Genomic DNA, 70,178 nt, shown 5'->3' on the forward strand with positions numbered 1-70,178 from the left:
TAGAAAAATCATTCATCCTCCCAAAAGACCTCCAAAACCCCACCTCCCACCCTCTTCTCCGTGGTTTTGAGTGGATGGTTTCAAGGGGTGAGATCTGTTTTCACTCAAGGGAGTGGGGCCATCCTGACGGTGTTGCCGTAGTGGGGCAGAGCCTGGTCCATCCCAGGGGGGTGAGGTGGCTGTAACCCCAACCCAGAGGGCTGGGCTGAGCTGGGCAGAGCTCTCACAGGCATTAATAACCCAGGGGAAGGTTCAAGCTGCTCTGGCCAGAACAGGCCTCGCTGCTCCCCGAGCCTGAGCCAGTGGTAGGGGTCAAGCTAATGCTGACACTGGGGCCTTTGATTGTGTTTGATTCATGTGCCTACACCACTGGTAGGTCAGATGGGCCGTTAATCCCAGAGTCCCTTCCCCCTTCCATGGGTTAAAAAAAAAGAGGAAAATGAGAAATAAGTTTAGTGGGTGACTTCCCAGCTCCCTCAGGGCTTGTGATGCCAGCTGGCTGCAAGGTCTGGGTGCTCACAAATGCATTGCCTCCTCACTTTGGGTTTTTTTTTGGGGGGGTAGCCTGCTGCATTGGGTGCAGAAAAACCCTCAGCTGATGTGTGGAGCAGAGCCAGGGCTGGTGGTGAGGTGGGCATAGTGTGCTCCAAGGAGATCTGGGCTGCCTGGGAATCTGTGGGAGAAAGGGGGTCACCCTGCTTTGCTGTTGGTATTTAATCCCAGGGATTAAATTTCCATCTAATCTCGGCAGCTGGAAGGTTGGAGGAGGCAGGGTTGGTGCAGAAGTGGGATGTCCACCCGTTGTCTGTCCAGAGCTTTTGTCTGGTTGAATGTCCGTTCGTATGCGACGGAGAGTTTTTGTCAGCTGATAAAATGTATCTGGCGTCGATAAAAGACTCAATAAACAGATTCTGGGTGTGCTCAGCCAGCACACGGAGGGTGGTCGGCGGGACTGAGCTGCAGGACGAGCCACCCTCGGCGGGCAATCCCTAGGGAATGATCCCTGCGTGGGAGCCGGGGCTCTACCCTTGTTTGGGATGCAGGGCTTCCCTGGCTTCCTCAGCGTGTGCGGGTGAGTGGGAGTGAGAAAAAGCCATCGCCGCGGATTTGGGAAGAGAAAAGGCCGGGAAGCAGCAGCCGAGGGGGTCCCGGGGGCGCGACACCCCCTTTGGAGGCTGAAAATAGAGTCTGCCGGGCCCTGAGCTGGGGAGGCTGCTGTGGGCAAATGACCAATTAGGGAATCTTTGTCAGATTCGGGAAAGCCGAGATAAGTCTCTTTTATCAGCCTATAAAAATACCACTTTCACTTATCTGGAGCTACCTACGCCGCCCAGCTGCGGGAGCCGGGAGGGGGGAGCGGAGCCGCTCCGCAGACAGAGGAGGAGTCTCGGATGGGCTTGACAGCCGGGGCGGGGGGGGGGGAATTTGGAAAACCATTTTCTGCCTCTCCCCTCTCCTCTCTTCCCCCCAGAGCCCACCAGCTCTCCCGGCCGCAGGGTGGGGAAACCTTCCACCCGCTCCTTCCACAAATCTTCCCTTTTCCTCTTGTTTCCCACCCTTTTTCCCGGCGTGACGCCGCGGGGGGGACTCGGCCAAGCAGCAGAGAAGTTGAAGAGTTATTAGGGCGATGCTGAGTGGGGAAGGGGCACCCACGGACAGGGGTGTACCCACGGATGTGTCAGCATGAAGCTGCAGACGGATGCGAGTGGGTAGAAGTTGGCTCTGTGCCCGCTTGTGCAGGGATCTTCCCGTGTTTTTATGGAAATACTCAGATCCACGCAGCCACCCTCACCCCGAGGCCTCGGGCTGACCCGTCTGTGGGTCTGGGGGTTTCCTGGACACCCAAACTCGCATTCTGCGTCTGTGCATCTGCATCCGAAGGCATCTCTGCCTGAATAGCCACACGCAAACAGAGGATCAAGACGTGGAGAGAGTGCTAACATGAATTCCTACTGTGGGAAAACATGCTGCACTTTGATTATTTTCTCTGTGGTTTCCAGGCTGTTTGGGTTGTAGGAAAACGATCAGATAGAGCGTGGAGGGGGAAAAGAAACCCATCAGGCAACCCAGCTCACAGCACTGCTTTCTAGGTTTTCGAGAGGTTGGTGGGGGAGAGAAAAATGCGGGGGGAAATACGGTTTTCGTTAAAATACACCCCAAGCAAGTTTGCTAGGGTAGGAGGAAACCCCCCTCGGCCCTCGTTGCCCCCAGGTCCAGGCCCACGGGACACCCTCCCGCTATTATTTTTTTAAGTCAGAACAAACAAATCTGTCTGGCAGAGACAAAATTAGAGCCTTGGCCGCCGTGGGTAGTACCAGGGTTGGAGTTGCCTCTCTTGGGGTTTGGGCAGGCAAAACTTCGGGCCGGAGTTTTTCCTCCGGTCGTTTCTACTTTCGAGGAACAAACACGCGGGTGGAGAGGAACAGGACGCTGGCACCGGCGGTGCCCCGGGGCGTGGGGCGGCCCTCGGGGGGGGGCAGAAGGGGCAGCCCCCGGGGCAGCCTCCCCCGGCGGACCGGTACCTTTCGCCCAGTTTTGCTGGAAGGGCTTCCAAATTCTTTTCCAAATATAGCCCCGGGGAGGCCGCCCGCCTCCCACCTTCCCCGGGTGCCCTTCACGCAGCCCGGGGACGGGCGCGACAGCGGGAGCCGGGAGGAAAACCGGGAGCGAGGGACTCCTGGGAAACACGCGTGGAAGGTGCGGGGCCGATCCCCATCGCCCTCCGCTTTCCCCGGGCTTCAAGCAGGCTTATTTTTCAGGGACGAAACGGGTCTTTTGGTCCTTTCTACCCTGCTGTCACCTCCGGTGCCTTCCCCGAGGATGGGACCTTCCCCGCCGCCCTGTCCCGGGGCAGCGATAAGGGCCGAGGATTTCTCCCAAACCTGGGAATTCCCACCCAAAACGCCCTGGCAGAAAGGCGGGTGTGGGGAGAATATTGATGTGTCCAGAAGTGCCCGAAGGAAGCGCTCAGCTCCCGTGGTAGGGGGGGGACACGCAGCTTTCGGGAGAGATAATCCCCCTTTCTCCCCAGCATTCCCATCCTGGAGTGAAACCCGGGCTGGGAGAAGGAGACAGAGGCTGGGGGGCATCTGGGGTGAGGGGACCCCTCCCCAACAGGCCTGGGAGTCTTCAAAGATTATTTGAACAGCGATAAACGTGATTTCCATCCCCCGTTTCCATTATAAAAGGCTCCGCTTGGGATATTTCTCCCCCATCACGTTTTTATAGCGAGATCAAGGACAAACTTGTCGCGGGGCCTTGCGGTTATTTTTTTCTGATGTTTTTCTATATTTAAAAAAAATATTTTGAGTTTTTTTTTTTTTTTTCTTTCAAAATGCTCTTCAGGGCAAAGCTCGGAGAAGTTTGAAGTTCTCCCGCTGCAATTAAGAGGGAGAGGGAGCGAGATCTTGATTGCTTCTGCTCGTTCTGATCGCTTCGGAGGTGGGGAAGGGGAGGGGGAGACGGGACGACGGGCGGGAATTGATTTTAGATTTCTCTTTTATGTCGGGTCTGGTTTCTGGTGATTAAATTTCTCTCTTATGTGGACTGAACCTCGGGATAACTGATTAATAACATGCCACTTGGCGCCAACACGGGGTCTCGAGGCCTTTAATCGGCAAGATGCACAAGAGAACAGAGAAACACAGAGCAGGACAAAACTCCACCGACTATTTCAGCCTGCTGGTCTCTGCCTCGGCGGACTTTTTTTTTTTTTCTTCATCTTTTCAGTATTTCCTGCTAAACTCGTAAACTTTATTTGATTTACAGCTATTTCATGAACCTGCTTAAACTAACATGTGTTCCGTCTTGTCCGACTGAATCATAAAAACAATCTTGGATCCAAACGAGATTTTTTTTTTTTTTTTTTTTTTTTTAGGGAAGAAACGAGTTATTAATGACAGAAAATAGACATTGTCTTGAACGGCGGCTGCTCCGGCCCCCGGAGAGGGGAGGTTGGCGGCTCCTGTGCCCGCAGCCTCGGGGTGGAGAACCGGGCTCGGCTCCGCAGGTACCGCCCGGGGCTCCTCGCTCCGCCGAGGGAGGTTTTTGCGCAGCGATTCGAGAGCTCCTTCCCCCTAAAAAGAATTATTCGTTGGAAAAGAACGATTTCCGAGCTCACAGCACCTAAAAATGCGCTGGCAAAGGCCCCTTTGCCACGCACAGGAGCAGGTAAACACGCCTGTCTGCCCCCCAAAAACCCAGTCAGGCGCGAAATGAGCTTCTAATTTTCTGAAATGGGTGAAAGCAGGATTTTATTTTTTTTTTTTTTTGTGTGCCCAAAACCACTTCCACACCTAGACCAAAACAGACAAACGCGTATCCGGCAGGAACACTTAATATCCGAGGGACAGGTATAAATCCGCAGCGATGTGGAGATGGAGGCGCACGTGGGCTCATAAAAAAAAAAAATCAGGTTCACCACGCCAAGTGCCAACAGCAGCACAGCACCCATCGCACCCAGATATTCAGCCCCCTTCCCCACCTCTGTTTGCGTGGAAAAACATTCCAGGGAAGCTACTTGCTACCCTCAGAATTGGATCCTTCGGAAAGCAGGATAGGGTGATGCCCACATCGCTGGTGTTTCCCCGCACACCCGTGGGGCTCTGACCCTCAAAATCCGATTTATCCTCTGTACCCGGGTAGCTCAGGGCCTTCGAGTTATATTTTGGGGCCTCATCCAGCCCTGGCCCAAGGGGCAGATCCCTACAATAGGGGAAATGCTCTTTTTTTCCCCTTTTCTCTTCCTCCTGTGAACATCTTTTGGCACTTTACGTTTTCTGAACGCATGAAAAAAATGTCTGAGGAGCTGCTCGAGTTTTTCACGTCATCTGTATTTTACCCGAAGCGGTTAAAAGATGGGTTTTAGGTTTTTAGGATGCCCGTGGCACCCGTTCGAACCCGGCTTAACGGGGTTCTCGTGCTGGGGGTCCTCAGTCATCCCTCTGCCTCGCTGGGAGTGTCTCCGGCTCCCAAAACTTGTGGGTTTTTATTAATTCCAAGGATAATATTGGCACAACAGATCGGCCAGGCTGCACTGTCGCTCTGCGTTATTTAGGGAGGGGAAGAAAAGCGAACGGGGGCGAGAGAAGGGGAGAGAAACGGAAAAAAGTGGAAGAAAGAAGGCGAGGTGGATTGGGAAGGAGGAACGAGAGGAAAGAAAAACGAGTCGGAAAGAAAGGGAGGAAGAAAGTTTGCCAGGATGAGGGAACGGCGTGGATGTCCCCCCGCCCAGGGCTCCTGTCCCCCGGAGAGCACGAGTAGGGCTGGAGGGGAAGGAAAGAACATTTACAGGTGTTGCTTGTGCGGCCTTTTATCAGGGCGTGATTCAAAACCTTCGGGTTCGGGCTCCTCTCTCCACCTCCCGCCTCCGCCTCCCCCTTCAAGGTCATGGCAAGATCACTCTCAGGGAGGAAGGCACGGGGGGCTCTGAGGACTTTCCCCCTTCTTGCCCCCATTAGTTTCTTCCCAGGGCGAGAGCGAAGGCCTTATCTGCCTTTATTTTCTCCCTCGATAACGCCCTGATTGACACCCTGTTTGGTAAGAGCAGATTAGCCTGTCCATCCCGGGATGGATAACGCGCCCCTCTCCACCAGGAGCATCGGGCAGCGATCGGGGAGGGGGGATCCCTTGGGCACCCCGGGCCAAAAAATCCCCCGGTGGCAGCGGGGGGAAAGAGAAATGCAACCTAATTCCCTCCTGTGAACAGCACAGGAAAATTTGGGGAGGGGGTCGAGCCCTGTCTCCCCGGGTTGCGGTTAATTCCGGGAGAGACGCCTTTAGGGAGGGAGGGAGGGAAAAGAGAACAGATCCCTTTAGCTCCAGGGATGCTCCAAGCTTAATTTTGGGACTCTCTCGTCCTGCCCGCCGTCTAGGAGAAAAAGGGACCTCCTTCCCACGCGTGGGAGGCGCGGAAGGCCAGCGCAGTGCCCGCGCCACGCCAAGCTCTGCCTCTGCCCGGCTCCTTATTTTTCATTTTCGTCACCATTTTAAAGCCTGGAGTTGGCCTGGGAAATTAATGGGCTGCAGGGAGGGGGGAACGGGTTTTAATTGAAAACCTTTTTTTTTAACTTAAAGTAGCCAGAAGGGCGGGAAAAAAAAAAAAAAAAAAAAAAAAAAAAAAAAAAAAAAAAAGGAGCCGAAACCACAAACTTTAAAAGAAAAACGTTATTCACCTGTAATTAAAAAAAAAAAAAAATCATAAAAAAACTCGACCCAGGTATCTGACCCCGAAGGCTCGTCTAAGTAGGAAATTCTAGAGCACTAAATGCAGGATTTTGTAATGGAAATAATGACACGAGAGAACTGTATTGGCGGTACTTTGAAACAAATATTTTGTTGATAAAGTCTCAGATCAAGGCAGTCAGCCCTTGCCCCCGTAATTCCGAAAAAAAATTAGAGAAAAATTAGGAGAAAAAAACCCTAAAAACACCCCCAACAAGTGAATGGACCAAAATACTTCCAGAGAGGATGATTATTTTAAATACTTGTTTTCTCCCAGGTGAGTATTTCGCCAAAGCGAAACGCGGCCAACAAAGGGGAGTAAGAAATAAAAGAAGAGAGAACTGGTCGGAGAGGGGAAGTAAATTATCTAAAAATGGAAAGGAAAAAAATAATCCCTGCTATGAGGGAGCTCAGTCTCTGTGAAAATGTGGGAGGGAAAAAAAAAAAAAAAAGAGAGAGAGTTGGGAAGCCAAAAGTGCTGATGTCTCTGGATTTCACAAGCCGGGCGGCCGCGCTGCCCCGTCCCTGGGCAGGGTGGCTGCCGAGGAGCCGCGGGAGGAAGGCAAAAACCTCTTCGATTTGGTTAAGCCGACCCAAAAAGTGATTTTTAAAGGGGTGTGCGTGGTGGGGGGAGTGAGCGAGTTCACGCTCGGCACTATTTCTTACTGCTGACACCTCGACCCCACTGCGAGCCAGCACCCCGGCCATCCCCCCTCCCTCCACCCCTCCCGGGCAAAACCCGAAAGGAGAAACCTCCAGGGCGAGGGACACCCTCCAAAGGGAGCGAGAGGGCAGAGGGGCTGTGCAGGGCTCCGGCCATGCGGGCCCCTAAAGCGGGGGCTCCCCGAGGCCCCGGGGCCGGGCGGCGGGGCCGGATCCTGCGCTGAGGAGCTCAACCACCGGCAGCCAGCCTGGGGGGGCCGCACAGGGCTCGGGGGGGCCCAGCCCAGCACCCCACCCGCACATAGGTAAGTGCCCACGGTGGCTGGGGCCGTGGCTGCATACGGGAGAATTGATATTTATATCTCGAATATATAAATATATATATATATATATATATATAGTGGCGGTGTGGCGTGCAGGCGGTGCGTGCACATCTATCCCCTCGCCCGCGTTCTGCGGGGGCGCGGATTTGCTCACACTCCCCCTGAGCTGTGCGGAGGATGGGGCAGATCGGTGCTTGTGCGCCCCCCCAAAAAAACCCCCTGTTTAAACCGCGGGTAAAACGTAAATATCCGTATAAAACCTACAGAGGATGGGGCAGGGGCGGCTTGAGCTGGCAGAAGTACTGCTGTACCTGAAGGTCTCATCACCTGCACGTCCACGCGCTTTTGGGGTGGGCTTGTGTGCCTGGGGATATTTAGTGCACAAACAGACGCGTATATTCACGTGTATCTCTCGGGCTCCGCACTCACGCCCTTATATTGCACGTTTGGCCCAAATATGTAAACGAAATAATTTATAAAATACGCAAGATATAAAATTTACTGAAGGACAGGAGCAAAGAGGCATCGTGTGCGGGGGCGTGTTTGCAAATGGTGTGTCCAGACTCCCCTAGGCACACCTATACTTAAATATGTGTAGATATGTGTATATTTATCTGCGTTCCTACGCGGGCCGGCTTTTTTACCCCTCGTCTTTCAGCGGGGCCGGGTGAAAATAACCCGGGTGGGTTCCCAGCGAAGGGATCCGGGCGGTTCAGGGCTCGGAGGCCGAGCGGTGCCCGGGCGGGCAGGAGAGAACGATCCCAATCCTCCGCCTCGGGGGCTCCGGGGGGACCTCAGGGGACAGCAGGAGGTGGGGTCGGGCTGTCGGCTGCGGGGCAGAGAATTTTATTTCTGCTTTTGGGTAAGGTCTCATCCTGCTCTGGCAGCTCCAGCACCTTTGGGCGGTCGGTGCCAGCTGGAGAATCCCACTCAGTGGGGTTTTTTTCTCCCATCCCGGTTATTTGGGAGGACTCCGAGCTCAGGAGCGCGGCCAGATCCAGCAAATGGGGCGCATCAGGGCAAGGGGGGCTTTTCCACCTCCGACCCTCCTCCTTTTTCTTTTTTTCTCCGCCATCCTCGCTGGTTCTTTTCCTTTAGGCCTGGCTTCCCCGGGCGCCGGCAGAGCTCAGCCTGGGCAAGCCGGGAAGTGCAGGCAGGCTTTTCCCGGGCTGTGGGGAGATGGCTGCCTGCAGACCCTCGGCTGGAGCAGGGCTGGGGTCCCTGCTGGCAACACTCACCTTTGCAACCTCCAGCTCCTCTCACTCTCCCTTAGGTGTTCCTCTTTATTTTCTTTCTCCCTATTTCTCCTCCTCTCTTTTTCTGTTGGAGGAAGAGACCTGTTGGAGGAAGAGACCTTTTAACTTTTTTTTTATTTTTTTTTTTTTGGGGTGTACTTTTTCTTCTCTCTCTCTTTTCTTTTTTTAATTTTTAATTATTATTTTCTTTATTTTTTGGTGAAATCTCCCTGCAGCGGCCGTGAGTGCATCCCAAAATTCCTTTGGTTGAGGGAGAGCTGGGACATGGGGTAGCGCCGGCGGCGCCTCTGCCGCCACTGGCTGCACTTGGAGGGATCTGGAGGGTTTTGATTTTTTTTTTCCCCCTTGTCAATCTCATTTGGCAAATAATCGCCTCGATTTACTAATTTTTTTTTTCCTTTTCTTTTTTCCTCCCTTTTTTTTTTTTAAATCAGAGCAAATAATCGGTTCTCGAAGCACCCTTGAATCCGTACAAATAACCAGGTTATCATTTACTATATATAGCCCAGCGTGCTCGCTTCCAGAGGCGCTTAAGAATTCAACGGGCAAGTTTCCTGCTCGCCCTAATAAGATTATATGTTTAGAAAAATAAATTAGGCTGAATAATGCCAACACCGTTGGATTAATTTGGCTTCTGCTGGTGCAGCGGGAGCTTTGTTACTTGGTTTCCCCATTTTCCGTTCCGGGTAGGAGTGGGTTTTCCCGAAGTTTCCAGCCTGCTTCTGTGGTACACACTCATATATGATATATACCCCGTCCCACCCGCCTATATACGTCTCGGCGTGTGAATATATATATATTTATGTGTATATGTACACAGAGGCACCGCATAGAGATTGCACACGCACAGCCTCGCTGTATTTTGCGTTGCACTGGATGGATTTCTTTGGGGGTGGGGGGTAGGGGGGGAAAACGCCAGGAATCTCACTGATAGAGCTTTAAAAAGAGGAGAATAATACAAATTAACCTTCCATTACTGCTGCAGTCAACCATGACAGAATAGGCCAGTTGCGTGGTTGGTGACGTCTCCGTGTCCTATAGGAGCAAAGCTCGTGAGATAGCAGCTATCGCCTTGAACTCTCTTTATTTTATCGGAGTATGGCTGGTAATAAACAGTAATATTTAATTTGTCTGAGACCACAAATCGGCTTCTAGCTGGAAGGCTCCTTGCCTTGACATTCCAGTCCTGGGGAGCCGGGATTTGCCGTCTTTTTCTTCAGCTGCTTTATTATTTTTTTTTCTTTCCCTCCTTCTCCAAACACCCCCCCCCCCCAACCTGCAGACGGAAATAAATTCGATTTATTTGCATCGTTTTCAACTTGTCTTCAAGGTGTTTGAGAGCTAGTTTGGCACTGGAGAGGTGAGTGCTTTCCCAGGCAGCGGCCGCGCTCGGGTTCGCTCTTCCAAACTTCAGGGATTTTCACTTTTCCCTTTCTTTCCGGCGAGGGGAGGGAAGCTCGTGTTCTCTCTCGCCAGCAGCTGCGAGAAACCTTTCTTCCTCGTTGCTTCGTTCTCTTTCCTGAAGAGAAAAGCCTCTCCTTTTGGGGCGAGCTGGACGCTTTGGGGGGATGCTCCCAGCACACGTGCGGTGCAGGGCCGGCTGCACCCACCGCGTGCTTCCCCGGCATTCCCGCTTTATATTCCCTGCTTTCCATCCTTTCCCCCCCCCCCCCCCCCACACCTTTTCCCCTTTGATTTGCACCTTTCGGAGCAGAGCCCAGGCGAGGGAAAGGGGCCTTTCCCCGCTTTCCCCAGGCCGGGGCTGGGGCCGCTCCCGCCGCCTTCCCCGCGGGGGAACAACCGCCCGGGTTCGCTCCCTGGTTTATTTGTGTTTGGAAGGGCTCCACGGCTCCTTTCCCCTCTAAAAATAATGAAATATGGGACAAGCTTTGCTCTGTTTGTTTAAGTAGCATTCTCTGGCTTATTCTCTGCGGCTACAAGTGCAGTTATTTTATTATTCTTATTTGCAACCGTTTACTGTTGGCTGTTTCTCCTCAAGTAGCTGTTGGAGCTGGCGTGCACATGGAAAGGGTTTGGGAGATGCCAAACTACACCCACATACGCGCCCCCCTCCCCGGTAGCCGCTCGCCCCCGGACTTTTCCCTTCCTCACCTCCAACTTTCAGAGGGCTCCGGTGTTATCGCGCCCCGCGAGCGCTGGGAGCGAGGGTGGATTTGCTGAAAACTTCCTCGAAATGCCCCAAAAAAAAAAAAATTACCGAGAGACAGAAAAGAGTGAAGGATTTTTTTTTTTCCGGATGGGGGGGGACGGACGACGGGACAGAGCGGCGAGAAGAGGGTGGGGGCAGGAGGAGGAGGAGGGTGGGCAGAGCAGATCTAAACCATGCCATTTATTCCGAGTCTTATCAAAAATCCGCCTCACCAATCTGGTTCTCTTCAGCCTGCAGAATGCGACAGGGAGGCTGTTTACCCTGCGCTGACCTATTCAACTTTACCCTCCCAATAATACATTAAAAAAAAAAAAAAAAAAAAAAAAGGGAGCGAAGGAAGATGCAGATAAACCCACATCCCCGCTCCTCGCTGACGGGTTGATTATTTGAGCTCCGGGGGGCTGCGGCCCTCGGCCGTGGCAGAGCGGCGAGGGGTGAGGAAGAGGATGGGAAAGGGCAGGGGAAGGAGCCTGGATGCGACCAGAAGCGGGGACAAGGGCCACAGCCCCACGCACACCCCCCCGGGGCCGCCTTGGCTGGGTTTCGGTCCCGCTCGCCCGCGTTTCATCCCTTTTTTTGGGGGGCTATACCCCTTAGGAGAATATATTTAGGGGGGATCCCCCCTCAGCCCCCCAATAAAAGGCCTCTGTGAGCAAACATAGAGCTGGGCTTAAATCCCCACCTCTGGGCTGCCTTTGAGGGCGGGAGGGGGGAACTGGGGGTGGTGCGAGGTTAGGGGAGCCAGGGATTTATTTTAAGGGGTGTGGGGGGGAGCAGGATATTCCCAGGCGCTGAATTTTCTCTTTGGTTGGGAGAGATGGATGGAGGAGGGAGGGAGGGAGGGAGCGGAGAAGGAGGTAAAGGAGAGGGGGAGGGTTGCTGGGGAGTTTGATGATTGTCTTTGTGCCTTGTTCTTGTTTGCCGGCCAGAAAAATAGGCTGGAAAAGGAGGTTTGGGGGGGGGGGAGGGGGCGGGAGGGAGGGCTGTGTGAGAGGGAGTCTCTCCGGAGCAGGATCCCAGCTGGTTGGGCAGTGGGTCCCGGCACTTGGCGAACGGAGCTGGACGAGCCCACGTCACCTCCGCGCTCCTCTCCTCTCCTCCGCGCCCGGCTCCGCGCAGCCACCGCGGCAGCGCCGCGAACCTGCCCGGAGGAGCCACCCAAAACTTTTTTTTTTCTTGTCTCTTTTCTTTTCCCGAGAGGGTACTGCTTTCTTTTTTCCCCGCTCTTTCGCCCTCTCCCTAATTTTTTTTTCCTTTTTTTTTTTAATTACTATTTTTAATTTTTTTAATTATTTTTAGGTGGGGAGTAGAAAGAGTAGGGCTGGGGAGAACCGTGTCTTCCAGATCAGGCTGAGAAAGGGGTGGGGGTGGGGGTTTTATCTTGGTCTCAGGATCCTTTCTAGTGCGTCTGACAACCTGGAAGTGTTTGGAAAGAGCAGGGGAGAGAGAGAGAGGAGAGAGAGAGAGGACAGAGAGAGAGAAGCAGGCTTGCATTGGATAGATTTTTTTCTTCCAGGCTGGGTTTTCACATGCTGATCCGCAAATAAATAAATAAAAGGAAATATGCACACGAGAAGCCTGATCCCATTGTAATTTCCATTGCAAACGGGGAAAATAGACACACACATTATTTATATGGAGATGCATTGATTGCATGGAATTCAACAAGCAAGGTAACAGCTCTTCCATTGCCATGTATGTCCGTCGGGGTCTGTAATCCGGGTGTGCGGGTGCGTGACCGAGGCAGAGCGAAAGTGGCTCGTTGGGGGCATTGTTGGCCACAAACCGGCTTCGCCGAGGAGCTGCGAGGCCTCGGGAGACTGGGGGGGGGTGCAGGGGAAGGAGGGGGGGCCGCTTTCCCCAGGGCTCCCGCCGCGGTGTGTGGGGCTGGGGGGATGTGTGTGAGATGGGGCAGAGCTGGAACGAAAGCAGAGCGGGTGGTTATTTTATTTTATTTTATTTTTTATTCGCCCCCTTTTATATTTTTTTTTCCTCCCGCGAACCCACTTGGCGTTACTTTAGCAAAGCAAGATGCATTTTTCATCCAGCCAGCGCGGCCTGGTTCTGTCAAGCTCCATTTCTTCTCACGAGCTCTTTTAAGGGGAAAAAAAATTAGAAGCCACGGATCGCCAATTGCTCGTAGTTGTTGGGTTATTTTTTGTCGTCACGCTCGCGTATTTAAAATGATTATTATCTTTATATCTGCTTAATTATGTCTGGGCGCGGAGAGCACCGGGGAGGCTCGCTGGGGCAGGGCTGTGCTGCCATGGCCGGGTCCCTCTTTGTTTTAATAAACATGCTTTATTTTTTTTTTTAGTTGCATTATTTTCCCTCGCCCTCCCCGCTAACTTTGCCAGCTCGGGGGGGAATAATAGCTCCAAGCTGGAGGGAAATCGATTAAAAAAATGGACAACCGGCACTTCCCAAGGAAGCGAAAAAAAAACCAACAAAAAAAAAAAACAACAAAAACAAACAACACACCACAACAGTCCAGGGGAAAAAAAAAAAAAAAAAAGAGGAGGAGGGGAAGAGAAAAGCCTTAAATGGTCCCTGGAGCTGCGGCTCTGCCGCCGCGGGCTGGGCCCGGGCCCGGGGCAGCGGCTCCCGCAGCGCCCCCCGCAGCGCCCCGCGCACTTTCCGCGCTCTCGCAGCGGTTTCGCTTCGCCCCTCGCTCGGTCGCTGGCCGGGGTGCGCTGGGAAAAGAGCCTTCGGGAAGGGAGGGAGCGAGCACGGCCCGCGTCTGTGTCTGATCTGTAGCTCCAGAGGTGCGGACCTGCAGTCCCTTCGCTTTTTGTCCTTTTAAATTATATATACGTACATGTATATATTACCCACCACTAGCAGGGAAGATCATTTCTCCCCCCCCCCTTTCCACTCCCAATTTTCTTTTGCATTTAAAGGAGAATTGCCTTTTTTTCCTCCCCCCCTCGCTCTCTTTTATTTTTAACAGCTTTCAAATATTGTTGCAGGGCGAAGAACTCCTTTAAAAACATTCTCGTGTATTTAAACCCAATATTGCCTCCATATGCTTGGCCTTTCAAAACTGAATCCCCTTCTTCGAAACACGCAAGAAAGATTTTTTTTTTAAGCTACTAAAACTCTGTACTTCTTAAGAACACAAAAAAAAATCCCAAACTAACAGATAATTCATTTGCTTTTATTTATTTTTTTCCCTGGTGCTGCTGTGAAACTTTTACCATTCCTGATAGAGCCTTTAAAGCTAAGGCAAAATACTGCTTTTAAAATTCGCTGTGGTTACTCGCATTAGATAGAAACCGTGTATTTTTAAAGCTCTTTTACTCCGCTGGTGTAGTTTTACCCTAAATGTCATGGTTTAGTTCACTGCAGCCCCAATTCCACCCCCCCCGTTCACCAGCCGAGTGCTCATTATTACCTTGCACAGTGTCTCGTCCGATTGATTTATTTTTTTATATATATTTTAATTATCTCGTCCATCCTTTGCTTTTCTTGCGACTGCCCGGGGTAAGGGGAGAAAAGTTTATTTATTTATTTATTTCCTTGTTTATAAGAGAGGAAAGAAGTTGTGTTTTCTTTGAATATGGGGTGATAGAAGCGGCCTCGCGTGCCGGTGGTGTTTTCCCGGTCGAAACTGGAGAGGGGTGGAAGCTCCTACTTCCCTGGGAGGAAAGTGGGGACTTTAAACCCCCTGGGCCGCAGAGAGCCTGGAGGGGGATTGGAGGTGGTGAAGACACGGAGTAGGCTCTGTCGCCCCCACCTCGGACCCCTCGACCTCCAGAGTCATTTGTGTGATGAGCTGGCCGGTCCCCAGCCCCTCGGGTGCCTCGTTCCCCGCGTCCCGCCAGCCGGCCCTAAAATACGCTGTTTACCTTTTCCAAAAGATGCATTCAATAATACCGCCTCCCCCTTCCCCTCCCTCTCCACCTCCCCCCCCCCCACCCCCACCCCCCCAAATCCTATCATCCCTTGCGGGCTGCGATAATAAATAAAAGTCTTTATTTCTCCCTCTCCCAAAGTTAAAGGGCCTCCTTCCCTCCCCGGGCAGCTGGAAGTGAGTTGCGGGATTGCCGGGCAGCCCTGCCCCGGCGCGGAGCTATGGAAATATATACATATATATATTTTATTAAACGTCAGCGTTGACTTATGCGTCTCTTATCTCTGCTCTCTCCCCGATGTGTGCCTGCAGTGGGGGATTCGGCGAAGGAAGCTCGTAACATGGCGGATAGCGAGGAAGGCTTCGGGCTCCCCACCACGCCGGCGGACTCGGAGGCCAAGGAGCTCCAGGCTGAAGCCAAGCAGGACACTCAGCTGGGGGCCACCAGCAAGTCCCCCACCTCCCCCCAGGCAGCTTTCACCCAGCAGGTAAGGACTGGCGCTCCTCTTCCTCAACCCCCTCGTTATTTCATTTTTTTTTGGTGTTATTTTTCCCTTTTCTCCGCGGTTTTTTTTTTTTTCCCCCTCGACTGGGTGGTTGAGCCATTTTGGGCCCCACGGGGGCGAAAAGCCTCACCTGATGGCGGGCCTCATCCTGCCTGAGTGTTATTTAAGGTCGTGCTCAAGCGCCAAACCTGCGGGTGTGAATGTTGGGGTGCGTGGAGGGGCACGCAGGGAAAAGCACCCAAAATAACAGAGAGGGGAACCCGCTGAGGCAGCAGCAGACACACCCCCACAAGCGCCCACGCGTGGGTGTCCAAATGCACGTGTGAACAGACACAGAGTGTACCTTTGCTGTGCCCGTGCGTATTCGTGTAAGATATAAATGTATAGTGTGAGATACAAATTTATATGTATTTATTTGTGTATATGTGCACCCCTTGTCCAGCCAGGCAGGCACACACAGATACAGCCCATACCCACGCAACGGGCACTGAGGGCAGGCAGTCGCTGTCACGCGTGGGCACCCCCGTAACCACCCGGGGGCCAGACACACCTTGGGGTGCCCTCCTCATGCCCTCCATCAGCCGTCGCCCCCCTGGTGCTGCGTGTTGCCGGGACACGCGTGGGATCCCACCCGGGACCCACCGGCTGCAGCTCCCGGAGGACTCCCGAGGAGGGCAGGACGAGGCGGCAGCGGGTCAGGCCATCCCTCGGCTTCTCCTTCCCTGGGAGCTCCCGGCGCTCGGCCCCAGCCGGCTCGGGGCAGCCCTGGGAATGATGGGGGGGGGGGAAAAGGCGGGGAGAGGGGCTTTTCCACCGAGATTCCCTTTCCTTCGGCGGCCGTGGAGCCCTCCCGGAGAGCCCCGCTTCTCCCCCGGCAGGTAACCCCCCGGTGGAACCCCCCAGCCCGCTGTGAGTGCGGGCCGGGGTGGGCACAGGGACTGGTCGCACCGTTTGTTTTTGGAAACCAACCCTCGGAAGCGTTTGACGGGGCGATTTGGCTCCCTTTTGAGTGGGGGGGGGAATGGTGTGCTTGGCTTGGTGCAGGGATGTGTTATCCCCGCGGCGGCATCTGCCCCAGCCGGGGGGCTCGCAGTTTTTGGGTGGTGTGGGCCGGGGAGAAGAGAGAAAATAAGGCGGCGAGGGGAGCAGAGTAACCCCACACACACACACACCGCCCTGGCTTGCAGAGCGCAGCCGGCGGGTGTAAATCGCTCGTGGGAGGGTACAAATCTCCTCCGGCTGGCTCCGGGAGCAGCTGGGCCGAGGCGCTGGGGGATTGCTCGGGGAGGATGCGGTCGGAGCCGGCTCCGGGGGCTCCCTCCCATCGCCTCCCCGCCCCAGGAGCACCGAGGCCCGCAGGACCCTGTTCCAGGCCCTCCCTGAGCAGCATCCCCGTGCTCCGGCCTGAAATCCCCCTCTCCCCGCCTTCGCGGCAGGATTTTCCCGGGAATGCCCCGAGCTCCGGGGCCTTTTCCCTCCGAGCTTTCCCGCCGGGGCTGCCCCCGCAGCGCTCGGGGCTGACGCTCTGTGCCTCCCCCTCCGCAGGGCATGGAGGGCATCAAGGTGTTTTTGCACGAACGGGAGCTGTGGCTGAAGTTCCACGAAGTGGGGACGGAGATGATCATAACAAAGGCCGGGAGGTAAGAGGAGAGGGGGTGTCCGCGTTCCCCGGCGTGTTTGCGGGGGGGGAATCGCAGCCGCGTGGATGGGGGTGCGTGTCCACCTCCCTGACACTGCGACAGTCACATCTCTCATGTCCGAGACCCCCCCTCGGACCGAGAGCACCCTCAGAGCCCTGCCCGGCCACGGAGAGCCCTCCCTGCCCGGATATATTCAGGAGAAACTGTTTCTTCTGGCTTCTTTCTTAACCAGAACAGTTGGATCGTTAATCCCAATTTCAGGCCTTTGGAAACTTTCCAAGAGAACGCGAGTTGGAACCACTTGGCCAAAAACAAACCTTGTTTAGAGCAGCTCGGTGGGCTATAATTATTATTAATTTTATTATTATTATTATTATTATTATCAGATAGGCCCTTCTGCATTTTAAAAAATGTTTTCTGCTGTTTGACAGAGTTTCTTATTTATTTTGCTCACACTGAGGTGAATATTCCCAGCACACCCACGCACCCCATTTAAAAGTGTATGCGGTCTTTAGCTACTGTTTATATAGCGATAGCGAAGCTGTTTAGATGCAGAGATAGATCCACATGCTATTTATTTGCGGACGTAACATTTCTATATGTGTGTTTATCTGCGTGGGTGTGTAGAAAAATATACAGCCTTGCAAATCCAACTTTATTGGGGCTATAATCGATTCCATGACCGGCTTAGTAAAGCTGATCCGCAGATATTTATATATGTATGAGCGTGTGTTGGAGGGGGTTTAACATTATCCTTAATATTAATCTGTTAAATTGAAGAGTGGCCAGCGAGACCCAGTGAAAGAGTCTCTCCAGTCCCAGCGGCAAACTGGGGGCAGCCCGAGGGAGGCTTTTTCGTTGTAATTTTAAATTAGAATACTTGGAGAAAGGGGGAGGGGGGGGGAATCCACCCTCCACGCGTAGCAATAGTAGTAGTTTTAGACTGTAAGGGCAGAATAAACAACGCAGAGTCAAACTTTCATTTTGCTCTGTCATCTGGTATTTGTTGTGGTCTTCCAAAATTTGCCTGAAGAGGGAGGGAAAATAAAAATATGGAGCTGGTTGGATGAAGTTTTAGTGAATAGATCTGTCTCACGTCTCGCATTCCCCTTGAACCTCGCTGCTGCTGCTGGAAAAATCGGTTTTAAAGAAGGGGGTTTGTGGCCAAGGGGACGTGGTATGGAGAGGAGAGGGGGGATAAGGCCGGTGCCAGGACCTCCCGAAAAAACCCCGGTTCACAGGGGAAAAAAAAGACAACTCTAGAAGGGAGACAGAAACCACCTTGCAGAAATTTCAAACAAATATCGCCGGGGACAGAAATCTCGTCTGGAGAGCAATAAACCAGACATTTACAGTGCAGGGGCTCGAGGGGAGATGCGGGATAGGTTTCCTTATTTCTAGAATTCCCCACGTTTATCGTTGGCGAAATCCACGGTCCTGCTGCTCAGGTGTTGTCGGTGGAGTTACAGATCGATCCTCAGGTGGAATTGGGTTTTTTCTCCCTTAAAACTTTAAAGTTCAACTCCCGTTTTCTCCGTTGGTCGCTTTCCAGCCCCTCTCACCTTTTTACAACCGAATTAAAGCCCAGCCCAGGTGCCTCACGGCAGCGATAAGATCCCGAGCCTCGGAGAAGAGCTCAATATTTTTAGAGGTGTGGGGTTTTTCTTTTTTTTCTTTTTTTTTTTTTTTTCTGTTTATGCGTGTTTTAAGTCCAGGGCTACATTTTCATCGGCTTTATTTTTAAATATTTGGAAAGCTTCGAACTAAAATAACAGCAGTGTTTTAAGTCCCTGCCTTGCAGTAATGGAAAATATTTCGAAAAGCCCCTGTCTTGTGTGTATCCCAGGGTTTCCAAGGATTTGTCAGGTGTGTTTGCTGGTGTCTCGGGAGGCGCTCACGGCTGCACGTAGGTTTGCTCTTTACACCTGAGTGCGTGGAGGGGTTTTTTTCCTCCTTACCTGCCCATAGAACCATTGATAGGCATAGAGGTGATTAATATATACGGATTTAAACGTATACATTTCTCTCTCTATAATATATTATAATGTGTTTCTATAAATACATGTATTTCAAGAAATACATAAAAATATTTTTTTTTCTAGAAGTATCTATATTTTAACTTTTTGAAAACCTTTTTTTTTTTATTTTTTTGGCAAATCTCCCCTCCTGTTCCAGCGGTTTATGGACAGAGGGAAGTAACTTGCTTCCAAAAGTTCTCACGGTCAGATTTGTTCAACGAAGGGGGGGAGTTGAAGCCTTGGCGAAACAAATAATTAGTCAAAACACACGAGTAGGTGGATAAATAAATCCACCGGCGTCGAAATTGCGATTCTGCCTCGAAAAATCACCCGGTTCGCCTCGGTCGGGAGCTGGAGGGGGAACCAGCGGCACCCAAACATGTGCTGCACCCCGAGGGGAGGGTGCACCCTCCGCTGCCCGAGCCTTTCGGGAAGGTCCATCTGAGAGGGTGGCGTTGCCCTTTCGCTAAATGCCCCCCTCTTCTATGTCTCCTCCTCCCAAACACCCTCTAAAACCACCCTGGCAACCTTGCTTTTCACTGCTCTAAAACTTGTGTTTTTATTTTTTATTTAACAGGCGTATGTTCCCCAGTTACAAAGTGAAGGTCACTGGACTTAATCCAAAAACGAAGTACATCCTGTTGATGGATATTGTACCAGCGGATGACCACAGATACAAATTTGCAGATAATAAATGGTATGCACGCGTGGGGGAAAAGGGGGAGGGAGGAGACCTCTGTGTCGGGCTCTCCGGGCTGCCTGGTGGGGAGATATCCCTCAGTCAGCGGCTCGTCCTTCTTTTTTCCCGTGCAAAAGAGAGATGTTGGTCTGCAGGAGCCTCACCTGAGCGTGACGGGATGCTCCCACAGTCCTTGGGAGAGTAACGCATCCAAAAAAAAAAAAAAAGAAGAAGAAAAGGAGAAAAGTCTGTCGCAATTAGCGAAGGATAACTAATCCTGTTTGAAGATGAGATTGTTGGCGATTGTGGAGCTGATAGTTCAGTGATATTAAGGAGGGGAAAATCTTTAAGAATTGGTACTTTGTTCCTGGCTTGAGTGCCGGGAATTGGGGAAAGGGGGAAGGATGGGGTTAAACGGGGAAGCAGCGAGAGCCATCTCCGACGGGAAAGGTGCCAAGGAGCTCAGTAATTCCCGAGCGCTGTTTGAAACGCCTTTTCTCCCCAAGCACGGCGTGACCGTCCGGGCACCGCGCACCTGAGAGGGAGGGATCCCACCGGAGGGGCTGGATGGGGAGAGCAGGAGCCCACGGGAGGGATCCCACCGGAGGGGACGGATGGGGAGAGCAGGAGCCCACCGGAGGGACCCCAGGAGTAGCTGGATGGGGAGAGCAGGAGCCCACGGGAGGGGACGGATGGGGAGAGCAGGAGCCCACGGGAGGGGACGGACGGATGGGGAGAGCAGGAGCCCACCGGAGGGGCTGGATGGGGAGAGCAGGAGCCCACGGGAGGGGATGGATGGGGAACAGGAGCCCACGGGAGGGGACGGATGGGGAGAGCAGGAGCCCACCGGAGGGGCTGGATGGGGAGAACAAGAGCCCACCGGAGGGACTGGGTGGGGAGAACAAGAGCCCACCGGAGGGGCTGGATGGGGGAAGCAGGAGCCCACAGAAGGGACCCCAGGAGGGGCTGGATGTGGAACAGGAGCCCAAGGGCAGCCCCCACGTGCCCGGAGCTCAGTCCTGTGTCCCCACGCAGGTCGGTGACGGGGAAGGCAGAGCCGGCCATGCCCGGGAGGCTGTACGTGCATCCCGACTCCCCGGCTACCGGTGCCCACTGGATGAGGCAGCTGGTTTCCTTCCAGAAGCTCAAACTCACCAACAACCACCTCGATCCCTTCGGCCATGTAAGTACCGGGAGCGGGAGAAGGGCTACCGGGGTCCCACGGTGTGTCCAGCACCCACGAGTGTCCCCCCACCCCTGGCAGCGTCACCCACCCCCAAATCCGTGGTGTTGGTGGGGTGTTATTTCCTTCCCTGGCTGGGATGAACCCCCATCAGGGCCTCCGAAAATAGAAGCATAAACCTTAAAACCGGGTTATTTCACCACGCTGTGTGGGAATTGAGTACAGACCCCGTGGGCTGGAGCTCGCGAGTGGGTCAAACTCCCCCGGCTTAATCGAGTATTTGCCTACCTGGTTTTAATCGCACGGGGATCGTTTAAAATCTGCTCGCTGCCTGTGGGAATTTGCCTAACAGGTATAATCAAACAGGCATAATTATTGGAGGGAATAGGACCTAAAACCATGAGGATACCTCGATTAAAAAAAAAAAAAAAAAAGAGAGAAAAAGGCAACAATAACTAAAGACAATTAAAAAAATTGAAGTCCCGCTAGAACTTCTTGGACATAAAAAGAACTTTGCGAGACTCGGGAGGCCGTGAAAGTTTGTGTGAATTCTGCAGCCAGGAACAGCCCTCCTTCGAAGGTCTCCAAAGATGCGAGTTCCTCTGAGCAAATATATATGTGCGCGTGTATGAATAATATGTATATATATCTATAAAAAGAAATATATATATAATTGAGCGGGTATGCGAATCCAGATCCCAGCATCCCTTTCCAAGAGCGTATTTTTCTCCAGTCTCGTTTCAACACTTCAGTTTCATTTTTTTTTTCCAAGGTGGTTTTTTTTTTCCCCCTTTGCTTTTTAACGATAAATTTAGTGCTATTAAATCCTTGCCCACGTGGTCGCTGAGAAGTGAGCAGGGGGGCTGGGGAGAGCAGCCAGCCGAGCCCCCAGCCCACCCCAGTGCTGAGCATCCTTCTCCTTTGCACCTCCAGCTGGGGAGTTGTTTTCCCTTTCCTTTTCAGAATTTTTATTTTGTTTTAATTTTGTTTTAATTTTATCTTGGACTGGCGGCGAAGCGGTTTGCAAGAGGTGCTTTCCAGGGATTAGGATCTTCCCCAACTCCACCCGCTCCGGGAAGAGGGAGGGGAGCAGCTCAGCCAGGGGGACCCATCCCACCCCCCGGGGTGCTTTTGGGGAGCAGTCCTAGAGAAGGGGGGGATCCGGCCCGGCGGGACGAGGCCAGGCATCCCCGCTGGGAACAGGCGGCTGTGGGGAAAAAGTCCCTCTAAACAAACCGAAGACGCTGAGGGGACAATAAGGGACTTCAGAGGAGGAGCTGCGCCAGGAGCCTCTCAATTAGAGTCGCTGTAATGAAATTAAAAACCATTAGATCGTTCACCGTTGATGTCTACGACTTTCCTGGATGTCAAAGCAATTTGCTTAAACCCCCGGGACGGGGGAGGCGGCGGCGGGACGCGCTGCGTCTCGCTGTCGCCAGGGTCCGGCAGTCATTATCGGGACCGAGCGGCCCCCCGTCGCCGCTCCCCCCTCCTCGGTCCCCCCATTTTCCCCCGAGATTAACCCGGTACCGAGCAGGGACCGCTTTTTATCTTGAACACAGCGCGTCATCCCCCCCCCACCTCCGCCACCCTCCTCTTCCTCGCATCCTCTGCGGGTCGCTGACGGGGCGGGTGTGTGTGTGTGTGTGTGGGTGTGTGTGTGTGTGTTGTGTCCCTAAATCTCTCCAGTCCTCCTCTTCCCTCGCTCTTTCTGGACTCTTTGCCCCGCTGGGGTGTGTGGGGGGTTGTGATGTCCCGTGCTGGTGAGCTGGGAGGTTTGGGGGGCTGTGAAGGGACTGGAAAGGCGAAAAGTCTCCCCCGGCCCTCCAGCAACAGGTTCAGGATGTCGAAACGTGTTGGGGGAGCAGCTCCGGACCCCTCGGGGGCGTGGGGGGAAAGAGCAGCGCAGCCCGAGGCTGGGGTTGGGGGTGCTGGGTGTGGAACCACTTTTCATAGCATCACCCGGCCCTGACGGGCTCCTTGAGTGAGGGGGTTTGTGTCCCCCTACCCCAGCAACTAAATCAGCCCTTCTCAATGAAGAGGGTGAGGATTTTTGGGAAGGAGATCCCTCTTCTCCACTTCTTCCCCTCTCCTTGTCAGCTGGGGTTGCGCCGCTCTGTCCCAGCTCCATTCCCACGGGACGTTCTCTCCTTCTCCCTTTGCCCAGATCATCCTGAACTCCATGCACAAGTACCAGCCCCGGCTTCACATCGTGAAAGCGGACGAGAACAACGGCTTCGGCTCCAAGAACACCGCCTTCTGCACCCACGTCTTCCCGGAGACCGCCTTCATCGCCGTCACCTCCTACCAAAACCACAAGGTGAGGGGCTGGGCCGGACCCCGCCCGGCAAACCGCGTCCTGCTCCTTCCCTCTTCCCGCTGCTCTTCCTGAGGGCCTCGGCTCCCCTTCCCGCCCCCTTCTCCTTGCATCCCTTCTTCTTTCCCCTTTTCCTTGTCCCTTTCTCCCTCTCCTTTTTCTTTCCTCCTCTCTCTTCCTTCTTTCCCCTCTTCTCATTTTTCTTACCTCCTTTCCCTTACCCCTTCTCCTTTTCCCTTTCCCTTTCTTTTCTTTGTCCTCTACTCCATTCTTTCCCCCGTTGTCCTTTCTTCCCCCCTTCTTTTCTTTCCCCCCCTTGTGCCTTCTTTCCCCCCCTTGTCCCTTCTTTCCCCCCCTTGTCCCTTCTTTCCCCCCCTTGTCCCTTCTTTTCTCCCCCTTGTCCCTTCTTTTCTCCCCCTTGTCCCTTCTTTTCTCCTCCTTGTCCCTTCTTTTCTCCCCCTTGTCCTTTCTTTTGCCCCCTTGTCCTTTCTTTTGCCCCCTTGTCCTTTCTTTTGCCCCCTTGTCCCTTCTTTTGCCCCCTTGTCCCTTCTTTTGCCCCCTTGTCCTTTCTTTTGCCCCCTTGTCCCTTCTTTTCCCCCCCTTGTCCCTTCTTTTCCCCCCCTTGTCCCTTCTTTTCCCCCCCTTGTCCCTTCTTTTCCCCCCCTTGTCCCTTCTTTTCCCCCCCTTGTCCCTTCTTTTCCCCCCCTTGTCCCTTCTTTTCCCCCCCTTGTCCCTTCTTTTGCCCCCTTGTCCCTTCTTTTCCCCCCCCTGTCCTTTCTTTTGCCCCCCTGTCCTTTCTTTTGCCCCCCTGTCCTTTCTTTTGCCCCCTTGCCCTTTCTTTTGCCCCCTTGTCCCTTCTTTTGCCCCCTTGCCCTTTCTTTTGCCCCCTTGCCCTTTCTTTTGCCCCCTTGCCCTTTCTTTTGCCCCCTTGCCCTTTCTTTTGCCCCCTTGTCCTTTCTTTTGCCCCCTTGTCCTTTCTTTTTTCCCCTTTCTTTCCCCTCCCTTGTCCTTTCTTTCTGCCTCCCTTGTCCTTTCTTCGCTCCCTTTCTTTTTTCTCCTTCTCCTTTCTTTTTTCCCCTTTCTTTTCCCTCCTTCTCCATTCTCTTTCCCCTCTTCCCTATCTCCACACACCCACCCCATCCCCTCTGTTATTCCTGGCCACACGAAGCACCCAAAATCGGGTCTCGGGGCTCGCCGAGGGGCTCGCTGAGCTCAACAGGATGGTTTGCTCAGACGGAGACGACCAACCGAGGAAGTTGCCTTTATCTTCCCCCCCCTCTCCGTGGGTCAAAGGCTCCTAATCTGGAGGAGGGAGCCCGGCGCTCCCCTCCGCGGCCGGGGGCTGATAACCCCGCGGGGAGGGCGCGGGGGGCTGCGGGCTTGGCTGCCGGGAGGCCCGGGAAGGAAAGGGAGGCTCTGCCTGAGCTCAGCTCCCCGCCTGCCCAGGCAAACAAAGCGCGAAAAGAATGGCAGGGCTTTGTCTTCCGGTGGAATAGAAAAGGGTTGGACGGAATAAGGGTTTTCTCGGGGTGCTGCCGCTGGGGGGGGGATGAACCCATTCCCCCCTTCTCCTTCCCTGCTTAGCTTTGGGCTTCCTCACCCAGTGAGGAAGGAGAAGGCTGGAGCAGTTCTCCACCACTGTGGTAGTTATCCATAGATATATAAGGGGTATCTTTCCCCAGCTGCTTCTCACCACTGCCCACAGACACTCTCTTGGGCAGAGCCCCATGAAAAGTCAATTTTTCTTCAGCAAACCCCCCCCCAGTTCCTCGCTCAGTCACTCAGAAAGCCCTTCCTCCAAGCTTTTAGTTGTGCTCAGGGGTAGGTAGGATGGCTCCTTCATACCAGATAGAGAGAAATAATTGTTTTGCAAATGGAGACAAGTCATTTAGCACCCCAGATAAATCCCGGATGCTTTCCTGGAAATGTAAAGTAGGAAACTCCTAAACCTGCATGAAACAATTGGGTTTCCTCCATCCATCAGTTGGCTGGAGAGATGCAGGGAGTGGAGCTGGGCTGGAGAAGAAAGAGTGTTTCACCGTAACTAGGGAGAAAAGAAAATACTTCCCTGCCCTTTAAAATAGGAGCTGTTGGCACAGCCAGGACAAGCAAATTGAATCCAAGTTGAGTCCTCGCCAAATTATGCCTTAAATTATAACTCCACTGTGGATGCTATAAAATCAAGTTTAACTTCTGCTTGATGGATTTGGAGAAAGAATATAATATTAATAGAACTGGGAGTTAATAAAACAGGACACACTGCCTGCTTTAAAGGCTTTTCCCAATGAGAAAACAGACCTGAATTTAACTGCTTTGCTTTGAAGAAAAATAGGGCTGTTTTATAGGAAAAGAAATTGTCATGCAAATAAAACAAAAGCAAAGCAGAAACATGTAAGTACAGTAGTTTGGGAAAACTGCCATATTAGGAGGGGCAGGAATATTTGATTGTAAATCAGCAACATCTGTTTGATAAGAAATGACATCTGTGTATCTGTCTCTGTCAAAACATAGGCACTGACAAAGGCAGGAATCCCTACAGACACACACACTCCCATCCCAGCAGACACATCACCCACACGCAGACACCACGACAGATTTTACACACCCCCTACACATTTTACATACTCTTACATCCCCTACACATTTTACATACTCTTACATCCCTCTTCCCTCCCCGACACGCACATTCCTCCTCTTGCTGTGCTGAAATCATTGGGGGAACAAAGAGCGAGCCGTGGCCGTAGCCCCCAAGATAAAGACCCAACTGAGAAAGATAGAGCCATAAAAATAAACCAGGGGATGATCTACCCCAAATGGCATCTCCCTCCAGGGAAGGGAATGAAATTTGGAACCTGCCCCAGTGCAGATGGAGAGTGATACTGGGGCTGCTGCAGATGCTGCTTTGCTCAAGGAGTAACGTCCTCCAGCTGAGTTGGGTGGCAAAAAACCCCTGGCAGAAACCCGAGTTCAGCTCTCCCAGCTGAGATGTTGCTTGGCAAACCCCTGGCAGAAGCCCGAATTCAGCTCTCAGAGCTGAGATGTTGCTTGGCAAACCATATTTTCGCGTTGCATTTTCGTGACTGCATTTCTTGCTGCCATAAATTACCACGGCACCACCAGCCCGTGGCTGCTGCGTGGAGGTCCTCAGGGAGGCTCTGCCTGTCCGTTTTTCCTGCCTGTTTTTTTTTCCTATTTACAGCCATTTCTCTCTCGCTCCCACCCATCACCTGCAGAGCATCCTTTGTGCAAACTTTCCCATTTGTCTGTAGGTTCTGACACGTTTTACACGCAATTTTTATACACCCGTGCATTTCACACACACACATATACACACAACGTGTTTCAGGTTTCAAGAGCTGTGCTGAGGTTGAATTATATTACAGTATTAATTGTGTGACTCGCCCACAAATGCATTTGAGTCTGTGCTTACACAGCTTACAGAAATACTTGCCTGATTCCAGATCGGTCAATTTATTTCAATAGCACAGCTGCAACCCCAGCCTAGGGCTTGTGCTTATTTCCCCTGATATTTTAGGCAGCCTGAAAAGATATTTTAAGCACCCTGGGATCTCCCTCTCCCCAGCCCTACTCCCCAAAAAGAGGCTTAAGCCACGAAGAGGGTTTTGGTAAAGTTTTCAGTGCTGTTGTCAGCAGCTCTGTTGACCACCTCCCCCATCTCTGCAACCCTGAAAAACACCCCAGAAATACCGAGGTGTTAAAATAGGTCACATGCACATTTCATTTCCTTGCCATTCACACAATGGGTGCTTGCAATCAGGTTGATTCCCAAATATTAACTTCCCCTGCAGTTAAGTACCATTTTGCTGTAGCTTAAATCATTGTGTTACTAGCTCGTATTTATTAGGTACTAGCTCTCTGCTTAGGACCAGGAAATGAACCCTAATAGACAGAAATAATTAAGGTTCTGCCCTCATGAGGGTTCTTTCGAAAGCAAGAATTCACAACAATTATTCTCATTAATTTTTACAACCTACTTTCCCCGTTAGCTGGACTTGGGCTTTATATTGGTGTCCCCCCCTCTGGATATCCGGTTTTATGCTGATTTTTTTTTTTCCCTCCTCCTAAACTATTTAACATTCTTGGTAGCCAGAATTGTTTTAAGGAATTGTTAGCCCCTGCTGGGATGCTGCAGGCACCCAGAAATGCAGCAGAGCAAAGCAGAGGACCAGGGAAGGGAACGGCTGAAGACTAATGGGATGCACTGCCAGGCAGCAGCTGGTGGGCTCTCTGGACATAGAGGTTCAACCTGCCCCTAGAAAGACCCTGTGCTAAAATGGTGCTGGTAAGTTGGCCAAACCAACTGGTGCTCCATCCTGCTGAACTCTGGAGGGCTGCCTGTCCTGCTCATCCTCTGAGCATCGTGGCCTCTTGTCCCTCTGTTGAGGCATCTTGTAGGGCTGGGTGGGTGTAGCTGCTGCAGGAGGTGGGCAGGTCCTTGGGCTTGGGGCGTTTTCTCCTGAGAGCTCAGTTCTCCTTGTCTTTGGTTGCAGGTGGCCACCTCCATCACTTCAGCAGAGGCCACCAGTGTGGTGGCCTGGCTGGCATCCCATGGCATTCCATCCCAGTCCCCCAAGCTCTCTCTGCCCAGCCTGAGGTCATTGGCCCCATGTCTTCCCACCTCCATGGGTAGTAGGGGCAGCCCCTGTCCTTACTCAGGGCTCTTAGAAGGGGGGTGTCCCAGGAGAGAGACAGGGCTCCCTGGGGTTGAGTGAGGTGAGACCACGTGTCTCCTCTTCATTGCCAGAGCCAGTGGCTTCTGTGCAGCCCTTGGTCACTCCAGGATGGCAGTGAGCTGCTTATCTCTTCCTGACCCTCACCAGGGCTCCTCACATCTCTGCTCCCAAGTGCTTAATCCCATTCCAGACCTTGGTAGCAGAGTGCTTCCTTCGAGAGGTCTCGTGTCCTTCCCCCTTCTCAACCTGTGCCTGGACCAGTCTTGTCTCCCTCTGCCCCTCTGTCCTCAGCCTTGTTCCTGCCTCCCTGTCAGCCCCAGGACCCTTTTGTTTCTCAATCCAGCCCTCCTCAAGCTCAGAAAAGACACTTTCTCTCTCTCCAGCATCACTCCTGCTTGTTGACCCACCTCCTTCCCCCAAAACACTGTGCAAGGTCTGTCTCTTCTCATCCTTCGTTCTTGTCTCCCAGTTCAGCCAACAGCCTCCTCAAAGAGCCCCTGTGTCTCACACCACTACCTCTGACCAGCCACTGCCTCTCAGTCCCTCCCATTTCCTTCACTGGCTTTGGGTTCAGCATCTTCTCCCCCCTGCCAGCAACCCCCCCTTCCCCTGGCCTTTACCTCGGGCTCCAAGTCCCAGCTGCCCATCCAGCTCCTGTTTGGCCCAGCCAGATATCCAGAGCCTCAGCAGGCACCTTGTCTTCATCTCTTTCTTTCCTCCCCACTTCCCTGGCTTGGCTTCCTGCTCCACACTGACTTGGTTTCCACCTGGGCCACGTGAAAGTGCCAAAGAAAAAGGCTCTGTGCTTTCCAGCCCCAAGCCCAGCCTCCTGTGGCTCTCAGCACAGAGAGATGCAGGGCTGGCAGGGGTGGTCCTGGCCCCTCTGTGTCACGTTGAGCAGGACCATGGTCACCTGCAGGGCAGGGACAACACATTTCCCCACAGTGTGGGGAGGTCCATGTGTGTTCTTCCCAAGGGTAACCACCTCGACCTCTTCATCACTAAATGGGGTGACCTGAATGGTGATTTTTTTTTTCCACCATTCAGACTTTTAAGTTCTCCAAGTGGGGCAGTTGTTGACAAAAAGAGGTCAGAAACTAAGGATCCCCATCCCTTATAGAACATGAAGCCCCTGTTCCAGAAAGGCAGCTCAGAAACTAAGGATCCCCATCCCTTGCAGAACACAAAGTCCCTTTTCCAGAATGCCCAACAGTTTAGGACAGTTTTGGAAGAGCCCAAAGAGGTCAGGGTGGTGTGTTTTCCCTTAGCTAAAGTGCTAAAAAAACCCACATTGATAGTAAAATAATTAAATAAAATAGAGCCCAGGGCATATACCTGGTGTGGAACACATCACCCCTAACAAAGTTTTAACTTTGCCCTAACTTCTAAAATCAACAGCAATTGAGAAAGATCTTACTATGGCCAGTTCTTGACAAGAAAACTCAGTGGTAGTTTTGATCCTGCCCGTAATGACATTCATGACCCCTTAGGCACAAATACCCATATAAATACAATTTAAAAAAGTGTTTTTCCTTGATCTGAGAAGATTCAAAGCTAAATTGGATCATGCTGAGGATGCCTTTGGAGGTGTCTCAGCAGGAGTGTGTTGAGGTCAGTCAGCCCAGAGAGGGGAGCAGCGCTGAGATTGCACTGGGAACTGTCACCTCCTGTTCAAGTGAGGGTGAACCCAAAGGGTAACTCTGGGAGGCTTCACCCTGGAAAGCTCTTGTCTCAAAGGGTCTGTGGCAGCTTCAGAAATCAGTGGTCAGAGCAGACTTTGCCATCGGTTTCTCTCAGCGACAAACACGTAAACAAAGCCCTACAGTTTTATTGAATCTGTGCTGTATAACTTAGCCCTGGGCACTCTGTCTTAATGACCTTGCAAGAAGTTGTGGAGGGTTTTTTTTAAATTTTTTTATTAATTTTTCATGATGTAATTGTCATTTGACTTTCTGACAGCTTTTCTTCCCCCTCTCCGTGAGTTACAGTCAATTAAACTGAGTTTTGCTACGGCAAAGTTGATCCAGAAGAAAGTTATTTCCACCAGTGGGTTTGCTTTTCCACCTCTGAAATAGTTTGTAAGTCAGGCAAAAACTGGCCAAACAAAATATCTTCCACAGGTTGTTTTCTAAAGCAGGGATTCACTAACTTTTTCTCTGTTTTCTATTTTGTTGTCTATGGTTCTGTTAAATCTGGCTGGGACTCCCCTGTCTTCGTGCTAGGGCTGATGCCATGAGTTATCATCTCTGTTCTGAGAGCTCCAATCCATCTAAGTACTCCAAAGATCTGCAGAATTAATTCAAAACCTTCTGTAATCCCTGGTTTCTGGATGCCTTCAATCCAGTACATCCCCAATTTGAAGGAGGTTGAAAGCCATGATTTCACTTGGGGCTTTCTGCCACCCACGTGTGTGTTAATACCTTTGCTTGTGTGTTCCTGATGCAGGTTAGGAGATTCTCTAGTCATAAAACAACGTATTTGCAAGTTCCAGAGATCATTTAATATTTTGTCTGATGTTTCATGGGTGATTAAAAGCTTGATTAATCAAACAGGGCATTCATCTGAGGCCCTTAAATCAGGGGCCAGGGCACTGATGGCTCCTCCTCCGGTGAACAGAGAGCGGTGGGGACCTGTGAAGGCAGTGCTACCCACCTCAGAGCCCCAGTGCCCTCTGGCAGTCCCCATCTCCCTCCGCTGATTCCAGCTGGGAGACGAGGTTCCTGGTGCAGGCGCCTTGGTTAAAATGCCTTCGGTCAGGTTGGGATGAATCCGGCCCTTTGTACGTCCGTGTGCCGGTGCCAGCGCTGTAAATCCTCGCTCACTGAAGGGCTTCACTTATGCAAGCAAATACTGCCCATTGGGGTCAGCAAGGGAGGACAACTTGTACATTTACTGTGCTTCAGGAACATTCAAAACATTGAATAATGCCTATTATTCCTCACAGGAGAGTCACCACCTCGCCGGTGGAAACCGATAGGCCCTTTCTTTGGAAAATATACAGCTGGTTGTGTAATTAGCCAGGGCTTTTAATTACAAGATGTGCCTTTGTTTTATTGCTGGAGAATGCCTCAAAGGGCCAAAGAGATTGTTTGTTTACCCTTCTCTTTGAAATCTTAAATGTGTGATGGAAAAAAAAGCCCAAAGGCCCTGTTTATGTGCTAAGTATGGTCCCAAATTAATGGGAATGCCTTGGGGACAAGCATGGGGGAGATAAGGTCTCCGTGAGAGATTTGGGGCCGAATTAGGCAAAAAGGGCAAATAAACAACCGGCCTTTGGAAAAAAAATATGCCCAAAGAGAAGAAAATAGCAAAATAATCTGGTGGCACAGGCACCTGGCGGGGTTTGCTATGGACAGCAGCTGAGCCAGATTTTCCTCTTTGGATTTTGGCAAAGAGGTGGGTCCGGTTGTTTGTGCTTGAGTTGGTGAACATGAACCTCTCTCTGTTCCCCCGCCATCAGTCTCGAGCTCTTTCCTTCCCGTTGGCCAACCTTCAACAGGAAGGAAGGACGGGGTTTCCATAAAACACGGTGAGGGAGGGATGTTCCTCCAGTGGCAAACACAGGGTTGTGTCTCCTCCTGGGCAAGTGGCTCTCTTGACTCCTGGCTGAGGGCTCAGACTGCCAGGCAGTGATGGAGAAAGAAGAGGCAACAGTTCCCCTTCTTCTCTGTCTCTGTATTAGGGTGTTGCAGCAACATCACCCCTGATCCAGAGCCAGTCCACTGGGCAAAGCCACCAAAGCATTAGTGTCAAATTTGGGATGGCAGAGTGGGTTTGTACAAGATCCGCAGGGAATTTTAGGGTGTTGCTGGTCCACAATTAATATTTGCTTAAATGACAACCCCTGGCTTGAAAAATCCTGCTCACCTAAGCCATCTGAAGTGTGTGAAGGAGGGGATTGCACCTCTTTGGGTGGCACAGTTCCCTTGGGTAAGGGTACGTTCTGTACAGCAGCTGCTTTAAATGTTTGACTTTGATGTTGTAAAGTTGAGTCTGAGGGGGATTGATCCCAGCAAATTTTAGAAGCTGAAGACAGCCAGCCAAGTGAGCAAACTCATCCCTCTTAATTCCTTCTGGAATTAATGGGTAGACAAATAATCCTCCAGGGCTTGATTGTCACAGGTGAAGTTGCCCTCCAAGTACTTATAAGTGTGGGGCTGAGTGGGGCAGGAGGTCGGATGCAGAGCACCTGGAGCACATTTAGCTGGTCTGAAATACAGAAAGGGGGAGCTTTGGTGGTTTGAGAGGATGCAGGGTCTGAGAGCTGAGGTTTTGGTCGTGGCTGCACATTGATGAAAAAATGCTTGCTGGTGTCAGTGGGATTTGTTCAGACAATATGACTCCCATCCCTGGTCCTCTAGTTAGTGCAGCTCTTTGTGTCCCAACAGCAAAAAGGATGCAAGAACTCTAAGAAAGCAGATTTCCTCCAGAGAGAAATTTGTGTGTGTGTGTGCAGTCCCACATGTTAGTTATGGGACACGCCTGGGAGGAGTGAGAGGTTGTTGACAGGAGATATTTCTCCAGTGGGGTGATCTAGAGGAGGGCCCATCTGCAGTGGTCAGTGCCTGAGCTGAAGGATGACTTGAGTTCCTGAAAGCTGTTTTTTCCCTCCCATCCCTACTGGAATAGAGTTTAATAAGCAATATCCCCTCTCTCCCAGGCCATGCCTTGGACTCGCGATGAACCCGTTGCATTTCCTCCCTTTCAGATCACCCAGCTCAAGATTGAGAACAACCCCTTTGCCAAAGGCTTCCGTGGCAGCGATGACATGGAGCTCCACAGGATGTCCAGGATGCAGAGGTAACTCCTGTCTCCATCCTGGGAACCCTCTCAGGACTGTGAGAACCACCTGGGCTTGGCTTTGTGTGTCACTTTGTGGCTTGGGATAGGCCAGGATAGAGTGGCAGTCCCTTCCCTGGGGTCTGCATGTGCATTTTACATTGGGTTGTGTAAATATAACCAGGACGTGGGGCCAAAATTCAGGACCTCCCTCTCTCTCTGAGGTGAATGCCTTCACTGCTGGGCTACAGGTTGTGGGTGTTGTCCTCCTGGCTGCAGGGACCTCGTGTTTCTTTGTGAGATGTCCCCATCCAGAACAACCTCTGGCTTTGTGCTCAACAAACGTCTCTGTGGCTGCAGGTGGGCTTAGACCTGTTTAGAGCAACCAGAGACTTGGAGCAGCTCAGAGAAGCTGTGGCCACCAGGCTGCCATGGAAGAGTTGGTTTTTTTTCTCCAGGTGACAGTGCTGTAAAGACAAAGCTCACAGCCTTGTTTGGGGAGTGTGTTTGGTAAGGATGCTCCACATGCTTCTGGAGATCTTGGTGCAGAGCCCTGTGTTGTGTTGTCACTGCCTTTTGAGGCTCTTTGGCAGCAGGGGAGTGTTTGCCCGGTCGGTTCTGGACGTGCAGAGCAGGAGTGCAGATGTGGTGGTTTAAGGCTGAAGGAAGAAAGTGTTGGAAAACATCAGGACTTCCAGGGCCAGGTGGCTGAGGAGACCTTTGCGAATCTCAGTTTTGGATGTAAGCACTTTAGCCTGAAAATCAAGCCTAAATCTCGTTTAAAAATCCTGCTCAAAGTCCTTTTCTAAATGTCAGGTCCTGCCGGTAATTAAGTCCGTGCCTTTCACTTCACTTTGAACTTTGTCCATGTGTCAAGCTGCTTCCTGGTGCAAATGTTTTGCAGGAATGGTGCCATAGCCATGATTACACCTAGGACAGATGTAGATGCTCAACACAGCATTTTCCATCCAGGAGGGGAGGAGTGACTCCAATCCCTTATTTTCTGGCATTGGCAGGGCTGGCTCTTGGTGCAGGGCTGGAGGGACCTGCCCTGTGACCTTCTGATGGGAGGGTTCTTCCCACTGCCCTGCCAGGACCAGCTGTAGGTGGTCACCACAGGCTGGAATGCAGATGTCAGAGTCTCTTCTGGTTGCTGCAGCTGATGACCTGAGCATGGCTCTGCCCAGCCAGGAAAATCAGGCAGCAAATAATTCCTGCGATCCCGCAAACACACCCAGGACCCTCCTCAAATGTACTCCCGTGTACAAACATTTTCAGGCTCAGCCCCAGAAAAGCCAATATATAAAGCATAAAAAAAGGCATCTATAACTCTTAATCTTCTCAGTCTAAATCATCTCTGAGGTCTCCTGAATGTGCCCTGTGTTCCCTGCCTGCCCTTTCCAAGGACAAGCACAGATCCTGGCACGATGTGTCAATATTTATTTATTTATGGGCTCCCTACCACTTGAAATAGCTCCCCCCCCACCCCGTGCCAGCCTCCCAGCCCCTGCTGGAACTCGAGCAACGACGTTCCCCCCCTCCCCAGTTTTTTTTTTTGCTGCTAAACCACCCTTTCATTACTGTGGGTAGAAAGATGTGAAGGTTCACATTCACGGCGGGGGTTTTTTTGGAGGAGGTAGAACAGGGGGAGGACTCTTAGGGAGGGCTCTGTGCCATGTGTGCCATGTGAAGAGCGTGGCATCAAGCCACCCTGAGCTTGGGCTAAAAATTGCTTGGCATTTTTACGCAGGCCTGTGGTCATAGTCGGTGATCCAGCGAACAGAAACCCTCGGAATATATCAATATTCCCCCTCAGGCCTGGCAGGGTTGGAAGGGTTAAAATCCACAGCCTTGGCTTTACAGGATAATTTCTGATGTTCACTTCCTTCATAACTTATCCTCTGTCCCCGATAGCATAGAAATGGCTGTGTGCCTTTACAAAGATGTCATTTTTTTTTTCTTAAGGGAGGGCAGGATAAGATTATTATGGTGAAATAAAGACCCATTCAAGGCTGAAAATATGCGCCCACCTTTGTGGTTTTTTGTGTGTATATATGCAAAATTATATATAAAATATAGGAAAACATATATAAAACAAGTTAGACATAAAAACAAATTGTACATATAAAAAATAGATTGTGTCTGTAAGATAAAGAACCATTCAGGGTCGAGTATGCTAGAGAACTATGGCCTGCCTTTTGTGGGTTTATATAGGTTTAATGTATAAATTCGTATTAAAATGTAATTAAAGGTATATAAAATATATTTTAATATATCAATGTATGTGCATGAAGTTGTTTCCCAGTGATGGACCCACTCCCCAACTGGCAGGTATAAGTAAGTCTATCTTGTTTTTAGGGGAGTGATGTCTGTTTATGCCCCTGGAGAATATGATGGGATGTATTTTTAGTGCTATTCCTTCATTATGAAAAAAGTACCTGGAAAAAACACACATTTATAAGAGTGCACTGCTTTTTGCATCAGAAACTGGTGACCTGACATTCCTCAGGTCACTGATCATCTCATTAAGGGGTACAGCCATGGAGGGAAGGAGTTTTTTCATGCCGAGGAAAACTTCAGCACCTCTATGTTTTCTCTATTTAAATCTCAAATGCTTCTTAATTCCCTGCAGATTTCCCTTTGAGAGCTCACCCTGTGGGTGGCAGGCTGGGTGAGGAGTTCTCCGTCTGCCCATCTCACCTGCAGAGCCCAAATGATTTGCTTAGAGCGCTCCCCTGCCTTTAAATAGCTAAAATTACCCGAGGTGAAGTCCCTCCTAACAGAAAGAACCACCATCCAACCAGCCCTGGTGGTCTCCTTGCCCCTTTGGCTGTCAGAGGATGGGAGGGAGACCAGTTTCTCAGGTTCAGGATGATTTCAGTCACCTCAGAGCAGATCTCACAGTGGGATGAAGAGAAGCAGGTGAGGTGCTGGTGGAGACTTGGCAGGATGATTCCTCCACTGAACACCTGCCCTTGGCAAGTGGCAGGGACTGAGAGGAAGGAAGACAAAGCAGGGAAGAAAGAAAACTTCCAGTGCCAAGGGTGAGCTCAGAGTGAGGTCTTGGGGCTCTCCCTCCATCTCTATTTGCCTCCATGTGCTCTGGCCAAGCAAAAGCAACGTGTTTGTCCCAGGGATGTCTGGGGACAGGAGCTTTGCAGGGTGGATGGGGATGTCCTTGAGTCCCTCCCTCTCCACAGCTTCCTCCTTTCCAAGGCCTCCCATGTTGGTTTTTCTCCTCCTATTTCCCAGGAAAAAAAAAAAGTTAGTCAGTCTGTCCAGGTAGTAAACTTCATTCAGCAGCAGATGGTTTCATTCAAAAAGAATGGCCATGAATCCAGAGAGATCCAAATTCCAGTGAACACAGACTTCTGATACATGTTCATTTTGCCCCCACTGCCTTTCTTTCCTGAGGAATGCAGGGCTCCTTTATCAGCTTCTCTGGTGGGATGGGTGCTCTGGGAGAACAGGCTTTGCCCAGTTTTCCACTTTCTGAGTGTGAGATCGAGTTTGTTATTTCCTTGATTAGTGAAAAATACCCAAAAGTATTAAAAAGAAAGGGAATCACACCAGAGGAAAATGCATAGAGGGATGTGAGTTGTACTACATCTGTACCCTGTGGTCACGCTGGAGTTGAAAAACCATAAATCAAGTAAAAATGATGCAGTTGTGACGCTGGGAATTCCAGGTAAAGTATTCCTTTTGGATCTCTTGCCCCTCTGTGCTGTAAAAATCTCTTTTGCCTCCACTTAGAGCTTCTCCCTGTGCCAAGGGGGTTTTGGCGTGCAGTGCAAGAGCAAAGCACGTGGCAGAAACCCACAGAGGGTGAAGTTTATGCAGAGAGACGAGATCTGCGTTGCAGATGCCAGTGCAGGACTTTGCCCTGAAAATCCTCCATACATTGAGAATCAGTGGAGCTGTACTACCAAACCACAGATATTGGGTGATTTGGGGGGTTGCATGCAAGTCACAGCTTTTGTTATTATTATTTTTTCCCAGTCTGTGACTGCCAAAGGACAGCAGGGGAGCAGAGCTTGTGGGTCTGGGGCTGGAGCGCTGTGAGAGAGCAATTCTGTTAAACCCTGTAACCAATTTTTGCTGGTCATCTGCAACTCCCATTGTTTTTGGTGGTTATGGGTGCTGAAGAGCTTCTGGAAGTCTGAAGCACTGGTTACTATTCACTCAAATTAATGCAATTTAGTCCTTGAAGCTTCTTATTGGGAAAGCTTCTGATGATTTCATGAATGATGATTCCATGAAGGGTGGCCCTTGGATCCCTTGTTGGGTCCTTTCAAAGTGAGACAAAGATCCAGAATGATCCACAGGACAGAGCAGAGTGATGGGTATGTTATGGGTATGTTTTCTCTGTCAAAGCCTTTGGCATTAATCCCCAGTAATCTTGTTGGCTCCAAAGGAATTGTTTCGGAGATCCCCGTGTGCAATCGAGGACAGAAACTGAGCCAGACACAAAGGACATAAAATCAGTTCCATGATTCAGAGCTGGTGTGACAGAGATGACAGTGCATTTTGGGGTGCCAGTAGAATAACTGGATGAGCCTCCAGGGATTGTCTACCTTGGAATGTTGTCACGTTGGGCTGGGAGGCACCAGGCTGACTAATGCAAGTGGGTCTCAGCCCACTGCAAACAACCTTCTTCTTCTCGTGTCTTCTCAAGACATCTTTACATCCACATCCATTTCCCATGTTCTGCCCTTGAAACCTCCCAAGAGCCACGTCCTGTCTGAAACATTTTCAGTGTGAGACTTGGAGTTACAACATTGGTTGGAGAGATGATGCTTTCCTCCAGCAAACATCCCCGAGGAAGTTTTCCTGGTCAAAATAGGCTTGAAATGTATCCTATAGAACTAGATGGAATTCAGGTGAAATCCAAAATAAAGCTCTGCAGATCTTGCTGGAGGGTATCCACAATGCTTTTAAAGTGAGAAAGTCAGCTCAAGAAACACAGAGTAGCTGCAGTTTCTTCTGTTGAACCCTCTTTGGGGGATCTGCTCAGCAGGACCCGACCTGCAGCAGCTCAGCCCAGCGCAAAGGAATGCTGGTGGTGTCTCTGTTGGCCAACATCCATTCTCCATCTCTCTTGTGTTCTTCTTACTCCAGCATGAACAGTGGCATTTTTCTGCAGGAATCTTACCTTTTTATTTGCCTGATAATGAGGCTCTAGATCCCTCTCTGGTTCTTGGGTTTCTTGCAGTGATCTCTTTGGGCTGCACCGCTCAGAGGAGTGGTTGAAAGCATACCATGGAATCATCATAGAAGATTTGGGTTGGAAAGGACTTTAAATATCATCTTATTCCAACCCCCTGCCATGGGCAGGGACACCTCCCACCAGACCAGGTTGCTCCAAGCCCTGTCCAACCTGGCCTTGGACACTTCCAGGGATGGGGCATCCACAGCTTCTCTGGACAACTTGTTCCAGTGCCTCACCACCCTTACAGTGAAGAACTTTTTTCTAATATCTAATCTACAGCTACTCTCTGTTGGTGTGAAGCCATTCCCCCTGTTCTGTCACTCCAGGCCCTTGGAAATAGCCTCTCTCCATCTTTCTTGTAGGTCACCCCAAAGCTTCTCTTTTCCAGGCTGAACAATCCCAGCTCTCCCAGCCTTTCCTCCCAGCAGAGCTGCTCCATCCCTCTGCTCATCTTGATGCCTCCTCTGGACTCTCTCCAGCAGCTCCACGTCCTCCCTGTGCTGTTCCCCAGGGCTGGAGGCAGCTCTGCAGGGGGGTCTCACCTGAGGGGGCAGAGGGGCAGAATCCCCTCAGTGGGATCAGCCCAGGGCACGGGGGGGTTCTGGATGCTGGGGCAGGTCCAGCCTCTCCCTCACCAGCACCCCCAAGTCCTTCTCTCCAGGGCTCTCCACCTGCTCATCCCAGCCTGGGCTGAGACCAGGGTTGGGTGCAACACCAGCACTTGGTCTTGTTAAACCACATGAGATTCCCAGGCCTGCACCCCATCCAGGGCTCTTGGACCCCTTCACATTCCTGCAGGAAGGTCAGGACGTTTGATATGTTGGTGGAAAAGCTGCAGTGAACAACCCCACATACTTCTCAGAGGACATTTGGACTCGTTTTACTGAACATCCAGCCTGGGTGTTATTTTCTGTGGGGCTGCTCTGCAGTCCCCACACAGGGAGAGGTCGTATTTAATCAGAGGGCAAGGCTGAAGGAAGTACTCAGTAATTCCTCTCCTACCACGTCCTTTCCTGCTGTAGTTTATCCACTTCAGACTCCCCAGACAGCCTCTTGAGAGAGTGGTTCAATTTGATTTCAAGATGCTGGAAACAAGCTGAAGTGAATGTGCATTGACAATAGTTTTCTGGTTTAGTTTTTTTTTTCCTGGGAGATGGTATATTTATTCCAGTCACTTTTTTCTTTTTCTTTTTTTTTTTTTTTAATTTTAATTCCTTTTTCTATGTCTGCTATGGCTGACTTCCATTTCTTTCCTACTCTTGAGTCTCAGCAGGAAGGACAACAATTGGTGGCCTGGGAAATATAAACCCCAAAGCCACTGAGTTGTGTTTGCACATCTGGAACTGGGGGTTGATTCTGCACCACTGGGCTGGGTGGGTGGAGGGGGTGGGACTGACAGGACAGCAAACATTTGTCTTTTCGTAGTGACTGACCAAGGAGGAGTTAAAATCTCCTGGAAATTTGGAAAGAGCTACAGATAGACCTTAGATCAGATTTTAGACTCAGATTTGATGTTGTGAGCAAGATCTGGCCAGCTCAAGGGCTTCAAAGGATGCTGTTAGAACATGGAAGCAACTAAGCATGGGGAAATCCTTTTCCATGTCATGATTCATCTTAACCTTGAACAGATATCAGTATGATCTGATATTTAATAAGTCTTTTGAAGCCTTGTTGCCATCACCTACAGCAGCTTTGGAAAGCCTTGGTATATAATGTCACAGAAATATCAGAAACCTCTTCTAAAACAACTTGCCTAGGGCCAGTAGGGGTTGGATGCTTCAATACAGAAGCTTCCTGGTTATAAACTGTGCATCTGTAAAAGACTTTTAATAAGTTTTTTTGCCTGGCAGTTGCATTTACTATGCATTGGCTGGAACATTAGGAAACTTCTAGTCTGCCCATGAAAACCCTTTGAAAATCATTGCTCCCTCACAGTGTGGCAATAAGCAAGAAAGTGCACACCCTGTGAAGGTCTATATGTGTAATTTTTCTTCAGTTTTGATTAGTTTGCAGAGGCAAACAAGGTTTCTGGTTCTGAGATTACAGAGTCATCTTGAATTTGCTCCCTGGAATTTTTGGCTAGGTGTGAATTTGTGGCACAGGTGATCTTATGGAGCTCTGTTATGGCGAGGGAATCACTTGACCAGGGGAAGGGGAAGAATGCCATGTGAGAAAAAGAGAGTGAGCCTCCTAATTCCACCTGGCAGAGGTCTGATTTGGATGGAAGTGCTTGGGAAATGCAGGAGGGGTTCACTTGTGAGGCCCAACCTGTAGGGTCGGGGTTGGATGATGAGCTTTAGGTGGAATTCATGTGCTATTAGCAAAGTTATGCAGAGCTGGTGTCCAATCCTGTGGGTCTGGGAAACCTTTGGCCGGGTGGGAGTTAAGAACCAAGCCCAGACCTCAGGACTGAGTGCCTTCACTACGGTCTTGGACCTCATCCTTGATTTCTTTTCCCTAAGTTTAACGAAAATTGAAGTAATATTCTCTCCTGGTGGCCTCACCTGGGAACTTGGTGATGCAGAGACTCTTGTGTGGCTCCCCCTTCCTCCCTGTCCCCTCTGCTATTGTAATACCAACTACAGTACCTAAATCTTCTTAATTAGCTCCAACAGGCTTTAAATAGACCAGGGACAGCTTCCTTCCTTGTAAACTTTTTTTTTTCCAACCAAGTTTCTTTTTCTTCCTTCTAATTTTTGCACAAATTTAATGCAAAAAAAAAGTGTAGCCTATTAACACCCCCCTGTAAAATTAACTCACATTCTGGTGCAGGAGCAGCAGCCTCTTCCTTGCTGTGTAGATAATTTTCTATATTGCCTGTATTTTCCCTTCCTACATTGCTACAATTTTTTTTTGGACAGCAAAATTTCTGGACAAAACAGTCGTTTCGTGCCAGCAATGAACAAAACCTTTCATTCCATTAAACTGTAGCCCAGGATTACAACCACCTATTTCAGGAATAACGATTTTTAGGGGAGAAAAAAAAAGATTCTGATCCATTTTGTTTTGTCCTTTGGTATTTAAAAGTGGTAAGTGTGTACACTGCATGTTGAGTGGGCTCAGGAAACAGCATAAATGTTTTGAGATGACTGTTGCTTTACCAGGTACCAAAGATACCTCTTTATTAGAGCTCAGTTGTTGTAAGGAACAATACGTAGAAATACAGAGATAACCGCCCTTTTGGGTAGAAAAAAGGGCAAAGTGAAGGAAAGACTATTTTAGCTATTTAGTTAGAAAATACTTTCCTTCATTTCCCTCCTCAAATAGTTGATTTTTTGGCAAAAATAGCACCCGGCATGTTTTGACTGAAATGGAAATATTTCAGTCTGGAGGGAGGTTATTGCGATACCTCCTGGGAACTGCTGTTTGGAAACGTGGTGTCTCTGACCTGTTGCCTCTCCAGAGTGACTCCCAGCTCCTGCCATGTCCCACAGAACACCACTGATGGCCACAGAGGCTGTTGTGTTCCCTGGAAAAGGAATGAAAGGAATTTGGTTCCCAGTGCACAAGGAGGGAGTGGGATCCTGACTCCACCTGTGCTCCGGCACTTGGGATAAAGATATCCCTCTTCCAGGCAGCTTTTTTTATGGAAAGGAAGCAGTTGGGGTTCAGCTTGGGCATGAAGAAGAATTTCTTCACTGAAAGGGTGGTCAGGCACTGGAAGGGGCTGGAAGTGGTGGAGCCTCCATCCCTGGAGGTGTTTAAGGAATGACTGGATGTGGCACTCAGTGCCCTGGGCTGGTTGACAAGGTGGGGATGGCTCACAGGTTGGACTTGATGATCTTGAAGGTCTCTCCTGACCTCAGTGATTCTGTGAAAATATATTTTCACCAAGGAAGAAGCAGTTGGGTGGTTATTTTTTCTCCCCTCTCAGCTCTCCGTTGAAAAAGTGTTGATTTAGGTGAGAAGCATCAGGGATGGGGATGGTTTCCTTCTGTTTGTGTGGTGCTTTGCACAGTGAGGGGCTGATGCTGATGGGGTCCCTCTGAGCTGCTGTGAGAATTCGTGGTTTACCATGCAGATCTAATGCCACGTGGCAAAGAGACATCCAATTCTTCCCCCCATGAAGCAGGGAGAGACTGAAAGCAGTCATCTCTACATCCTCCAAAAAACCCACAGAGAACCTGATGTGGCATCATGCCATGGCATGTCCTTTCTTGTCCTCCACTGTAGCTCACAGGTGCCTCCCTGGGCAAAGAAAAGGGGGCTCTGTCATTTCTTTGAGAATGGGATGTTGGAGTGTTGGAGCTGAGGAAGAAGGAACCAGCCAATCCATGCAGCACCTTCTCATTAGGGGGTAGAGTTAAGGCCACACTCCATGTGTCACCTCCCTGTGGATTGTCTCCTCAGATGGGAAAGGTGGTGGGGATGCAGCTCTGGGGTGTTGGTTGGTGCTGTTTCCTTGAGGATCGCTGTGAGAAGGTGGAGTGTGACAGGAACAGGCAGCTCAAAACCATAACCTGGGAGATCCCCTGGAACCCAGAAGGTTTGCTGGCCATGGCTGTTGACCTTCCTGAGAAGCCACCAAAGCTGCCCTCCAGCAAGAGCTCCTGGGGTGGAGATTTAAGTGCTGGGTGTCCACAGGTCCTCTGAAGCCCTGGCATCCACTGTTGTCTTGTGTATCCAAGGGATAAGTCTCTTTTTCCTCCCAGTCCATCTCTCTTTTGTTCCTCATCTGCAGCCTGGACTTCAGTTCTGGGAAAACACTGCCTGACCAGCCAGGCCAAGTGGGTGGGAAGCCACGCTCCTGCTGGGAGGAGCTGCTGGGCTTCCAGGGGATGATACCCTACCTTTGGAATAGGCTTTCCTTGGCAAGCCACCAGTGCCCGGGGTTTGGAGAGCTTCCATGGCACAATGAGAGACACATTTCTTTGGTTTTGAGCTCCTGGGTGAGTTTCCCCTCCATTACAGCTCGGTTGCTGATGTTTCTGGCAGCCACCACAGCAGTGGTTTGGATGAAAGCTCCCCGCTGTGAGTAGGTTTATATAATTGCTATTGTTAAATTTTGTAAATAAGTTCTGAACTCTACGGCGATAGGTCCTCTCTGAGGGGTGTAATCAGAAATTCTGGGCTCTTCCTCCTGGTGTAACTGGCCAGGTGAGCCAGGTGATGGGATTTAAGGATATGTCCTTGCTCCAGCATAATGATTTTGGGCAGGTGGGTAGGGTCCCTCCCAGCCAGCTTGGCCCAATGGTTACAGCCTCAAAGGAGAAACCTTGTGCTGGAATGTGGGCTCTGGTTTGTGGCTGCTCTGAGCCAGGTGACACTTTGGGAGGTGCTGCTGTGCTACCTGATCTTCATGCTTTTTTGCAAGTCTTTTTGTTCAGGGAACACCCAGCAGTTTTAGAGACAGCCCAGGAGGAGGCTTGTACCTCTCCTGAAGGCTCTGAAACCCCCTACTCAGCTTCAGTTCTTCCCCCTGCAGAGCAAGAATAATCTTGTCCAGCCACATTGTTTATGTGCTTGGAGAAATGTCTCCAAAACACACTGTAGGGTCTGATAGAAGAGAGGATTTCCAACCAGTGTTGACAAAGCATCCCCACTTCAAACCAGAGCTCAGAGCAAGGGAACAATCCAGACTTGCCATTAGGGCTCACCCTGCCAGCCTGGCTCTGCTGAGGCTGTGGCTCTGCTGTGCATTAAATCTTGGTGATTTATTTATTCCTCTTTTCTGAGCACTCTGGAGTGGAGCTTGTTCTGTGGTCCAGGGATCCCCCATCCAGGACAACGAAGCTGAGAGACTCTGGGGGAAAGGAATGGGGACAACTACCATAAGGGAGAAAAAAAAATAGACCCAAATATTTAATCCACCTCCAGGTCGACTTGGCAGAAATGAGGTTTCTATTTACATGCACGTGCACATCCACATACACATTATAAACAGTATGGAGTTTGTAAATCTATAATATGTAAATATAAATCTTGTGTGTTTTTGCTATAACTGCATAGATCTATTTCAAGCATGGATGTAAAATAGCAGTTGTGGTGGAAGAGGCACAAATCTAAAGGGAAAGGTACTAAAAGGGAGGGGAATAACGAGTGCTGTGTGGATAAAGTGTGACGGGGCTGCAGTCTCCTGAGAGGGATGTTTCTGTTTCCCTGAAAGCCTGAACAATCACCGTGACACTAATGTGCTGCCTTCACTTATTAATCCACTGATCTATTTATTAATTGATTGCTTTTCCTGACTTGTTTTTATTTTCCGTTTCTTTGCTTTTAGTAAAGAGTACCCGGTTGTCCCCAGGAGCACAGTGAGACAAAAAGTGTCCTCGAATCACAGCCCGTTCAGTGGCGAGACCAGGGTCCTTTCTGCCTCCTCCAACCTGGGCTCCCAGTACCAGTGTGAGAACGGGGTGTCCAGCACCTCCCAGGACCTGCTACCGCCTGCCAACCCCTACCCGATCTCCCAGGAGCACAGCCAGATCTACCACTGCACCAAGAGAAAAGGTCAGGCCTTGGCTGCTCCCTGCTCTGTGCTTTCCCCCTCCTGACGTGACTGTCAGCCTCCTTTCCTGATCCTTGTCCCAGCCTGACACTTGGGGATGAGTGAGGGATGAGGGTTGTGTGCTGGAGGTGGGCTGGGAGACTCCCCTCACCCTCATTAGCCTAAAATCCACTGCTGGGCTGCCTGGAGGGGTGGCAGTGCCTTTCACCCACGGTGAATCCACATTTGGAAAGATAGCTGGTGCCAGAGATAAAGATGACTTATCTGCCTCCATAGCTCCTCAGACAGGGTTAATCTCCAAGTGGAGATGCCTTGACACTTTGCCTTTTGCACAGTTTTCAGCTCGGGGTCTCACAGCTGGGAGAGAGTTTTCAGTCTGCAGAAAGCAATTCCACTCAAAAGCTCGTTCTAATGAACGGTGCCTGGGATTGAAAATCATGATATCCATGTTCCTTCCCCTCTGGTGCGACTGACCTGCTTTGACAGAGCTGGAGGGATCAAACTGTGAGGGCTTTACACTGACTGCTCAGCTCGTCCTGGCGTGAAGAGCCCTGTGATAGCGACGGGATAATTGTTTGGGGCAGGAGCGAGTGGTTTGTGGTCTCTCCCTCCCTCTCCCAAAGCCAGGGGAATGCTCAGATGCACAAACACTTGCAGGGCTGAGGTAGCAAAAGCCTCAGATCAGCTCTGCTCCAGGTACTCCGAAGAAAATAGGGAATTTCCAGGGCTGAATGCAACAAGGAGTGACAGGACGTGGTTACTGCTGACCCCTATTCCCTTTTCTCAGGATTTAGTCTACGTTGCACTGGGAAAGCTCACAGAAGTCAGCAAGTACCATGGCATTTGAGTGCACCAAGCATTTCTCCAGCCTGGTAGCCTCTCCCCACAGCAGATCCCCTCCTGCTTCCCTGCACGGTCCTATCAGTCAGACAGATGGCATTATTTTTAGTAACGTAACCCCGGGGCACGGGGATGTGCAGACACACAGTCTAAGGTAGGGGATGCTGGGAAGTGCTGGCAGAGGAGGCAGGAGGGCAGTGGAAATCTCCCTCCTGTCCTTGGTGAATCTCCTGGATGTTGTAGGGGCACGTGTGCTGTGTGCAGGTTTGTATGTGAAGCTGTAGAAGTTGAGACGTTCTGGGGGTTTCCTGAGTCTGAGCTAAACAGTGGAAAACAGAGGTGTCATTTTCTGCCTCCTCCAGCTGACCAGGTGACAGCTATGGTCACACAGAGTGTGTTGGAGCTGGGATTGGAAATGGTGATGCTAGACTTGAGCTAGATGTAAGGTAGGGAATAAGGAGAAGCAGAACGTCCCCTAGGTCAGAGATGGGGTGTGTGACCTGTCTTACCCCCTTAGTGATGGATGTGAGGTGCTGGGACACAACTGGGCTGCTGTAAAACCCCGCTGCTCACGATGCCAAGTCCCACTCATCCCTGGCATCCCTCAGCCTGTGATCCATCCCCAGCGCTCCTTTGCCCTGGGAGCTGAGCTTTCACCGCCCCTCTTCCCCTCTGCAAACCCTAACCAAAACAAGCTGCCCCGAACGGCAACAAACCCTTTGGACAATCTCCGAGCGCCGCGCGTCCCCGCACCGCAGGGCAATTCATCATTCGCCTCCGCATTGTAAGGCGATAAGGAATCAACAGAGGTTTCCTTCCAGTTTTGGGATTCCCGCTAAGTGGTGTCTCCATGGGTGGTTTCCCTCAATCCCCCAATTATCTCACTTCCTCTTATTGTCACAGAAGAGACGACTATCTGCCCCGTAATAAGCTCCCCGGCCCCTTTTGGCCCTTGCGAAAGTGCAGGAGACCGGCCAAGGGAGCCCTTGTCTGCGCGGCCGATGGCCCATCAGCCCCCTCATTATCTCCGCGAGGGCTTGAGTGGCACAAGCAGTTAAGGGCCTTTTATCAAAGCCGCCAAACGCTTTAATCAAAGAGAAGCAGCGTCCTGTCCGATACCACCGGCTTCTTCCGCGGAGCTGTTCGTCTCGGCAGCCCGAGTCTCTCCTTTCCTCCCTGCGCCTTTTTTTCCCCCCCCCCCGCTCCCTGCCCCGTGCATCCAGTAAATCGAAAACAGCCACCAGGGCTTAAAGAAAAGAAACACAAAGTTAATGGGAAACAGAGAGTCGGAGCAAGCTGCCAAGCAGCTCTTTGCGAAGTGAAATTAATTAAAAAAGAAGAAAAAAAAAAAGTCACTCGAGATGAGCAATTCTGTTTGGATAAATCGGAACGTGATCCAAGGTTTCATCTCGGACTCTGACTGAGCGTGGCACTTCCTTCTAGCACCGAGCAAGGATCTTTGTTGGAGCTGGGAAAACAACCCTACATATAATCTTCCTCTTTTCCTCCCTTTCCAGCCTCTCGTTTCTGAGCTTTCCCACATAGTTTTCCTGCAATTCTGCATAACTCCTACCAAGCCTCAACAGCTAAGAAAACCTGAAAGCAAAAGAATATTTGCTCCTTTTTCCTCTGTCCATTTTCTGGACTGGAAATCTTATTGATTTTGCTGGATTATCTGTTCCCCAAACACCGACTCCTCCTCAGTCAGTTTAGGATTTATCTCAAGCGGATTATTTCCTTTTTGCAGGGCAGTGGTTATGGATAAATGCTCTCAGGGGCAGAAGGCAATTCAGCTGGGTTTGAGGCCAGCTGGTGTCTACATCTTCTGTAGTAAGTTCCACCACTGTTTTCCAAGAGGGTCTCTCCTTGGAGTTCCTTCCCTCTTGGACATCTCACGAGGTTTCTCCATATCCTTTTCAGTTGGGGTCAGGCCTCAGTTTAGGCTCAGTTAGGAACAGGTCTGTGTTCAAGCAACTCAAAGGAACCTCATTCAACTTCTACTTCCTTGGTGACCTCAGACAAGGACTGTGCTCTGTGGTTGACAGTGTTGTTTTTAGCTGTCAAGTCAAGATGGATTCACCATGGAGATCTGATATGGAGCTACATTAGGGGAGAGCAGCAGGGCTGTGAGGGGATGTTATCTCTGAAGGCTCCTCTGGTTCGGGGAGGTGATGCTCTCCTGGGTGAGGAAGGAAGGAAGGACACATCCCAGAGCTCCAAATCTGGTGATCACTGGTGTGCAGGTGGGAGTGCAGGGTCACAGCATTGGGAAGGACCCCGGTGGGCTGCAACAGGGCCGCTGCTCCAGGCACAGGGAATGGGGAGAATCATCCTGTGTTGTGTCCCAGCTCCATGCTGAGATTGCTTATGGCACTGGATTAACTTCAGTCCTGTACCTCACCAAGGAGTGGCCTCAGTTCTTGATGTGGATTTTCAGGCTGCAACAAAGACCAGTTAGAGCCTTGTCTTTCTCCCAGTTGTTCTCCACCTCTCCCTCTCTCATTGTTGTGCTTGGAGGAGCCCAAAAAGACTTCCCAGCAGGCAGCTTGCTTTGTGTCTTTCATTTAGCCCCACATCCCAGTTAGGGTGTTGGGGCTTGTTTTCTCTTGTATTATCCTCTCCCTCAGATTTCCTGTGGATTAAATAGTCATCCCTCTAAACCTCTGCTCCCTCCCAGCCTTACACAATCTCAACCACTTGGCAGATTTCTGGGATGCTTGTGATGCTGGACAGGAGGCAACTGGAACAGCCTCTCCCTGGGGAGGTTATAAAAGTTGTCATGTTGGCATTCTGAGGGAGAAGAGGGATGTGGCAGAATCCGCCGGCTCCAACCAGCAAGGACCGTATCCTTCAGCCACCTAACCTGGACAGGACACCATGGGGAAGAATATATCTTTCCTCTCCTTCCTGCTCTGATGAGGCTGGTGGAGGTCCAGCAATGCCTTTCCTCCTCCTCCTCCTCCTCCTCCTCAAGAACAGGCACCATTAGAGTGGACAGACCTTTTTGTTGACTGAATTGATTTTTCCCACATCCCACCCAGCTCTTCTTTCACTCAGAGAATCTGTAGGACAAAATCCAGGTGTGGGGTGTCTTCTTGGAGGACGTGCTGCTCATCCAACTGATGTTTGGAGATGCAATGAGTCGGCCAAGGCTTGAGCTGCTGCAGCTGGAGGTGTTTGTAGCTTGGATAGATGCAGTGGAGCCCAGAGCAAGGTGCCTGCTGGGGCAAAAGGAGCCTGCCTGTGTGGTGAGGGGATATTCAGGGGGCTGGTGGGCACCCAGCTTTTGCTGTGTGGCACTGTAGCTCAAGCAGCTTTGTATCCCTCTCATGAGGAAAGGCTGAGGGAGCTGGGCCTGCTCAGTCTTGAGAGGAGATGGTTGAGAGGGACCTCATCCATGTCTGTCAGTGTCTGCAGGGAGGGGTCAGGGGATGGATCATGCTCTGCTTGAGAGGGGGCAGGGTCAGCAATGGGACAGGGGGAAAAGGCAGGAACTGATGCCCAGGAAGTTCCACCTGAACATGAGGAAGAACTTCTTCACTGTGCAGTGACCAAGCACTGGAACAGGTTGCCCAGAGAGGACGTGGAGTGTCCCTCACTGGAGATGTTCCAGGACTGTCTGGATGCAACTCTGTGCCATTCTCCCTCACTGGAGACATTCCAGAACTGTCTGGATGCAATCCTGTGCCATGTGCTCTGGGATGGCCCTGCTGGAGCAGGAAGGTGGGACCAGATGACCCACTGTGGTGCCTTCCAACCTGACCCATCCTGTGACTCTGGGATCTCACTCTCCATCAGAGGTGCCTCCTGTGTCTCAGCAGGCAGTGCTGGCAACTTGCTAGCTCTGGAAGAGGTTCCAGCTTTTGATATTGGATTGTCCTTACCCTACAACCCTTTGTGTCATGTTCCCTGCAATGCAACACATCCATATCCAGTGATGTGATAGCTGGAGTAGCTGGCATGTCTTAGGTTCCATGTCCTAGGATGCACATCTTGTTTTCCCTTTAGGGATGTTCATTTTGATTGAATCTGCCTCTTTTTTTATTTCTTGGACACCCCTTGTCAGCCTTGCACCCTTGTATTGACTATTCAGGCTTGTGCTAGATCCATGCTAGAATCCAGACTGTGTGGGTGATAATCACCCATTGTGTCTCCCTCATAAAGTTGGGATGAACCTCCTGTAATGCCCTGGAAGCGTGGATAAGCTTTGAAAATCAAACCAGTCACGTCCCATTCTCCATTGTCTTTTGTCCTGGGAAAGTTGACTGTCATGAATCAGAAAGGAGCTCTCCTGATTTACACCAAGGGAAGAGGTGGGCCCAGTGCACCCTGAAGTCCAGAGACTTCACATGTTTGCATCTCATTCTGGACAGCCCTAATCTTGGAATTGGGAAAATTCCATTTAAAGAGCCATTTGTGTGGTATTTACAACCCAGCTGGAAGTAGTAAATACCGGAAATCTTGGAACTGCTTACGCTCTTGCTCGAGCTCCTTCATTAGATAGATCATCAAATTCCTTGTGAGGGAGCCAGTTTCCAGCCCGTTCTGCAGGCTCCGTTTTCCTTGGATCCACTTCGGAGCAGCTTCTCCTTGGCTCTGGCAGCTTCCCCTGCTTGGCAGAACCTTCTGCTTTTTGAGGTTTGTGCAGTGTCGAGGGGCTGGTCACAGGAGCTGATTGCCACCCTTGGCTTCCAAGAACACCAACAAAAGTGGAGGATGGTCAGCATCTCCCAGGATGGTCAGCACCTCACGGGATGCCCAGCACCTCCAAGGGCTCAGTGGCAACTGGAAAAGGACAATGAGTTGCCATCAGGGAACCAACACTGAGAATCAAACCCAGAGCAGGCAGTTAAGCAACTCCCATGTCCTGCTTACACTGATGCTGAGGAGGTGAGAAGACCTTCAGGGAGAGGATTATGGCCTTGGGATGGGCTGTCCAGGCTCCAGAACTGGTGGGGATGAATTTAAACGGCAGCCTTCAGCACTGTGTGTGAGATCTGTTTGCCTTGTTCTCCTTTTGCTGTTCTCTCACCTGAAGATGGCCCCTTTCCACCCAAGGTCTGTTCCACACACCATGAGATGCCCTTTTGCTGCTCTGTGCTGGCTTTGCTCTCCTCTGTGAGGGGTGGGGGGACAATGCCAGGTCCCACTAGAGAGCCTGGACAGTGTAACTCCATCAGCTGGCACCTCTCTGGCCTGCATGATCCCACCTGATGATGCAGACAGACTGTTCTCCCCTTTCTCTAGCACTTTGAGGTTACACAGATGGGGAAAATCACCAGGAAGAGGGGCCAAAGGGCAGGCAAAAGCTGTTAGGGTAGGATGTAATCCTTTACTAGTGACTATGTCCCATTTGGAAATGGGTGTGGGGTCCTTACACATCTTAAAATGTGGACTAATGGTGCCTTTTCCCCATGCAACAGCAGCCAGCCTGGTTCTAGAGAGACCAGCTGATAGAGGGCACCTAGAGGGTGTCCACTGAAATTCTGACTGGTTTTGTTTTCCTCTCTTCACCTGTGGGGAATCCTGGAAGCGGCTCTGCCTGGCTGTGCCCTGGCAGGCAGAGAAATGTCTGGGCTAAATGGAAAAATCAGCAACCTCAGGTTGTAAGTCAGGCACGGAAAAACAGAGTTTGACTGGTTTGTGTTGTATATTTAAAAAAAATACAAATAAAATAAACAGTCAAACCCCAAGCCAATGATTTCTAACGCCAGCAGAGGGATGCGGTTTAATGCTGAAAACTTTATTAGCAGAACAATGCTGCATTTTACAAGACATTGTTTTTCCACCCTAGTGCTCTTATTGCTCAGTGGTGGGTTGGGGATCCAAAACTTTTACGCTGCCCGTGAAAGCTGGAGCTGGGGCTGCTCTTCCAGATGTCCCTCCCGTGAGGGAGCAGGGGAGGGGTCAGACCTGTGCTTCCAGCTTTTGTCCTCCAGGGCACTGCATCCTCCCCACTGCTCCCACAGCAAATGGACCTGGCCAGCATTAGGGAGGGTGACACATTTCTGCATCTCCCTGCTTATTGTTTCAGCTGCTTTAAAGATGGGATTGCACTGCTCACTTATTCCATCCTACTTTCCACCCTGATTTAAAAAGAAAGCAGAGGAGGAAGGTGACTTGGTTATCAGGGCTCTGCATTGTTGGAGTGAAAGAGTCAGGTTTTGCTTTTTTTCAGGAAGGAAAAAGAAAGGATTGTGGGTTTGCACTGAATTTCTGGGCAGTGCTGTCACAAAGCCAGAGGACACGTAGGGGAATGTCCCCACAGTGTGTACCTCAGTACCTGCTGTTTTCTGGGATTGTTGGACCGAGGTGAACAGCAGCAGTTGTTCCAGCCAGACTTGGAAGACACCTGAGTGGGAATAATGGGTTATTTTATGTGTAGAGTGGATGCAGCTTCCAGGAGAACACACATGGCTGTTTACAGCAATAAGGGGTGTGTGCATGTGTGTGTTTGCAAGACACTAAACCTGCACCTCCCAAAGGTGAGACACCTTGGAGCAGCCTGGCAGCACCCCCTGTGCATCTGGTGGGGCAGATTCTCTTGGTCCTCCTTTTTGTGAAATTGTTGTTTTGTATTTTTTTCCCCTTTGTATTTTGGGGTTGAAAAACAAAATTGAAAAGGGGAATTTTGTGTGGCATTCTTTCAAATTTTACCCCCATTAAATGGGTGCATCCTGGAGGGCTTTGACAAAGCGGGATGTTTTTCTGCCTGCACCAGAAATCTTGGTTTTGAAGCAGCAGCAAAGTTAATCCGTGTCAGAACAAGCTCCCCTTCCCTTGCCACGCTGTCCTTAAAATCTCTTGGTGAAGTGCTCGTCCCTGGGAACTTTGCCATCCATTCCAGCAGGGCTGGATTTCATTTGATGACCCTGCGGATGAATAAATAAGTGCACATTCATTTATTCATTTTGCTTTGCCCTGGAGATTTCACCTAAATTGTTTATCTCCTTCCTCCTCTTGGCCCGGGATGCTGCAGGAAACAAAGGGCTCTGCGAGATGTGCCATGTTGTTTCTAGCTGTGAAATTTACTTTTCTTTTTTGTTCCCCTTGGCTCCAGCACGCGGCCCTGTGTGGATTTATGTGCCCAGCTGCCTTGGCACAGCTGAAAACCAGGGTTGAAAAACTCCAAATCTGATTGTCTCAACTGTGCCATCGCTGCTGCTCTCCTGGAGGGGGGGATTTTTATTGTCATCTCCATTTTCGTGTCTTTTTTTTTTTTTTTTAATCATGAAAATGTGTCACTGTAAAGGCTTTTGGTTAACAGCATCAGCTCTGAGCCTCTCGAGTGGGATTGGGGACCTCTGTTAGGTCTGCAGGGAGATGTTACTCCTCAGGTCACAGTGCTGGCAGCAGGGAGGAGATGAGGAGCTTGTGGGGTGTGTAGGGGACATCACCAAGCAAGCTGAGCCTCAGGATCCCTCCAGCATCTTCCCTGATTTTCCTCCCCGAGCTCCTGGCTAACCTCTCCCCCAGCCCAAGCAGGCAGGGCCAAGTGGAAGACTCGGTTTCAGCAGGATTGGTTCAGATCAGGGAAATGAGGGGGATTTGCACCGAGAGGAGTGTCTGGAGCAGGCTGTGTGCTGGGGAAAACGAGGGCTGTGGAGAGGGAGGTTCAGCCGAGGGCACGGCGTTGTTCGCTACCAGGACTTCTCTGTTCCCAACAGATGAGGAATGTTCCACCACCGAGCACCCCTACAAGAAGCCCTACATGGAAACCTCTCCAGCAGACGAGGATCCCTTCTACAGGTCCAGTTACCCCCAGCAGCAGGGACTGAACACGTCGTACAGGACTGAGTCCGCCCAGCGCCAGGCCTGCATGTATGCCAGCTCCGCTCCCCCCACGGACCCCGTGCCCAGCCTGGAGGACATCAGCTGTAACACGTGGCCCAGCGTGCCCTCCTACAGCAGTTGCACAGTGTCTGCCATGCAGCCCATGGACAGGTTACCCTACCAGCATTTCTCTGCCCACTTCACCTCGGGGCCGCTCATGCCCCGGCTGGGCAGCGTGGCCAACCACACGTCCCCCCAGCTCGGAGACACCCACAGCATGTTCCAGCACCAGACCTCTGTTTCTCACCAGCCCATTGTCAGGCAGTGTGGACCTCAAAGTGGCATCCAGTCCCCTCCCAGCAGCCTACAGCCCGCGGAATTCCTGTATTCCCACGGCGTGCCCCGAACCCTGTCGCCCCACCAGTACCACTCCGTGCACGGCGTGGGCATGGTGCCAGAGTGGAGCGAGAACAGCTAACAAGGGAGAAGTGCAAGAGAGCCTCAGCCACGGGAAAACTGAAGGAAACAAACAAACAAAAAAAAAAAAACAAAAACGGGAAAAGGAAAAAAAAAAACAAACCAAACCAAAAACCCAAACCAAAACCCCCGTTGATTAAACAAAAAAAATAAAAAAAAGCGAGGATGTTTTGCAAGACTCCTTTAACTGAATGTTCACCGCTAGCACTCGAGAGGGACGGACACTGACTGAAAGCACGGATGAAAACAGGCATCAGCCTCGGTGTGACTTGCCCCCCCTCCTTCCTCCCCACCCCTTTTTTTTTTTTTTTTCTTTTGTTTCAAAAGAAAAACCAACAGATTGGCACAAAATTCTTCCCCTGCCACGGGCCCACCCAGTTTGTGTTGCTGCCACCGCCAGCCCCGTGCCCTCGTCCCCCGCCCTCCCTTCCCGCCCCGCTCCCGTCCTCCTGCTCTTTTTTGTTCTCCAAGGGACACCAAACTCCTGCTGCCTTTCTCACCACGGTCAGAATGCTTGAAAGAAAACAACTAAGATGTTACCTTTTTTTTTTTTTTTTTTTTTTTTTGTGGTGTTGATGTTGACGATGTTATATAATAAATAATAATATATATATATTTTTCTTTCAGTTTTCTCAGAAAAAAAAAAAAAAAGAAAAAAAAAAAAAGAAAAAGAAAAAAGACACCGGCCTGTTTTTACCAAGGGTGGATTTTGGAGTGGTGTTTCTTTCTTTTTTTTTTTTTTTTTTTTTAATTAGTGTTATCCTTCTTACTTTCCAACAGAAAGAGGTACTGAGAAGCCACAAATAAAACCCAGTGCCTACCTCACCCAGGCATTGTACCAAGAGTGAAATCTTTCCTCATAAATGTCTCCAAACATATCTCTGCAGGAACCATCCCCATAAACTCATCTCCTTTCCCACTTGCAATTCTCTCACTCTTCTTTCCTTCCCATCTCCTGGTCTTTCCTGGTCCATCAGCTGGTTCTGACAGAAGCACAGGGGTTATTTCCAAGCTTGAAAACATCCCCAGTTTGACTCCTGCTACATTTCTACAGGAATGTGGAAAGCAAAGCTCTGAGCCAGCTGGGGAGGGCAGGGGGGGAGAGGATGCAGGCAGGGAAAGGAAAAAGTTTGCTCATAAAAACGATGATGACGCTCGTTTGCAATCCCTGACACTTTGATTTTGTCCCGTGTTTCTTTTCTTCCTCTCCAAAAAAAAAAAACAAAAACAAAAGGGATCCCAGACTGGGTATGTGAAGTGAGATATGAATGAAATGGGTTTAAAGGGGGCAGAAAATGATCATGAGAGGCTGGGAGCGGGGGAGGCGAGAAGAGAAGAAAAAGCAAATGTGTGTAAGTAAAAATGCCTACTGCAGAATTTTTCAGGTGTAAAATTCCCTGGTCCTATTTATTTATACGTGGGAGTTCCAATAACTCACACTGTGTCACAAAGCCAGCAAAGCAGCTCACTCAAAGAGGTTAAAATTTTTATTGAAATGGAAGTTTGCTTTCTTTTCTTCTTTATTTTTTTTTTCCCCTCTCTCCAAGCTGTGCACACTCTATCTAATTTACATATGTTTTTAATTAAAAGTAATTCTAATTAACAAAAAAAGAGCTATACCTGTGTGTCAGCCACTGGGAATGTGGGTGTGAATGTGTGGGAATGCTGGTATGTGCGTGGGAGGGAATATAGACAGGTATCCACAGCCATGTAGCTCAGAAGAAAAAATAATGCCTACCTGGATACAATTTCCTATTTTTGTGTGCCAATTTATGTCTAATAAATACCACACACTCTCAACAGCAAGGGACCTGCCCACCTATTTTTAATAAATTTTGGGGGAGTTTGGGGGTAATTTTTCTTGGTTTTTTTTTCCTACATGATGCCCATAATTATAATTTTTTTTATAATCAATAATTACATTTATTTATATTAATTTCTGGTGCAGCACAGGAGGTACAACACCCCAGCAGGGAAGGGGGTGATAGGTTTTTTTTCCCTACATGATGCCCATAATTATATGGGGGTTTTTTATAATCAATAATTACGTTTATTTATATGAATTTCTGGTGCAGCACAGGAGGTACAACATCCCAGCAGGGAAGGGGGTGATGGGCTGAGCTTGAGGTTCCTGTGTTTGGGGCTGTGGGCTTGCCTGCTACAGAACTGCCTGGGTCCCCCAGGTCCTTCCCAGCCATCCTGTCTCCAAGGAATGTGCTCTCCTGGAGTCCAAGGGGGATTTAAAAGTGACCTTGGGAATCCAGGTGGGTGCTGGGGTGGCACCTGGTGGAGGTGGAGCTGCCCCTGTTCCCCTGCAGGTGAGCTGGGTGGGGCATGTTTGGCTCAGGGGAGGTGTGGGGTTGTGTCCCAGCCTCAGCAGAGGAGGGGAGGGTGCTGTGGGGATTGGAAACAAGGCGGGAAAATCAGCTTCAGAGAAATAAAGGGATGAGAAGCCCGTCAGAAAGGTCTCCTCTGTGTGGCTGGTGAGCCGTGGCCGCCTCAGGGAGAGCATGGCCAGGTCCTGGGAGGGAGGTGAGGAGGTGTCCCCAGCCTGCCCCACTGGCAGCAGCTCATGTGCATTGCTTTTGGTGGCCTCCCGAGCACCAGAGCCCCAGGGACAGCTTGTGAAGGCCCAGAAGGTGAGCAGGGTTGGCAGAGCCCATTCACAAGGGATGGTCCCACCTTGCTGTCCCATGGCAGGTGGGACCTGGGAGGTGGGATCTTCTGGGGCTATCCCAGCACTGGTTACAAGCCAGCTTTCTTCTTTCGGATGTCTCTGCTCTTACTGCCTTCTTCTTGCAGCAGTTGGGTTCCAAAAACCTGTAGACACAACCAGAACGTGGTGCTGTGCTACCCCAGAAGCTCGCTCTGGGTGTTGATCACATTGTCAGGCAGAAGGAGATGGTAAGGCACCACAAAACCCTGCCCTGGGCATGGCTGGGACCTCAAGTGCTACACAAAAGCTGTTTGTCTCTGTGCAGCCACCCCCAGGGGATCACCCAAACGTTGCACTGCTCAGTAAACCACATGTGGTGCCTCCAGAACGTGCAGTTGGCCGAGATTGATGGGCAAGTAAATGGCATTTTGAGTTCAGGAATAAAAATCTTAACGCTGTATTTAGCTGTCAGTGACATTGTACTCCCCAGGCTTCCTTATTCCACTGCTAATCATGTAATCATCTAATCACCATATGGTAATTGCCATGTAATTAAGTGGCCAGTGGTTACTCTGTAAGTAAAGAGGTCTCACCCGAAATGTGTGCCATGCACCCCAGGGAGGATTAAGGACACTAAACTCACATGGTAAATTACTTCTCAGGCATTGGAAGGAAAGCCTCAAGCTTTCAACTTGATTGAGTTCTCTGAGCTCCTCATGTTTGTTTTTTGGCTCTGCAGGGACGTGCCATGACTCTTCTCAGGAGTCTGGGATGACACAGTGGGGTTTGGCTGCTGAAAAGCCAAGCAGATCCCTGAGGATACAACCCTGGGGAGCCACATCAGCACGAGGAGCAAGGAGGCCACCAGTGGCAGAAGGATGGACCTGTCACATCAACAAAATCTGGGATGAAGGCAAAGGTGCATGGGAGGATGTGATGTGGCCTTTTCTTCCTCTTAAAGGTCTTGTTACTGCTTCCATAGGGCATTTCTGGGTTTTAGCCTTGCTGGAGCCCAGTTGTGCCACGTGAGCCCAGGCTGCTCTTCCATTTGAATGGGAGGGGCTGTGAGGAGTCAGAGAGGACATGAAAGGAAAAGGTGACTCTCAGCCTGGATGTGAATGTGCCTGGTCCATGTTGAGCCTTGAGAAACGGCTTGTGCTTCTTCCCAACTGCTCCAAAAAAAACCCCACCAGGAGCTCTCAATTAGAAGAGTTTCCTCTCCCTTTGGTTGTGATTTTATGTTCCAAAGTGCCTGACGTGATTTCTTTAATTTCTTTTCTTATGGACTTACTTCTTAGCCAAGTATAATAATGATGCTGACAATAATAAATCAACGAACCAACCACCAAAATTAGGGAAAAATTACACAGGAGTTACTGTCATTGGAAGAACTGGACAAAAGAGGTTGCAAAATTCACCCTATTCAGAGCTAAACTGGCAATTCATTACTGTGAGGGTGGTGAGGCCCTGGCACAGATTGCCCAGAGAAGTTATGGGAAGTGTCCAAGGCCAGCTTAGATGAGGCTCTGAGCAACCTGGCACAGTGGAAAGTGTCCCTGCCCATGGCAGAGGAGTTGAAATTTGATCTTTAAGGTCCCTTCCAACTTGGGCCATTCTATGATTCTGTAATAAGAGACCTTGGAACCTGGAGCAGAGCATCCCAGAGTGGGACAAGGGACCCAGCACAGCAGCCACCAGCCCTTCCAGTCTTGCCTACAAGTCCCAGGAACCATCAAATAACACTCAGCATTGCCTGGTGCTTTCCCATAAACCCCACTGAGGGTGTTGGGCTGGACCTGAGGTGCTCCTGCCACAGGCCTGGGGTCAGGGGTGAAGGAAAAGTCCGGGAGAGCTGGACTTGCTGGGAGATGAAATGTGTCCTTGGGTAAGAAGGGAGCTGGGCTCCAAAGGGATCTCCAGTGCAGGAGGAGGGCTGGTGAGGTGGATGGAGAAGGCAAGGGAGGCCCATCCTCCTCCTCATGGGCAGGGGACTTCCTTGCCTCAGACCTTTCGGTGAGGAGCCTCGGGGCAAGTTTGCCTGGAAAGTGGCCACGAAACATCCCCAGGCAGGAGGAAAAGGGGGCTTTATAGCTGAACCATAATAAATAAGTGCAGGCTGTACAATTCCTTCGAGCAGACAAACAGAGAGAGAGAAACCCAACCTCTGCTAAAAACACCTTTTAAAGAGTGAACCCGAACTCCCAGGCTGTGGTCACAATGCTGTTTTCTCAGCTGCCTTCCTGGGCTAAAACACTCCCTGCAGTTCCCGAGGTTGGTACCTGGGGAGGCTCTGGGTGCCCTGAGAGGCACAGAGAGCTCTTTGTGTGCCCCTATCAGCTCAGCTCCACATTTCAAACGTCGGCAGCTACGATGCTGAGTGAGTTTGGGAGGTGGCTCCCCCCTGCCATGGCAGCAGCAACCCCCAGGTTTGAACTGGGAGGTTTTTCTTAGGGACAGGGATGCACGAGAGGGACAAAGTCACCCCTCTGCTGCTCCCAGGGCAGAGCCAACCTCCCAAAATCTGCCTTGAGGGCTGAGGGGGAAAAAAATATCCCAAAGCCTCAGGATTCTCGTACATAAATCCAGCCCACAATATCATAGATTTTATGGTGCTGCCAACTCTGACAATTTTATGACGGGTCTCCTGTGATTTGCAAAAGTGTGGTTTATTTTTTTCTCTCAAGATTTCCAATTCCTGGAGACCTGTGATTACATGAGACTCTCAAAGGATTCAGAGCCTTTTCCCCACTGCCCTGTTTTTGATTCTTTGTTGGATTTTAGAATACACAGTGAAGCTGGAAACTTCACCAGAGAGAAAAGTGAGGCAGAGAAAAGAAATTACTTGTCTGGAGGTGGGACTAGAACTCATCATCAGCCAGAAAGTATTTGATTTTATTTACCTATTTATTTATTATGTTTTCTCCGGGAAAGTGAATGCCTTTGCTGCATTCGTGGGGTTTTTTTTGGAGTAAAAAAATAACAAAGTTTGAAGGGAATGGTAAATTTTCAGAAAGCGCCTTGACTAAATTCCCAACCCCCCCAAAAAAAGGAGAAACACCATGTTCACATTTAGATTTTACTCTTCCAGAATTTCACAGGAAATTTTTCAACCCGAAGTCGTTTGAGGGCAAAATGCTGACGTGTTTCCCTTGGAACCCACCACGCCCAGTGGGTCCAATATCTTCTACTTCCTTAATTTTGTTGAAACCAGACTCAGTGGATGGTTCTGACTCTGCTTTGCTGTGGGTTTTGAAGGTTTCACCCTGCACCTGTGAGGACTCAGCTACAGAAAAACAGTTTAAAGCCAGTGAGTGTTTGCAACAGGTCCCCCCCAAGATTAATAAAGGGGATAAATAAAAGCATTTAAGTGCAAGGTTTCTATTGTCAGTCAGAAGGGCTGGTGGGGGGGTGATGCTGCTTGTTTGAGCCCCCTGGTTGTGAACATCCCCCTTCTCCTGGGAACACCTGGGCAGAGCCCATCACTGCCCAGCAGCAGGAGGAGAGTCCTGAGGGCTCTGCAGGTGCCCTGTGTTAGGCAGCAGCAGTTGGGGACACTCTCCAAGGCTTCCCACCAGCATCATTCCCACCTGGATGAGCCCTCCCACCACAGGGATTAAAGGCAGAGGCAAAACCAGGGTTGGGCTTTCCCACTGAGCTTTGGCCTTGGCAGTTTGCAGTGATGCTGTTGGGAGCACATTTAAGCAGGTAAGCAAGTAAAAATAATGGGATTGTGCTGAGGAGGTGGAAGGAGGGGGTCAAAATTTATTTAAGACTGAAGGAGTGACTTGTAATCTGCCTCAAGGCAAAAGATGTTGCTTGAATTATGATCAGAATGTACAACCCTAAACTGAAATGGGAAAGGGACAGACACCTGCAGCAGCTTGTGGTGAACCCTTTAATAGCAAGGGCTCTGTGAGTACTTTTGTCCATAAATGCTGGTGTGGAGATGGTTTTGTTGTACAAGGTCAAAAAAGTACATTATTATTTTTAATCATTGTGGTGCAAATAATATTCTGTTGCTCTTGCTGTGTTCTGTGTGAGCTGGCACGTGGAGAATGCCTTTGCCAATGTGTGTCTGTGTCACTGTGGTGCTCTGTGCTGCTGTGATACCCCTGTTATTGGCTCCAGGGATCCCCAGGTCATCAATATTTCACTTCAGCTTTTACTTAGATCTGGATTGCTGTGAATCAGAAATTTGCCTGCTGTCCCTGGGGTTTCCAGGGAAACATTCTAATGAAAAGGTAATGAGGCCATCACGATGGAGTGCCAGTTCCTCTTTTCCTGATGTTGGTGTACAGATTTCTACTCCATCCTTTACGAACACATCCCTGGACCTGCTGGCTGGGTTCCTGCTCTGGGTGCAGCAGATCTTTGCTGCATGGTTGGCTCCTGTTTAGACTGGTCACCAGGACCTCCAGGTCCTGTTCTGCAAAGCTGATTCCTGGCCCCAGCCTGTCCTGCTGTGTGGGATTGTCTGTGCCAGAGGGAGGGCTTTGTCTTTGAACTTCATGAGGTTCCTGCCTTCCCACTTCTCCAGCTTGTTGGAGCAGCAGCTCTTCCTTCCAGTGTGTTGGTGGCTCCCTCAGTTTGGTATCATCTGTGACCTTAGTGAGTGTGCTCTGTCCTATCACCCCAGCCTTTAATATATTAAGATATTAAAAAGCTTTGGTGCCAGTACTGATCCTCGAGTAGCCAGCCACAGGTTGGATTTTTGCTGCTGCTGATCACCCTTTGCATCTCACAGTCCAGTCCATTTTCTACCCATCCTGTTGTCTGTTTATCCAGCCCATACTGAGTCAGTTTGGACTGTGGGAGACTCTCAAAGGCAGTTGCAGGCCCTGATGTTCCTCAGAAACTTAGCCTGGGGAGTGCCCCAATATTTTCTATCTCAGGATATCTGTGTGCACCTTCTTCATCAGGGCTTTTAATTAGAAGCACCGTGGCCCATTAACACACAGGGTGGTTTTTGGGGGAAGCAAGCCTAGTGGAGGCCTGGTTGGAAAGCTAAGTCAGTGTGATGTATTTGCTGCTGTTCCAGCAGTGTTGGCTGCCCTGCCTGAGCCTGGCTCTTGGCACGACTGGGCAGGGAAGGAGAGGTGATTCCAGGCTTGGAGAGCTTTTAATTTAAGGCAGAGTGTCAGTGGCTCAGGGGATGGTCCATGGTGCTGTGAGCAGCCTGGAGCTGGGCAGTGGTGAGCTGTACCCAGGAACAGCCTGACTGAGTGACAGGCACCACTATTGTCATTGGGTGGGTGCCAGTCAAGGTGGTGATGACAAACCCAGCTCGGCAGCAGCTGCAGCCCTTGCCTACGTGGGGAGCAAATAATAAAACTCTGTTTTGGTTCCCTTCCAAGTGTTCTACACAGGGGCTGTGCAGCCAGGGAGGGAGGCAGCACCACCTCACAGCCAGGGTCACAAGCTACAGGTGGAGGCAGCCTTGCTCTGCTGGGTGACCCTCAAAGCCTCCAAAAACACTCTGCAAGGGAAATTAAATACCACTGTTGGACCAGTGTGGGCAACTGTGCTTTTTTGGGTGTGTTTAACCAGTACCAAAACACTGCTGAGGCTGGGATGACATCATCTGCTGAGCTTACAAAGAAGTAATTGTGCTTTTCCCTCCACTTTTAAACTAATCACCTGAAACAATAAGGTGTTTCTACGTGCAGCATCTCCTAGGATAGGAAGCATCAAAACTGCTTTAATTTTTGGCATAAAGCATCCTACTGGGATGGGAGGTGAGGGTAGTCCTAGTTATGGTTATTGATCCTTTGGTAAGGGCAATTTGATGTAATCAGCTTTTTTTTATTTGCTGGAAAAAGAGTTCTTGTCTCAGGCCACCCCAAAATGTTGCTCAGCATTAATCAATATTCAAAAGAAAAACAAAACATGGACAGTCAGGGCTAGGAAACAAAAGGTCACCTCATTCCTAGCTATGTGTTAATAGCATTAAAAAAAAAGAAAGTCTAAAGTGTTTCCCTCATGTCTGTCTTCCAGACTTTGGGGCTGAGTCTATGCCAGTATTTGAAGGTTCTTACCCATAAGGAAGTGAGCTCCTGGTCTGAGCAGGATTATCACCATCCCAGGCCATTGCTGAGCATTATATGGGATTATTTTTCAGGTGGGTTTGCTTGGGTTTTAGCTCTATTGACACAGCTGTCAATGAAGTACAGGAAAGCTGTGGGTGAAGTGTCCTTTCTCATCTGACTGTGGCAGCTTTTAGGAGTATTTTAACAATTTGAGTAGATATTGATGGGGGGGGTGTCAAGAACCCTGTTGGATCATTAGCTGGGTCCAGCTGCTGCTCTTTCCAAGGGGCCAGAATTCCAAGAGCAGGAGAGGCAGCCCCCTCTGCCTGAGAGGTGCAGCTGGCTGAGATGTTACAGTAGCTATATATAACCTAAATTAGGGCTTAATCTGAAGCCAAATCTGGAGAGTTAGTGAGCCAGGAAAAGTGTAACAGGTACTATTTAAAGAATGGGAAACTCTCCAAGCTCAATGTCATCTTGCTGAGGACCCTCAGCAATATTCAAGCTGAAATTTTTAATTCTGAATTTTTTTTTTTTTTTGGTTGATGTTGGTTGAATTTTGCTCGTGAGGGTGAAGAGCTCCCAAGAGACAGCTGCAGTGATTTGATAAGGCTCATTTCTTTAGCAGATGAAGCTACAACAAAGTCCCTGGACCAACTAGCCCTTAACAAAAAGGTTTTATCCATCAGTCTCGTCCTTAGTGAGGCTGCTCTTGGGGATTCCAGTAGGAATATTCCTTTAGGCAGGTTACATATGTACCCATGCCGGGCTAGGCTGGAAAAAAGGGTCCTGTGGGTTTGTTGGTTTTTTTTTTTCTGGCATAATCCATCCTGATGAAATTCAGTGTAGTGGAAATGTATTAATTGAGTCCTGTGCTGTTGGGAGCCTGTTCTCCTTCAGGACAGAGAAGTGGGATAACTGGGGAATAAATTATTTTTTTCCACTAATGATAACAGAAAGTGCAGCCATTGCCCAGACCTGCCCTGTGCAATTTGCTGCCTGCACCATCTGGGATTCAACCAAGGACACGAGACTTGCCTGGAGGAGAGGGATTAAATGATAGGATAAAGAGAACAAAGTGGCCAAAGAAGGGATCTCCCAGACTCCAGTCAGAGACAAGCAAACCCTGCTCTCCCCTCACACTTGGCAGTGACCCTGGCAGTGCCTGCAGGGAGATGCTCCCTCGAATCCCAACCTTTCCCAAGCACTCAGTGCTGCTGCTCGTGGCAAGGGAGCAGCTCCTTGGTGACACAGAGCTGTCCTCTGCCCCCACTGCTCGTGCTGGTGCTGAAGGGCCTCTTTATTAGTGTCAGTGATGACCATGACCTTTATGTTCAGTCTGTGCCAGAGTTCACGGCGCTGGGAGACCTGGCACTGCTTCCTCCCCATCCTGGCTTTCACTGGCATGGAACAAATCTTCAGGCCTACCTGCCTCCATTTCTTGAAGCAAAGGAGATGAGGGGGGAAATGGAAGAAAATCCCTTACATTGCTGCAATTTTTGAGACATAAAAGCTTCTCTTTGAGAGTGAATACTTTTTTTTTCTTTTTTTCTTTTTTTTTCCCCCCCTTTTTTTTTTTGTGGCATTAGGGCTCAAGAAATTCCTTGGAAAATAATTTGTCAAAGCCCTGACTGATCAAAGACATATATAAAAGGACCCTTTTTTTTTTTTAAAGGGGGAAAAAATCCCCCTCCGAGCTCAGAATGAATTGGCAATTCATTTACCAACTGTCAGATAAAGTAGCTCAATCCCTATCACGTCTTTAGCTGGAGCTGTGGCCAGAAGGAAGCAATTCTCGGCCCACTGTGTGTACATGTTTGGGGTATGTTAGTGATTAGGGTATTCCTGCCTGGGGGATGCAGAAAGATATGACTCAGATTCACAAAAGAGCCATAAATCTCCCTCCTTTTATTCAAAATGTGTGTTTTATAGCCATTTCCTGGCCAATTTCTGCCTCGAATAAATATGTAACATATCTCTGTGTGTATAGTTCTTTAAGTCTGAGTGTTGGGCTTCCTCTCAAGAGTGAACTATCTGCTCAGAAAAGTAGAGAACCACACTCAAACTTTTCCTTTCATTCCCAGGAAAAGCCCTCAGTTGCTTGAGCAGTGTCCTGGTGGCACCTGCTCCTGTTCTCCTTCATCTGCTCTGGGGTGACCTGGGAAGGGACTGGGTGGGAGATGGGGCCTGAGTGACCTTTCAGGGTCCTTCAGATCACAAGGCAGGATCAACTAGATTGAAAACTGGAATTTTCAGCCTGAAGGCTCAGGCAGGGTTTCAGTGATCTCAGCCATGAGCCAGGGCTCACACAGCTCTGGGTTTGAGTGGCAGCAGCAAGGGAAGCTCTGGAGGGGCTCTGTGGCCATCCCATGACTGGGCTGATGCTCACCCAGGAGCTGGACTTGCACAAGTTGCCTGTTTCCCCAGCTGAAATCACATCTAGTTCTCAATTTGTAGCTGAAAACGTCCCATCCAGCCCGTGGTACCTCTGGAACTGCCTTTCCCCATCTCAACAGCAACATCACCCACTCAGCTCTCCTCTCCTTAGCTTCCCATCCCACATCCCTTCCAGCCAGCTTGGTGTCTCCCACTTTACTGCTCCCACTCCCTCTTTTCCACTCTTGTTTCCTGGGGGCCATTTCTGACTGGGTGATACAGGAAGGACAACACAGACCTGAAGAAAAAGGCAGGAGGAGCTGGGCAGGATGGCAGGATGGCAGAAAGAAGTCAAAGCAGGAATATTTCTCTGTTCTTAGACCCCCCTCACAGGCTGCACGAGTAGAAATGCCCAAGGTCTTTAAGTTGTATTATTTTTTGGCAATGCTGGGCTGCAATTCTTCACTGAAATCAGCTGAAGTAGCTGAGAAATGCTCACCAGGAGCACGTTGAACCATCTGCTCTTCATGTTTAGCCAGAGGTGGAGTTCCAGGAAGAAGGAAGAACAACAGGAACAACTGTGCTCTTGGAGAGCAACACCACTAAGCTTTCCATCAGTGCCCTGCTCTTCCAAGTCACGCAGAATGCTGATTCCCCTCAGTAAAACAACAGGAAAGCCCATCCTCTTTGCAAGGAAAGCAGTAAATTTTGGGGTCTGGCATTGCTGGTACTTTATTTTTAGCTCTTCCTTCTAATCCTTTAAGCCTGGAGTTCCTTTCTGTTTCCTTTCCCCCTAAACCAGGAGCTGCAATCACTTGGAACTGTTTCAGAGTCTCAAAGCCAATGACAAAGCTCCCAGATCCCATGCCAGAGCAGTCTGGTAGGGGCCTAAGGTTTGTCTCGTGGAGGGTTTGATCTGAAAGCTGCTGGAGTTGGTGGGAATCTCACCACTAACCCTCAGGAGCTTTTTTTTTTTTATTGTGCCCTCAAACATACCCAGCCTATCTGGCAGCATCCTGAGTGTACATGTTATTTAAAAATAACACGTGTGGTTGTGAGAAACAGGTCTCAAAATGTTCCCTAAACTTTGGTCTGAGGCTGGAATTGATCTCATATCCACGGTGTGACACCTTGAATAAAAGATAAAGCGAGAAAGACACAGCAGATTAATGACCAGAGATGATGGGAATTTCTTCTAAAGGTGACTGGCAGAGGGAAAGACCATTCACTGGAGTGAAATATGTGTTCTGCATGTGCTTTGGATGGCACTGCCAGGCTGCTCTTCCTCTGCTGTTCTTTGCTGCTCCTCAGTGATCCCTCTGGAATGAACACGGGCTTCTCCTTGCAGGTTTAGACCCTTCCATGAGCCATTCCCAACATCCTGTCACTCCCAGTGCCAGGAGACATCTATTCCCTGGGATTATTTACCTCTCCCACAGCTGCTACCTCTGCAGCAGTCACTGCTGAAACTCATGTCATTTATTAGCAGAGCAAATGGCTTCTGGGGATCTCTCAAGTGTTTGGGTCAGGAATTTTGTACCTGAGGTGACAGTTTGATATCAAATAAGGAAACAGCAGATCTGAAACCCTCCAGACAAGTGTCTTTCAGCTCTGGCTGCAGCTTTTAGCTGTAATTTTTTTTTCTTCCCTCTCCATGGTATCTCCATTTAAGGCTCCCTCGTGTAAACATTTATAAGCACATGATGGTTTTAACAATGATTCATCCTATTAAAGTCCAAGTGGCTACTCACAGGATGGTTTCCAGAACTAGGCAATAGATATAAAAAGGGCAGGGACCATGACTTTTCTGTGCTATCTCAAGTGCTTAATACTTCAGACACAACAGGCTCAGTTTCAGAGGAGCTGCTCTCCCTTGGCTGTATATTAAAGCTGCTTAGAAACATGATTTATATATATATATATTTTTTTTTTCCTCTAGGAAATCCTTTGTATTTAAACATCCCAAACAGGCCCAGATTGTTGGGGCAGCCCAAGGTTTTCAGGCAGCTCCAGTGCTGGTTCAGAGCAGGGCTCTCATGTCAATGGTCCTGGGAGAAGGAGAGTGGGATGTGATTTTATGCACAGCAGGATTTTTATCAGCTAGAAAATAATAGTTAAGTTGACACATGCCAATTTTCTAATTTTTGACCCAAAATTATTGCTTTAGGGCAGCAATAGAGAGATACAACATGGAAAAGTTGGGGTTTTTTCCCCTTGATTTATGACATTACTGTGTTTTACCCAGCCCCAAAACACAGCTGTGGAGGGATGTGGCTGGTCCCCAGCGCAGCCCAGGGATTTGGGAAGCTCCTGGCTCTGCCTGGGGACCACGTGGTGCCCTGGAGAAGGCACTTGGCTCTTGGGGTTGTGTTCAAGCACTTCAAATACCACTGTGAAGTGGGCTGTGTACCCAGAGGGCTCCGTGGCCCTGGGCTGGGAGAGCTCAGGGGCTGCCACAGTGATTCCCTGCCTGGAATCACAGCACATCCCAACACTGGGAGGGTTCTCCAGGAGTCTGGGAGAGATGGGGAAGAGCCAGGGCTGTATCTTGGCTTCTTTTTGTGAAAATCTGTCAAAGCTACGTCAGAAGTGGTTTTTTGGGGGTGTTTGGGATTTTTGCATGTGTGTGTTTAGTAGCTGTGTTTTTGGGTTTTTTTGTTTGGTACCACTTTGTGCATTTAGGCACAGAACCTCAGAGGGATTTTAGGGATGTCCATGGGGTCTTTTCCAAGCAGCCATGACCTTCACTGCCCATACCCTCAGCTGGCTGGATGTCAGCCAGCTCTGCACTAGAAAGCCTGTGGCTTTGTCAGAGGGCTGCTAAGCCTGAGCTCTCACCAAAAATAGGCATTAGAAATGCATTCAATGCTTCTCTTAATGACTTTAAAAAAAAAAAAAAAGAAATGTAGTAGGGTTTTACAAACAGTGTGTTTTTCATGTGAAATTTAGATGAAAGCAAAAAAAAAAGTAATGTTCAAAACTGGACCTGTGGCAAAAGGAATCTTTTTCATTGCAAGATGATTCAGTGCAGAGAAATTTTCTACTTTCTCGATGATTTATCAACTGTCTTCAAATAAACCAGGTAATTGAAGTTAACAAATTATCATTCTGTTGAAAAATCACTTTTTTGTTTCCTGAAAAAAAAAGAAAAAAAAATGTTGCAAGAGAAAAAGCTTTATCTGGGTACCAGGGAAGGGCTCCTGGTGATGTGTAGCTTCATGCTGTGGTGATGGGGAAAAGAAGTGGAGTGAGCTGATTATATACATATATATGTATGTATATAAAAGGTATTTTAAGGTGTCTGTAAAATACCTTTAATCTGCTTGATTGATGGGCAACCAATGCCAACATGGTATCTTTGGGGGAGTCACAACCTCATGAGACATTTGAAGAAGGTATCTCTGGGCCACTGAGGCTTCTGTCAAAAGAAAAGTTCAGAGCAGGATGTTACCAGGGAGAAAACACAAAATCCAAAGCCCCTGAGTGTGGCCAGGCAGTTGCTTTAGGAAAAAAAAAAATAATAGAGTTTCCAGGAAAAGCCTCAAGATGCTCGTGGTAAGGTTGAGTGAGGGAACACCTGGGGAAGATTGATTAAGAGACGGCCAATGTGTGCGGGTGATTTATGAGGAGTGGTCCTGGCTTTAGTAGGAGTTCTTTGGAGATATTGCTGCTATGGTGCAGGGCAAAAAAAAAACTTCTGGATGCAATATAGTTACCAGATTGTCAAACATCACTTGATAAGGTTCCACAAGTGAGATTATTAACTCAGTGAGGGAGAAACGAAATACGAGGTCGAATAAGCTGTGGGGCAGAAACCTGCCCTGGGAGACTGGAATTCTCTCTGTGCATCCAAATCAATATATACATCTGTGTCTGTATATATATGTATATGTCCATCTGTCTGTCCATCCAGCTATTTACTCACCTAACTCACTCCTGCTCCTCCTTCCTGGCAGCTGGGAGCAATTCAGGAGGAATGGCTGCTTCAGCTGGGAGAGGATTATTTCAGGGACTCACTTCCCCTTTGGACCTGAGTTTCCTTGTGCAAGGAGAGGGATTGCTCCCCTGTGTGCTGGATGGTGGGGCTGGACTCAGATGATGGAGTTTGGAGATGCAGAGGCTGGTGAGTGCCCCGTGGCAGTGGGCACTGGGCTGGGAATCACGAGGCAAAGCTGGGCACAGCCTGGGGGCCTGTCTGCCAGTGACTGAGAGTTCAGTGTCTCCCTCCTCTAGTCCACTGTGGCTTTGTGGATCTTCCCAGGTGCCCATCCAGGCTGGCTCCCCTTGGAGGAAATGCAATGGAAGAAATTCCATTGGAAATGAAACAAAATGCATCAGGGCTGTGCTCTCATCCCACCTCTTCCATCCCCTCCTTTTCCTCTCCCACTGCCATCACTTTGATCCTCTGTCTGTCCAGAGTCTCTGAAAGCTTTCCCAGTGCAGGGGTGAGGGTCAGGCCCTTCCAGAGCTCCCAGGGAATGATGGCCACAAATGGGAAACCACAGCTCTGATAAAGCCATCCCTTCTCTTTTATGTGCTTAAAATCTGTCCAAGGCACCAAAGCCCTCATTTTAAGATGAGATGAATAACTGGACTATGCCTGAAGGATGGCTAAATGAATACACAGTGTTTCCCAGCTGGATAAAGACAGGGGAGCAGATAAGAGAAGTTGATAACTTTGGCTTTTGGAGTGATCAATGGCCTCAAGATATGTCTTATTAATGTTGGCAAAATGAAGGATTTTGAACATCCCTGGAGCTTGCAATGCCTGAGAGTCTGGAATGTGCAGCCCTGTGTTTACTGTCTTCCAAATGCATCAGTAGAGTTTTCTGCAATGTAATCTCTGGGTTTATTTGGGTTTGTGTCATTTTGAATTCTCTAGGGAATAACAGTGACTGGGCTGTGTTCCCTCTCCTTTGATAAGGTTGTATCTTTTGGAATTTTGTGTTTGGAGGTGAAGCTTTGAAAGATATGTCCGAAAGGGAGTGAGGCAGAGAGACAGGCACCTTTATAGACTCTGCTTCTGCTCTTACCCAAGACAAGGTACCAATCTGCTGCTTTCTGTTCTGCTCTCCAGAGCCTAAACAACAAGATCTCTTCCATTCCTGGTCAATAATAACTCTTGGCACAAAAATGGGCACTTCTGAAACCATACAATGAGACATCAGGATGCTTTTTAGGTCTTATTGAGAAACCAGGCTATTAAAACAAAAGAGAAAGGAGGAAGGCATAAAGCCTTCTCATAAATCCCAGAAATCTTTTGATGCCTTCAGCTCTAAAGCTACAATGGGGTAAAAACCACAGCTAGAAAAAGAATATGAGACACTCCTTCCCTGAAGCAAGGAATCAGTTGGGGACTGAGACCAGATACAGTTATGGCATCACCTTGAGATGCCAAAAATAATGATGGCCCTGATTTGGGATTGTGTGGAAGGATATTCCTGTCCTATGGACTGGGGCAATCAAGATAAATCCAATTTTGAAGCATTCTCGTTGAGGGGGTACCTAAACCCCTAAACTGAGAGTTTTCAAATTAGGAAGGGTCAAAGGCTCATCCTCGTATTGGGGAGGTTCAGAGTCAGTGGGACCATCAGCCAAAAGGGAATTCCAGACAAAGCCCTTCCCTGACAGGACTGTCAGGTGATGGAGGCAACTGCCAAGAGGGCCACAAAGGCCTCATGTGCTTTTAAGACCCAGTTAGATGTTTTTATAGAAAAAGAACTGGGGGGGGGGGGGGCAGAATTCAGAGGGAAAGGAGTGAAAGTGGGGAGGGCATTGAGGTGCAAGAAGTGGGAACAGGGACGTGTTTTGGGGCTCCCAGCTCTTTTTGAGAGCTGTCTGTAGGGCTGCCTCCTGTGATTTGTGTGTTGACCTCCCTGATGTGACCTAAAAGGGGTTTGTCCAGCAAACTCCTGCTCTGGTTTGTTGTGTGTGAGGCTGCCTCGAATCAGCTCCTGGGAAGAACAGGTCCAAATGGAGCAGAGCCCAACAGGTCCAAATGGAGCAGAGCCCATCAGCTTTTCTGGAGGAATGTGCCTGTGAGCTGCATCCTGTGCTTGCATCCAGCTGATCC

At 49.9% G+C, this 70,178-nt stretch overlaps 1 protein-coding gene across 1 annotated transcript; it reads left to right on the forward strand.

The window, feature by feature from the left end:
* The first annotated feature begins 12,273 nt into the window (after positions 1-12,273).
* Positions 12,274-53,343, forward strand: TBX5 (T-box transcription factor 5). Its single transcript, XM_051805301.1, has 9 exons — positions 12,274-12,307; positions 14,800-14,975; positions 16,539-16,633; positions 19,229-19,348; positions 20,366-20,513; positions 22,681-22,833; positions 32,233-32,324; positions 43,733-43,959; positions 52,465-53,343. The coding sequence occupies exons 1-9, from the start codon at positions 12,289-12,291 to the stop codon at positions 53,046-53,048; spliced, it is 1,614 nt and encodes a 537-aa protein (XP_051661261.1). The 5' UTR covers positions 12,274-12,288; the 3' UTR covers positions 53,049-53,343.
* The last annotated feature ends 16,835 nt before the right edge of the window (positions 53,344-70,178 follow it).

Source organism: Manacus candei, unplaced genomic scaffold, assembly GCF_025592945.1.
Source record: "Manacus candei isolate 608988 ecotype Guabito, Panama unplaced genomic scaffold, ASM2559294v1 h1tg000064l, whole genome shotgun sequence".
In the NCBI taxonomy this organism is placed as follows: Eukaryota; Metazoa; Chordata; class Aves; order Passeriformes; family Pipridae; genus Manacus; species Manacus candei.

Bases quoted from the DNA above. Each gene is read 5' to 3' on its own strand.
- TBX5 (XM_051805301.1), top strand. The intron at 20,514-22,680 runs GTAAGTACCGGG...CCCTTTGCCCAG, and splicing joins ACCTCGATCCCTTCGGCCAT to ATCATCCTGAACTCCATGCA. The intron at 43,960-52,464 runs GTCAGGCCTTGG...TGTTCCCAACAG, and splicing joins CCACTGCACCAAGAGAAAAG to ATGAGGAATGTTCCACCACC.